Below are 72,089 nucleotides of genomic sequence, written 5' to 3' on the forward strand. Positions count from 1 at the left end.
GCCAATCACTACTTAACACACACACACTACTATTTTGAAAAGCAACTATAATTCTATGGTGTCATCATCCATCTGCTTCTTTCTTGATCTAGGTATCCCTGGAGTTGGTCTTGCTACAGTTACTTATCTATGATGTCAGATAATGGGAGGGTTTCACAGAGGTGTTTGTTTGGAGGGGCTAGGATGCTGGCGTTATCTTGGTAGTCCAGGAGTATCCTTTCTTCTTCGTGGATGGCTTTAAGATTCCGAGAAACAAAAGGTCCTTATCTTCAAGGTGGGGGCTGTCCTTCTCCTTGCAGTGAGCTGGGGCCCTTTAGTTATGCTGAGTTAACCATGTTTATGCAGTATACAATGTAAAATATATATCTCTTAAAAAACTAATACAATTTAATGCTATTAGGAAAGTTCATACAATTTCATACTATATAGACTAATTGGTACAATCATTAGGGAATGCGATTTTCCTAACAAAGCTCTTCCTGTTGCTCTTGACATTCCCTGCAAGTCTCAGCTCCAACTGAGCTTTAACTTTCCTGATACCATCCCTATATGCCTGGGCAATGTTTCTCAGTTCCTCCTCTGTAGCCTGTCTCTGCTTTCATCTGTATGCTGCCTTTATGTGTTGGAGCTCCATTATTAGTGCCTTATATTTCTGCAGAGCATGCTGTCCTTCAGCACAGTATAATTCCATTTACCTGAAACTTTTATCTATCTCTGATAGAAGCTTTTGGGTCTCAGGAGATATCCCTCTGACAAACAAGGAAAGAGATCAGCTCTAGAAGGCATGTCAGGCAAAAAGAGTTTTTTCTAATGATTTCAGTGGTGTACTTCCCGTAAAGCCTTACCTTCCAATTCTAGCTGTTTTCTTCAGAATAAGTGGTTTAAAGAGGCCCATAAATATATGCCCCAATATACTGTAGCCTCTGAAAATCAATAGAATATGGTAGAAACTGCATTTAAGCAAAGTTGAATTATCTAGACCATTTATCTAAAGCAGCTTTGAATTTTACAGGTCTTCTATTCCTAAGATACATGTATTCATGTAAGCATGGTATGTTTATTTTCCATTTCTTAGAAATACTACCTTACAAATATTTTAATTGCCTTTAATTTACTATGATGAAGTAATCATTCTCCTATACCTACTAATGGTGTTTTGAAACTATAAGCTACCCTGTGCTGTTCCCACAGTGAGCAAGTCATCTGAAATAACAAGCTTTATTATTTCCTTTGATTTCTTTTTCCTCTTCCCATGCTCTCCAGGCTTGCATGCCCTTCTAACTCCCTCTCTCCACAGTGATGTAACCTTTCTGTCTCTCTTACCTGTCTAGGTCAGTGTTACGTCCTCTGAACACATAGTTTTATTAACATCCAATAGACACAAAGTCTGATCTAAAGTTTGGACATGCAAAAATATATAAATATTTAATTTTGAGGTTCAGTGACCCACAAATTTGCAAATCTGAATGCAAGTCAAGGTTTGGATTTCAAGTTCACCCTATGTTTATAGGTGGTCACAACCAATAAAGTCTGTGAGAAAGACAGCAAACCTTCAGGTAGACCATAGAACAAAGAGACTTTATCCCATATACAACAAATCCCTTCCTGTCTCAATTGTCTGGAAAACATATGTTTCAACCCGATATCTTTGTATACTATAGAGATTTCTTTGCTTTTAGTAAATACATTTTATAAACACTCAAAATTTAAGAATTTTAAATCAATAAAACTCACAAGAAATAGAATTTCTTTATACTATAACAGAAAAAAATCCACCATCAAGCGCAGAATTATCCCATTTCTTTTAAAGCTGACTTATCGCTGCAGACAATTCATTAAGTCAGATAACCTATTTAAAAAAAAAAAAAGTAGCCAACTAGTGCCTTAATAGTTGTTTAGGTATAAAAGTATAAGTAGACAATAGCCAATGAATCCAGAAGATAGCTAAAAAGGGAGTGTGAGGTTAAAAAAACAAATGGCTGCTTGTGATGGATGCACCCACTGACTGAATGAACAGTACTTTGGTTCAGGCATCACTGACAAGTAGGCCTGACTGACATCAGCCTTGATGTGCAAACCTTGTGAATTGTGCAAGGCCATATCTTCTCAGGAACTAAAGAATCTAGGCTATGTCTTATCAGGAGCTAACAGTACCAGCCTGAGCTGGGACCAGACAAAACTAAAACTGCTACAGCTGCACTCCTGCACATACACCAAAGGGGGGGTTGACTACAAGTCAATCACTTTATGCTGTAAATATCTGTAGCCCCCCCCCCCGGAGCCCATTGAACTCTCCTGTATGGCAGCAGGCTGCACAGCAGTGATCTCCCCCTTGAGCAGGGACACCTCAACCTTGAGGTTGAGAGACCCCTTACCCGGCATCTGATATTTATAACAAGGTAAGCAACATTTTACATTAGGCCTAAAAGTATATTGTATACTAGCAACATTTATATATCCAGCTATAGCTTAATTATTAGAAGTGTAGTAAGTAGAAAAGTGTTTGACTGCTATCAAAATCATCATCTAACCACTAAATTATCATTTAAATCTTCATTTAAATAATTGTCAAATCACTGTTTAATTACCATTCAATTTTTGCTTAATCACCATTTGATTACCATTTAATTTTCATTCAATCATCAATTAACTATCATTTGATCATCGTTTAATCATTAATAAAACCCTTTTAGTTAACCCCACAACAATGACTTCTCTTAATAATTCACCTGTGACACTGCTGCACATGCAAGTTTAAATGGAACCATTAATTAGGGGCGGAAGTGGCTGTTATTAGGGCAAGTGGATGGGGGAAGGCTTTGTTTCTTCTATCTCCTCGTGTATAGCCCTGCCCCATTCCTGTGGGTGGGGTAAAGCCGCGCGAGACAGTTGTCACTGCTCTGGACACAGCTCCTTCCGCTTCCCCGTCCCCCTAGAGGGCAGACGACGTTCTCCGACTACGCGCGGAGTCTCTGTCCATTCCTGTATAGTCCCCAGTCTCGGGGAGGGGGAGGTTGGTGACTCTGCAGGCGATGGCGGCGATACCGTGAGCCACCTCGCGTGTGCCTCGTCCTCTCTTCCCCCTCCCTAGCCGCATCCGCGTGGGAGCGCGCGGGCGTGCAGGCCTCAGCAGCAGCCAGGAGGAGGCGGAGCTGACGCGAGCAGACCGGTGGGTTTGGGTCCCTTCTTCCTCCACCCTTCTTCCTCAGTTCTTTCCCTTTCTTGTGCCTTCTTTTCGTCCTTCTCCTGCGCGTCGCGCGTCTCGTTCCGCGCTGCTGCCGCAGAAGGGAAGCGGTGGTGGCGCCGCCAGCTTCGCGCCCCAAACCCTCTTGCCCTTCTCTCTCCCAGAAACAGTCCGGAGCCACCTGCAGCGCCTCCGACATTGGCCGTGGGGTTTCTCGCTCCGCCCCCCCCCCCCTTCTCAGGAGCAGGTATGCGGGCGCTAAGGGGCGGCTGGCGGGGGTGCGGGCTCGGTTTTTGAGAGCTGTTAGCGCGGTGGCGGTGTGCGCAGAGGAGCGGCGCGGGGGGCGCTTGGGCCTCCCCGCGGCGTTTCTGCTGCCTTCCGCGAGGCGAGGGGTGGCAGGGCGTCTCTCGTCTCCTCTGGCGGTCTCCTTCCTCTTACTCTTTGACGCGGCGGGTGCTGCGGAGGGAGGCCGCGGGCCGGGCTGGCACACATCCCACTCCCGCCTTAGTGAGGCAGACAAAGGGAGCGAGATAATGAGGCTTCCTCAGCCCTCGCTGGGAGAGGGGCGGTGGGGGGTGAGGGGAGCTGCGCGGCAGCCGGTGCCGAACATGATTCAGGGGTTTGTGAGAGGCCCCGGCACGGCGGGGAGTACCCCGGGCTCCACGTTTCCGGCTTGGCACCTACTCCTATTTTTTTTTATTCCTTAGCCTAGCAGCCTCCGGGTCTTTTGTGTTCCGCTGTCCTCGGGGGGGGACGACTGAAACGTACCACGCTTTGAGCACTTGGCAGTGCCTTCCCTTTTGTCTGACTCATTGAGCTGGATTTAATTGTCGTTAGGAAATGCCCGGTTTTGATCTGTGTTCTTCGCATTTACTTCGTCTTTTTGCTTCACCTAGAACACTGTTAGAGAGGCGTGTACCTGAAACGTCCTTGCTGTTTGTTTGGGTTTTGGGTTGTGTGTGTTTTTTGTGTGGTGGCGTTTGTTTGTTTGTTTTGTTTTGTTTTGTTTTTTTTTGTGATCCATCTTCTAGTGGAGGATATTCGTATAAATATTTATTTAACCAGCCAGTTTAGCCCCATCGCTGACTCAATTCCAAGGTTTTATTATTGTTTTAAAATTAGTTTGTATTTGTATTCCCTTTATTATATTAAAATAAGTATTAGGATAACTTTAGAACTTTAAAAATATTCATGAAGTGCATAATAAATGCATTTAAAGTTATCCTAATACTATAGGATAATATTATGCACTTCACGAAGCACATCATAAGTGTTAGGATTCAGTTGTAGCTTATTGGAAGTGCACTCAGTGTGCAAGAAAGAGCTTAGTTATATTGATCATTCAAATAATCTCAATATCTGCCATTATTAAAGATGACTATGCTACAGCTTAGTTGTAAGTTGGAACTAAAAAGATGTCGTAGTTATGAGACTTTGTTAACTTTAATAATAATAATAATAAAGTATTTATGTTCCCCTTTTAGTTTAGCTGGGTAAACTTGCCAGTAACTGTGAAGGTCAGTGACATAAATTACTGTTTGAGTTAACACGCTGAATAAAATAGCTCCTTTTTATATTGGGAGGTCAGGGTTAAAGAGGGACATCTCTGAGGGTTAAGACTTTCTCCTTTTGGGGGTAGAAGAGATCTTTATATTTTTTGCAAAGGTTTGGTTGTAACCACCCAACCCAAAAGATTGGGGGATATATTTGTAAGGCTGAGAGAGAGTAATAATCTCTTAGGTCTCTGATCATAGCCAGTTATTTTCTGTTCTTGCTGTGAAATAGAGATTAAAATGTCTGTTTGAGATGACTACCTCATGATGCTGCATTTTCTTGATTGAAGTATCTGCACTCCCTTTTCCTCTAGAAAAGAAGCTGTAGTCATGTTAATCGAATTTCATATTTTCCTCTTACAGTGGGTGTCTGCTCAGCCACTTCAGTTCTGGGAGTTGTTGGAGTTGGCAGCCTTCAGAGATATAAATAGAAGCTGATTTCAGAGTTCCCCGTTGACAAGGTTTTGTGTCTGAGCCTTTAGCTTAGCCTGTCATGCTGCAGCCTTGTGACAGGCGGAAGCTAATGTGCTCACCCATGTGACCCCAGTTTCTGAGGAAAAATTCAGGAAAGCAGATACGTGATGGTATTAGCTAGTTTTCCAGGGAAATAGAACTGAATTTGTAAGGCCTTAGCTAGTTACTGATCTTAGTAGAAAAGATTGTAGGGAAGAATTGGAGAAGTCTGTAATCTGTTTTTTTCTGAAAACTTCGCTTTCACTGTTGGTTCAAAAGATTAAATGGCATATTTTAGTGTACTGGTTAATAGATTAAATTCTGGAAAGTGTATTATAACCTAGTCGGGTGATACCTGGACCTTAAAGAGTGTGAAAAAGCACAATTTCTTAGGCATTGGATAACAACTTGATCTTTCAATTAGAGGCATGTATTTCAAGTAGTGAAAGACTGTGCTGACAAAGGAGCCATGAAGACTCTTATTTGTAATATGTTATTACCAGCATTAATACCTAAAGCTAAATTTAGGAAGTGGTGAAACATGCTAATTTGAAAGCAGAGCAAGTCAATTGAGATTGATGGTGGTAGTATATGTGATAGCACTTCTGATAGCACTTTGAGCTTACCTGCATAATAAGGGCAGAAGTACAGTCTTTATTTGTATTATAATAACATTGAGCTACAATAAAGATGAGAATATTTTTTTTAGGTCTTAGATTTTCTTTTGCATCCATTGACTGGTGTATGGCTGTAAAACTGCAATTTTTTGAGAGGTTTATGAGAAGGCAAGCAGATTAATTTTACTCTTTTCTCCTGCTATTGATTTACTTTGATCCCAGAAGTTTAGATTAACTAGACAAATGCTGCTGTCAATTACAGTTGTCATACTGTTGAGATATATGGTTACAGCTTGTAGTGTGGCTTTTTAAGTTATAAAAAGTATTTCTTTATATACTAGATTTAATTAGCATTTGGTATGTTTGAGTTCTCATGAGCATCAGCAGACAAATGTCCCTTGTTGTGGCTGCCCTTAAAGAGGAAGGCAGTAATCTAGAGTTTTCACTAAAATGTCTCCAAGTGCCATAGACAGTACTTCCACTACATCTAAATTTTTGGAGAAGTGCAATACTCTTGTGTCCTCAATTTGTAGTAGATCGCTTGATCACTATGTTCCAGTTTTATTGCCATTGGGAACTAAGGTTTTGGTTACTATATCAGTTTTTCTACTAGCCTTGTTTTGCAGAGGTTAACTACCAGTGAAGGTGAAGTATTTTTATTCCTAATGTTTGCAGTTTATGGCAGAGATGAGGGTTAGCATTTACCTTCAGGAGGTGCAGAAGTCTGCCTATATCTTTAAGACAAAAGATTTAACTGGCTTTTTGGAAATGCATAGGCTGTGTAAATGAATGTATTCAACAGTCTAAAATAGTTTTATTTTTCTTGGAAGAGTAAAATCTGGACTAAGCTTATTTCATAAATGCTTTTTGATCATCTGTTTTGAGGGCCTGTTGTATGCATGTTGTTGTCAGTTAATATTCAGTATTGGGCTTCATATGCAATTTAAGCAGAGTTAAAGGTCTTGTTACGGAAACTTCTCCTAAAGATATAAAATATAGTTTTAAAATGACTGTTGCCCATACTTCAGTGATTTTTGTTCTGTTTAACAAATGTGGTGTGAAAGTACGAACTGCTAATAATGGGATTAGCATCAGAATGATGCAAGATCAACATTACTGAAAAAGTGGAGTTGTTCTTTTGGAGTCTGCAAAGATAAGCTATGCTAATTACCAGAATTGTTTAGTAGACCCAAACTTGGTCTTGCTTATTCTACCCATCTAGCTGTGGATTTTTTTTTCTACCCTGTAAGTGCTCAGAGGTTGGTAATAAAGTTTTTGTTGGCTGTTGAATTCAATTTGGTGGTAACCTGCACACACAGCTCAGTGTCTGACAAATGTATTACTTCAGTATTACTATGTGTATTGGGTTTGCATGGCAAGGTTTTGGTAGCAGGGGGGCCACAGGGGGGGTTTCTGTGAGAATCTGCTAGAAACTTCTCCTGTGTCCAATAGAGCCAATGCCAGCCGGCTCCAAGACGGACCTGCTGCTGACCAAAGCTGAGCCAATCAGCGATGGTGGTAGTGCCTCTGTGATAACATATTTAAGAAGGGGGAAAATCTGCTGTGCAACAGCAGCTGGAGAGAGGAGTGAGAATATGTGAGAGAAACAACTATGCAGACACCAAGGTCAGTGAAGAAGGGGGAGGAGGTGCTCCAGGCGCTGGAGTAGAGATTCCCCTGCGGCCTCTTGTGAAGACAATGGTGAGGCAGTCTGTCTCCCTGCAGCCTGTGGAGGTCCATAGTGAAGCAGATATCCACCTGCAGCCTGTGGAGGACCCCACACCAGAGCAGGTGGATGTGACCGAAGGAGGCTGTGCCCCCGTGGAGAGCCCGTGCTGGAGCAGGTATTCTAGCAGGACTTGTGACCCCATGGAGGACCCATGCTAGAGCAGTTCATGAAGAACTGCAGTCTGTGGGAAGAACCCACATGGAGAAGTTTGTGGAGGACTGTCTCCCATGGGAGGGACCCCATGATGAAGCAGGGGAAGAGTGTGAGTGGCAGAAACAATGTGTGATCAACTGACTGCAACCCCCCTTCCCCATCCCCCTGTGCTGCTCAGGGGGAGGAGGTAGAGAAGTTGGGAGTGAAGTTGAGCCTGGGAAGAAGGGAGGGGTGGGGGGATGGTGTTTTAAGATTTGGGTTTATTTCTCATCATCCTACTCTGATTTGATTGGCAATAAATTAAATTACTTTCCCTGAGTAGAGTCTGTTTTGCCCATGACAGTAATTGGTGAGTGATCTCTCCCTGTCATTATCTCGACTTATGAGCCTTTGGTTATATTTTCTCTCCCCTGTCCAGCTGAGGGGATGGAGTGATAGAGCAGCTTGGTGGGCACCTAGCAGCCAGCCAAAGTCAACCCACTACACTATGATACGCTTTTTACCTCTTTTAGAGGTTCATGATTATGTTACTTATCAATACAACTGAAGTATTGAATTATATATTAACATCCATATAGCAATCTTTAAAAGTGCTGATATTGCTTTTTGTGGGCAAGGTAAGCAGACCTACTTTAATTCTATAACCCTGTAATCGTTTTTGATGAAATGCCAGTTCCTAATGCAGTTCTTGGTTTTATTTACAGCATTGAAATGGCTCAGGAGACAAACCAGACCCCAGGGCCAATGCTGTGTAGTACAGGATGTGGATTTTATGGAAATCCTAGGACAAATGGGATGTGTTCTGTTTGCTACAAAGAACATCTTCAGCGACAGCAGAATAGTGGTAGAATCAGCCCAATGGGTAAAGGTTTGAGTATCTTTTTTTTTTCTTGAAAATATAATGTATAGGTGATGAGAGGAATCGCAGAATTTATTTTAGATCTTCCGATAGCTGCATACTAAAACTATGAATATCAAAGGGAATAATACTTTAAATCACAGTCAAAATAAAAATGCGTTTTTGTGTAATATATTCTGGCCCACTTGGTGTTGAGCCTTAATTTGCATTTCTACTCACCCTCCGCTATAAGCGTGTTCTTATACAATCCCTGTATTTTGGTCATTAACTATATAGTCTGTCTTTAATTAAGAAGATACAGTAGAAGGAGGAATGATTTGGAACAGTTCATAACTATGCAAAACTACTTGACTAACTTGTATTCTATACTTTGTTTATAATTAACTTCTCAAATTTCTGTTATATAGGGACAGCTAGTGGTTCGAACAGTGCTACCTCAGACTCTGCATCTGTACAGAGAGCAGACACTAGCTTAAACAACTGTGAAGGTACTGCTAGTAGCACATCTGAAAAAACAAGGTAAGATCATAGAATCATCTAGGTTAGAAAAGACCCTTAAGGTCATAAAGTCCAACCATAAACCTCACACTACTAAGTCCACCACTAAACCATATCCCTAAGTGCCATGTCTGCGCAGTCTTTTAAATACCTCCAGGGATGGTGACTCAACCGCTTCCCTGGGTAGCCTGTTCCAATGCTTGACAACCCTTTCAGTGAAGACATTTTTCCTAATATCCAATCTAAACCTTCCCTGGCACGACTTGAGGCTGTTTCCTCTTGTCCTATCATTTGTTACTTGGCAGAGGAGACCAACACCCACCTTGCTACAGCCTCCTTTCAGGTAGTTATAGAGAGCAAGAAGGTCTTCCCTGAGCCTCCTTTTCTCCAGACTAAACAACTCCTGTTCTCTCAGCTGCTCCTCATAAGACTTATTCTCTAGACCCTTCATCACCAGATGAAGGTATTATTTTGAGGTGTGAATGAACTGTGAGTGTATAGCAAATTAAAGTAACATTGCAGTAACCTTGCCCTATTAGTGAGTTTCTGCAGAGGAAAAAGGGACAGTGCACCTGACAGTGCTTTATTAATCTTTGTAAATGAGAACTAATTAGTGTTTAGTGTTGGACTACTGCATTTACAAGGACGTTTCTGGTTTATCTGGGGAAATATTTGCTACAGATTGCCTAGCTTATTCTAGGGAAGAGAGATAGTAGAAGTACAGGTCAGGAATGTGTATCAATAATAACTGATCAGGTAGTCTATTGATGGATTGTGACAGTTTAAGCTCTTATTATGAACTCAAAACTAATGTAATTACCTATTTTGCTGTACATAAACAGAAATGTGCCTGTTGCTGCTTTGCCTGTAATGCAGCAAATGACAGAAATGAGCATTTCAAGAGAGGAAAAAGTATCACCGAAAACAGAGACCGAGCCAGGTATGTTTGCGGAGTAACGCTGGGTACAACTGACTTAACAGAAGCTGACAATTTATTTACTTAAGTAGGCATATCCCTCTGTGGTGATGGTCTTGAGGAACTGTTAATTATGGATGCTTCTTGAGTATTAGTACCCTCAGAATCAAGAAAAAATTACTAGTGCCAGAATATAGTTTTCAGACACATGTTCAATTTTAGTAGATAATTTGATACTTGAGGGGCATTTTGGCTATCAGACCTTCATTTTAAAAAGTAAGACACTTAAATTGTATCTGGGTGCAAGATGTTAAATTTTGAAGTCAGTATTGATTTCTCTATAAAATCTAGCAGTACAGTTCCAGCTAACTTGTGGCAATCAAAATGGTTTCTTGCATTTGAAGAACAGAGTTCTTAATAAATTCCATTCTACAGAAGGATGAGAGTGAGGGAGAAGGGAATACTTGATTTAAAATACTAACAAAGACTGCTAAAGGTTCTTGAACTAATTGAGTAATCAGTAGATATAACCAAAACATCATTCTGTGGATAGAGAATACTTATGGCATTAATTGCTTAGTGAGAATGTTCAATTAAAAGTTTTACTCCTGTTTAGGAAGGTTGTAGCTGTACTATTTAAACCTTAAAGTGTAAGGTATTTCTTGGTGGGAGGTGGAGGGACTACTTTCCTATCTACTAGTGAGTGATTGAATTCATGTTTTATTATATAGCAGTTTATCCAAATGGGTATCTTAACGTACTTGTTTGATATCTATAGGTATTGACACTTGTTAATTTTAACAGTTCTGAAACAGTCAAAGCTGATGTTTAGTAGGAAAATCTCTTCATTACAACTGAAGATAAAATGATTTTTTTTTGTGTGTGTTGAAAATTCCAGAAGGTACCACTCAGCACTATATAGATGCATCTTTGTCAATAAGACTGCTGTTACAGCTGATAGTTAATTGCTCAGTGTTTGTACACAGGTTTTTACTATTTTAATTAAGTCATGTTAAGTTAAAATTGTGACATGAACTAAATTACAATTGCTTTTACTATATTTTTTGGTTATGTACAGACTAAGGAGATTTTTACATGTTTCAGCTTCTTGTAACTTACGTTATCTGAACAGGCTTATTGTATGTAACTTAGAAATTTATACTTTGTTACAATATTTATAAACCCATATTGTCCTGTTATGAATTGCTACCTGAAAAAGTGACAGGCAGGAAAGAAATACATAAAATGGTCACAGTGGTCAAGTAATAGCTGAATTTTGTCTTATTAAAACTGCCAATAGGGATTTGTCATTTTGCCAACTGTAAAGGGCAATCTTCTGTTTCTGTTGACTCAATACCCATTTTTCTCATAACAAGGCAACTAAATGGTACTGTCACACAGCACTCTTAATTGATTAGAAGGGGGGGGAAATCCCTAAAAGCAACTTAAGATAATAATCTTGCAGGTGAAACCAGCCAAAGCTCTGTTAAAGCTTGTGTAGAGATCATTGGGAAAACTACCATAGAACTTAAATGTTTGGAAAAAACCTTCTATAACAAAATTGTCTTCCTTAGTACATATCCATGAATTCTTGAAACAGTCTTCAGCTGCTCTAAAAGTAGAAGTTCATCAAGTTGGGGGCAGATTTTAGACAGCAGAGAATAGTGTCCTTAGACATGTCCTTATCTACTATTCTTAGATTATAAAGGGTTTATCGGACATCTAGGAAATACCAAGTGTTTGCTGTATTCACTAATACATTGATCCTGTGTCTTGCAGTCGAGAAAAGCTGACCTCAACTTTTTATAACTCCCTATTGTGTTTGGGCTAGTTCCATGTTTGTTTTTTTTTTTTTCTTCAGCAGCATCCAATATGTGTTGATCCATCTTAAGGAAGAGCTGAAACACCAGTGGAATAGATAATTCATGTCACCTCATAACAACAAAGCTAATACTTTCTAGGAGATGTAGTTCTCTAAGATAATGCCTGTCATGATGTTGCTAATGAAAAGACTGTTTAGTTTTATGTGTAGTCTGACACTGGCAATTGAATTTCATAACTGCCTATCAGATGGTAGGTCAGGAACAAACAATGTAGCTGTCTTAGGGCTAAACAATAAGCAGTTGTTCTCTCACCCAGTGTCCCTTCCCAAGAAAGGGAATTGGGAAAAGGAGGGAGACTCATGGGTTGAAATTTAAACAGATTTAATAAAATAAAAAAAAAAACAAACAAAACAAAAAACCCAAAAAAACCCACAATATCAATGCTAATACAAAAGACACAAAATTATACTTAGCCCACACAGTGGTGGCAAGTCCTTCCAGGGATAACAATCTTTGAGAAGAGAGCAAAGTAAAGAGCCCCACCCATCCTCAGCAAGCTTTCCCATTTATAGTGAACCTGACATTAATGTTATAGAATATGCCTGTGGGCCAGCCTGGGTCAGCTGCCCTGGCTTACTGCTAATGGCCTTAATCACCATACCACAGCTGGCCACAAACTGAAACAAAATGTAACAGAAAAGGGATTCTACAAATCTTATCCCCACAAAACCAGGACAGGATTCTACCCCTTATTCTATATCATTTGCATCATGTCCAAGTCACTACTATTTTTTCCCCATCTGTCAATATATATATATATATATATATATACGCACACACACAGATGTCATTCTCTTAGTCTATGGGCTAAGAAGTTCAAAACAGTGGGTTCCATTTCTCATAATCATCTCTTAGGGCAGGAAAAAATGATGTTGGATTCACTCAGTTGGCAGATCGGGACCAGGCCTCAATACAGTGTGATGGACTGGTGAAGTTGGGCACAGCAGGATGATGTGTTGTATCTGGAGCTTGCAGCTGGTTTATCTGGTGCAGCCCATGTTCATTGTCTGGGGTGATTCTTACTGTGATAAATAACTAGGGAAATGATGACAAGCAGTAGCCTATAACAATTAGCATCATACAGTTCAAGTTATTGGCTATTCTTGCCCCAAATCAAATCTCCTTGGGGTACACATCTAACTTCCCCATCCTCCTGCATCATCTACCACGTGCACCCAGGTCCTTGAGCAAAGGCAATTCCATGAATGGGTTTGCCTTTGTTTGAGGCAGGAGTAATCCAAACTCTTTTCCCCAACATATTTCTTGCATGAACCACAGGGACTTTATCCCCCTCTACAGTGCACAACAGTTCTAATTGAGCAGGACCAGCCCAATTGACAGATCCTCTGTGTCGCCATTTAAGGCTGGGCAGGCAGTTAAATGGACAGCAGATGCTCTCTGTTAACCTTCTCCTTCCGTAGGGGGGAAAGGAAAAGAGAAAAGGGAGAGACACTTACATGTTGGAAAGTTAAAACAGTTTTAATAAGCAATAACAAAAAAGAAAGAGTAAAATAAATAATGAACTGTATACAAAACCTCTACGGAGCTCCCCCTGATGATGATCACTTCACCGCTGACACTGCAGGGCAGGTGCTGGGCAGTCCCGAAGCACACGCGGCAGCAGGCGGGAACCGGGTTCAGGAGCAACGGCAGGAGTGTGGGCAGGGTCCTCCCAGGATGTTAGCCATAGGGGAAGAGAGCACAACCACACGTTTTTCTTTCTGAGACCCAGGATAGTGTTCCAGGTAGTGGCATGGGGCACAGGATATGTTTCAAACCATCCCATGGTTGCCTCCACCATGGTAAGCAGATGGTGTTTGCCTTGGTGGGTTTGAGGGAGTGTGACATAGTCAATCTGCCAGGCCTCCCCATATTAATATTTCAACCACCGCCCCCCATACCACAAAGGTTTTAACCATTTCACTTGTTTGATTGTGGCGCATGTTTCACAATCATGGATAACCTGCACGATAGCATCCATGGTTAAGTCCACCCCTCAGTCACAAGCCTATCTATATGTCGCGTCCCTTCCTTGATAACCTGAAGTGTCATCAGCCCATCGAGCTAGAAATAGTTCACCTCTGTGTTCCCAGTCCAGATCTATTTGGAACACTTTAGCAGCCTGGTCCACTCGTTGGTTGTTGAGATGTTCCTCAGTGGCCTGACTTTTAGTTACGTGGGCATCCACATGATGTACTTTCACAATTAGTTTCTCTAGCTGAGCAGCAATATCTTGCCACAATTCGGCAGCCCAAATAGGTTTACCTCTGCGCTGCCAGTTGTTCTGCTTCCACTGCTTTAGCCACCCCCACAGGGCATTTGCCACCATCCATGAGTCAGTATAGAGGTAAAGCCTTGGCCACTTTTCTCGCTCAGTGATGTCCAAAGCCAGCTGGATGGCTTTTACCTCTGCGAATTGACTTGATTCACCTTGTCCTTCTGTGACTTGTTGTGTAGGACTCCATACAGCAGCTTCCCACTTCCGATGTTTTTCTATAAGATGGCAGGATCCATCGGTGAACAGGGCATATCCCTTGTCATCCTCTGGTATTTGGTTATATGGTGGGGCTTCTTCAGCATGTGTCATCTCCTCTTCTGGTAGCAGTCCAAAGCCTTTACCTTCTGGCCAGTCCATGATCACTGCTAAAAATCCCAGGCAATTGGCATTTCCTATTCGAGCCCACTGTGTGATTAATGCAACCCATTTACTCCAAGTAGCATCGGTTACATGATGGGTAGTAGGAACCTTACCCTTGAACATCCAGCCCAGTACTGGTAATCGGGGTGCCAGGAGGAGCTGTGCATCTGTACCAATTACCTCCGAAGCAGCTTTAACTCCTTCATATGCTGCCAGTATTTCACAGAATCACAGAACGTTAGGGATTGGAAGGGACCTTGAAAGATCATCTAGTCCATAGTCCAATCCCCCTGCCGGAGCAGGTTTACCTAGATCATATCACACAGGAACGCGTCCAGGCGGGTTTTGAATGTCTCCAGAGAAGGAGACTCCACAACCTCTCTGGGCAGCCTGTTCCAGTGTTCAGTCACCCTCACTGTAAAGAAGTTTTTCCTCATATTTATGTGGAACCTCCTGTGTTCCAGCTTGCACCCATTGCCCCTTGTCCTGTCAAGGGATGTCACTGAGAAGAGCCTGGCTCCATCCTCTTGACACTTGCCCTTTACATATTTATAAACATTAATGAGGTCTTTCTTTTTAGTTGGAGTGTAGTTGCCCTCAGAGCCCTTGTATCCTCAACTCCAAAATCCTAGGGGTCGACCTCGAGCTTCCTCTGGGGTTTTCTGCCAGAGGCTCCAGGTAGGACCATTGTCCCCAGCTGTGGTGTAGAGCACATTTTTAACATCTTTTCCTTTCTGGACTGGTCCAAGGGCTACTGAATGCACAATCTCTTCTTTAATCTGCTCAAAGGCTTGTCATTGTTCAGGGCCGCATTGGAAATCATTCTTCTTCTGGGTCACTTGATAAAGAGGGCGTACAATCTGGCTGTAATCTGGAATATGCATTCTCCAGAAGCCCACAATGCCTAAGAAGGCTTGTGCTTCCTTTTTTTCTGTTGGTGGGGACATGGCTGTTATTTTGTTGATCACCTCTACTGGGATCTGGTGAAGCCCATCTTGCCACTTAATTCCCCAAAACTGTCTCTCTCTTGCAGGTCCCTTGACTTTGCCCCTTTTTATAGCAAAACCAGCTCACAGAAGAATTTGGATTATTTTCTGCCCTTTCTCAAAAACTTCTGCTGCTCTGTCACCCCATACAATGATGTCATCAATATATCACAAGTGCTCTGGAGCTCCACCCTTTTCCTGTTCAGTCTGGATCAGTCCATGGCAAAAAGTAGGGCTGTGTTTCCACCCCTGGGGCAGTCGATTCAGGTGTACTGGATACCCCTCCAGGTAAAAGTGAACTGTGGCCTGCACTTTGGTGCCAAGGGAATAGAGAAAAACGCATTAGCAATGTCTATGGTGGCGTATGACTTGGCTGCCTTCAACTCCATTTCATTGTGAAGTTCAAGCATGTCTGGCACGGCAGCACTTGGTGGCGTAACTCATTCAGGCCACGACAGTCTACTGTTAATCTCCATTCGGCTTCCGTACTGGCCATATCGGACTGTTAAAGGGTGAGTGAGTCTTGCTAATCACTCCTTGATTTTCTAGCTGTCATATTGTGTGAATGGGGATCAGGGAGTTTCAATGGGTGTGATACTGGCATCAGTGCACTGTTATGTTAGCCATTGGCACCTATTGTTCCTCTGCCTTCAGCAACCCCACAACAGAAGGATCCTCTGAGAGGCCAGGCAAGGTAGACAGCTGTTGAATGTTCTCAGTCTCTACAGCTGCTATACCAAAGGCCCATCTATACCCTTTTGGGTCCTTAAAATACCCTCTCTTGAGGTAGTCCATGCCCAGGATGCATCTGGGCCAGTCACAGTGGGGTGCTTTTCCCATTCATTACCAGTTAGGCTCACTTCGGCCTCCAATATAGATAACTCTTGAGATCCCCCTGTCACTCCAGAGATGCTGATGGATTCGGTCCCCATATGATTCAACGGCATCAGGGTGCACTGTGCACCAGTGTCTATTAGGGCTTTGTACTCCTGTGGCTCTGACGTGCCAGGCCATCAGATCCACACAGTCCAGTAAGCTCGGTTATCCCTCTCCTCCACCTGGCTGGAGGCAGGGCCCCTCTAATCCTGTTTGCTAGTGCCTGGTAGGGAGGGATCAGAATCCCATATATTCTGCCTGGAGATCTGCCCACTAGAAACTGGAGCAGCCACCTTCCTGGAAGAACCTCCTTGTGTATTTGGTTTACCTTGCAATTCATGTACCCGTGCCCATAGGGCAGCAGTGGGCTTTCCGTCCCATCTGCTCATGTCTTCTCCATAGTCATACAGGATACACCACAGGTCACCTCGTGGTGTGTTCCATCTCTCTTGGGCCAGTCTTGTGGGAGGGTGTCTTCTCTGGATGGCTGTGACAGGGGTCCATGCAGGTGACGAGTAGCATCTATTCTCCACCTCAGACAACCTGTCAAACAATCTATTATATAAATTCTCAGATTGCTTAGTCAGTTTTTCTACAGCTGAGACACAAGCCTGTATGGGAGTGGAGAAACTGTCTTCATACTGTTGCATTTGGTTGGCCACATCACCCACAGTTAGTGTCTCTCTCTCCCCTCCCCAGACCAATATTGACAATGTGTGGGCAGAATTTGATGGGGCAATCTGCACCAACTTGCTCAACATAAGTCGGCTGCATGGCATTTCACCAGCATCTAGAACTGTCTGTGGGTCACTATAAATCATCTCCCACACAGCCAGTTCTCTCAGGAAGTTAATACCTTTTTCCATGTTGGTCTATTTACTCAGGCAGCATATGATATCATCCCTAAAGGGATATCTGATCTTTACAGCTGACAGGAGTCACCTCCAGAGGCTGAGTATCTGCCTTTCTCCCAAGTGCCTTATCAGTGACCCCTTCTTTGGCCAGGGGTCCCAACTGCTTGGCTTCTCAGCTTCTCTACCCTCCAAGTCCCCTATTGGCCCCATTATCCCAGCCTCAGAGCAACCAGGTGGTAATTGGCTCACCTTCATGGCAGCTAAAGTCTATCCGCACATTTCTTAGCTCCTTCAGGGATAGGGAGTAGACCGTTACCTCTGCGTCTCAGTCTTCATCCTGCAATGGCCCTGATTGAGAAGGACCTTCTCCATCACCTCCATCCTCGCTGTCATCCACCACACGAATGGATTTTCTTTTGTGTTTTCTCCTGGTTAAAGGGGCGACTGATACCGACACAGGTTGAGTAGGGGTGTCCATGGCTCCTGTCACCGAGGTTTGTGTAGCTGCAGTGGCTGTTGCTAGAGCTGGAGTAGTGGCAGTGCCTGTTGTGGGGGTTGGCATGGTTGTGGTGCTTGTTGGGGAGGCAGCACACTTTGTAGGAGTTGAAGTGGCTTCACAGCACCTGCACCAATATTTAATTCTACACTATGGCTTTGATCACCATATCACAGCTGGCCACAAACTGAAACAAAATGTAACAGAAAAGTGATTCTATAAATTTTATCCCCATGAAACAAGGACAGTAGCCTTCAAGTAAAGAAGGTCTGGGGTTTTTTTTTTTTTAGTGTGTTTTTTTTTTTATTTGTCTTCAACACTATGAAGGCTCATTCTTTTCTGCAAGTCAGAAAGTTCTAGATAGTTAGGTCTGGACAATTGTCTTTAAGTCTGTGGACTAAAAGTATACTTTCTTGCTGTTCGGATTTAAGCATCTGATTCTAGAAGGTTCTGAAGTTGACAAAAATGAAGCTTATCAGGTTTGTTTTTTCCTTTGTTTTTTCCAGGTTGAGGTTGTAACCTGGATTCTCATTCAGAAAAAATCAGGTCTGAAGGCAATTAATCATATCTTAGCATTTGAAGGATGAAAGGCAGGACAGATGTAACTGGCCTAGTTGGTTGTAATTTAGATGTCTAACATGCTATATTTTGTTGTAACTTGTAATTTCTTAGTTCAGCTTTCTTGCTTGTTGTAGTTTTGTAATTGAATTGTGGCATGTGTTCAGTCCAGTTGCTTATCTGATGAACTGTTCACAAGTCAGTGAAATATAAAGACCTTTATATCAAAACTCCAGTTCATAATTGGGCATTAGTTATATCATGCATTTTATAGGCTTTTGATAAGCTTCTACACTTTTCAATTAAGGATTGGATTCTAGTCCCGTCTTGACCAAAGTCAGAATATACCTGAAGCATTCTAGAGATATTTTTCATATTTGTGTTTTTTCTACACTAATTTACAGGAATTAAATGCAAAAAAGCCTCATCTAACTCCTTTACTTTCCTTGTGTTGATTATTACATCAGAGCAATACCATTACCAAGTTAGTGAGACATAGTAGACGCTTTTAAGAAACCTGTTTTGTTTTAGCAGGTTTTTAAGTGGCAAAAAAACATCGATACAAGAGAGTTGATTTACACATTGAGCACTAAAGCCAAACTGTTTTGAAAACAAGTATGTTAAACTACTCATATTGTATCAAGTCATAGCATATTTTTAGCATTTTTTTGCTTTTGTGGGTCACTACCTTTCTGAATGAGTCTCCTGTCAGATCTGTTAGTGTTTCAAGACTTTTGATTAGTGTCAGCATGCATATCAAAAACTTTATTTTTCTTAACCCAGTAATAGCTTTGTTTTAGGGAGCAGTGTGGTGAGTTATCACTCTGAAGCCACAACTCTGGAATAGTGCTGCCTGTAAAGAAAGTGAACTGGAACTTGAAATACATATGGTCTTGTGTAAAGTAAGTGTTAAAAAATCTTCCCCAAATATTGTTAACTTACAGTCTTATTGCATCCATATTGTACGTTACCCTTTCTGTTCCCGGAAGTTGACATTTAATGCCATTCATGTGATGATGGTTAGCTCACTTGTCTTTTGGCTCTGTACCAAGCCAATCTAGAATCCTAGAATTGGTTTCGTTGGGAAAGACCTTTAAGATCATCAAGTCCAACCACTAACCTAGCACTGCCAAGTCCACCACTAAACCATGTCCCTAAGCACCACATCTACATATTTTAAATACCTCCAGGGATGGGGACTCAACCATTTCCTTGGGCAGCCTGTTCCAATGCTTGACAAACATTTCAGTGAAGAAATTTTTCCTGATATCCAATCTAAACCTCCCATGGCACAACTTGAGGCCATTTCCTATTGTCCTATCACTTGTTACTTGGGAGAAGAGACTAACACTCGCCTTGCTACAACCTCCTTTTAAGTAGTTGTAGAGAGTGATAAGGTCTCCCCTCAGCCTCCTTTTCTCCAGACTAAACAACCCCAGTTCCCTCAGCCGCTCCTCATCACACTTGTGCTCTAGACCCTTCACCACCTTCGTTGCCCTTCTTTGGACTCGCTCCAGCACCTCAAGGTCTTTCTTGTAGTGAGGGGCCCAAAACTGAACACAGTATTCGAGGTGCGGCCTCACCAGTGCTGAGTACAGGGGGATGATCACTTCCTTAGTCCTGCTGGCCACACTATTTCTGATACAAGCCAGGATGCTGTTGGCCTTCTTGGCCACCTGGGCACGCTGCTGGCTCATATTCAGCCAGATATCGATCAACACCCCCAGGTCCTTTTCCTCCAGACAGCTTTCCAGCCACTCTCAACCTTCTTAACTCCATAACCTTCACGGGCACCGAGGTCAGACTGACAGGCCTGTAGTTCCCCGGGTCCTCCTTCTGGCCCTTCTTGTAGATGGGCATCACATTTGCTAACCTCCAGTCATCTGGGAACTCCCCGGTTAGCCAGGGCTGCTGATAAATGATGGAAAGTGGCTTGGTGAGCACTTCCACCAGCTCCCTCAGTACCCTTGGGTGGATCCCATCGGGCCCCATAGACTTGTGCATGTCTAAGTGGCGTAGCAGGTCGCTAACCATTTCCCCGTGGATTATGAGGGCTTCATTCTGCTCCCCGTCCCTGTCTTCCAGATCAGGGGGCTGGGTACCTGGAGAACAACTGGTCTTACTACTAAAGACTGAGGCAAAGAAGGCATTAAGCACCTCAGCCTTTTCCTCAGCCTTTGTCACTGTTTCCCCCCGCATCCAATAAAGGATGGAGATTCTCCTTGGCCCTCCTCTTCTTGCTAACGTATTTATAGAAACATTTTTTTATTGCCTTTTACGGCAGTGGACACATCAAGTTCTAGCTGGGCTTTGGCACTTCTATTTTTCTCCCTGCGTAGCCTCATGACATCTTTGTACTCCTCCAGAGTGGCCTGCCCCTTCTTCCAAAGGTCATAAACTCTCCTTTCTTTCCTGAGTTCCAGCCTGTCCTGGTTTCACTGTGATTTGGTTTCAGTTTGTGGCCAGCCATGGTGATCAAGGCCATTAGCAGTTAAATCCAGGGCAGCTGACCCAGGCTGGCCCACAGGTGTATTCTATAGCATTGACATCAAGCTCACTATAAAAGAGAGGGTTTGCTGGGAAAAGGTGGGTTTTTTCCTGCTCTCTTTTCTTCTCCCTGTTTGTTATTGTGATTCCTGGAGCAACTTGCCAGTGATTTGTGGATGAGTATATCTTTGTCTGTTTTGTGTTGTCATTTATATTGATTTTCTTCATTTCATTAAATCTGATTAACTTCATCCCATGAGTCTCCTTCCTTTTCCCAATTCCCTTCCTCATTTGGGGAAGGTACATTGGGTGAGAGGAAAAACTGCTATTGTTTAGCCCTGGGTTCAGGCTAAATGAAGACAGTTTATTTGGTGCCCAGTGTAAATAGATCACCTGGGAGAACCATAGACTTTCAGTCTAAGATTCTTGGAGGGTTCAAGTTTTCACAGATTTGACTGTTTTTGGTATGTCTTCATCATGTTGGTGGCGGTAGCAGGGCCACTGGGTGGCATCTCTGGTGTTTGGTTTTACAGTCACTTTTGGGATGGCTAATCAAATGTGGGGTTTAGCTGTTGTTTCTTACTGGTTTTGTGTGGTTTGTCACTTCTGGGCATGGTCTTAAAGGTATCAGTCTGCTATGTGGTTTGCCATTGGTTTATTGTATTATAAATTTGTTTGGAACTGGGACCATTTCTGATTTCTATGGAATGGGAATGAGTGATCTGTATGTTCTTTTTCCCTTGAAGCAGATCTGACTGGCTGTTGAAAATTTTGAATACCCGTGGGATGTTTTGACCACCATGGTCATATTGTCAGGCCTTTGGAATGTTGTTCAGTTCCTGTTCTTGCTTCAACATCGGTATAAGGGCAGATATGGCACAGCTGCTGCTACCACTGTAACAGACACTGCAGCTGCCCTGGTCCCCACAACTGGAATGGCAGATACTCTGAGCCTGCCAGTCCCTACAGCAGGCACCCTGGCTACCCCAGAGGCTATTCAGATCTCCGCACTGGGTATTGCGATTGCTCAACTCCAGGCAGCACTTGCTGTGATGACCCAGACCTTGGCAACAAGGGCTGCAGCTAATCAGCCCCCAGTGATGGGTGATGCAGCTAACCTAGGGACTCAACCAGTGCCAGTATCGGTCGCCCCTGTACAGAAGAGGAAAAACACAAAAAGAGCAGGTTGTGCTGGCCAATCAGGGACATCACAGGAGGCCGAGCCAGAGGTGACTACTTGATCCCTATCCCTGAGTGACCTGCGGAACATATGTAGAGATTACAGCTGTCATGAAGGCGAGCAGCTTGTTACTTGGCTGCTCCACTGCTGAGATAATGGAGCTCATGGTCTCAAGTTAGATGATAGCGAAGCCAAGCAGCTGGGACCAATGTCTAGAGAAGCAGGTATTGATAGGGGTCTTGCAACTGGTGCAGAGCCCCTCACTCTCTGGTGATGACTCCTGCAAAGCGTGAAGAACAGGTATCCCTTAAGGGATGATGTCATATACCCCACCCAGGCAAGTGGACAACTATTGAGAGAGGAGTTAAGAATCTAAGGGAAATAGCTGTGTGGGAGCTGATTTTTTTCTGACCTAGAGGACCCAGAGTCACCACTAGATCCAGATGCACTCAAAGTTACCGGACCCATGTGGTGCAAGAGGGTACAGACTGCACCACCATCATATGGCAACTCATTAGCGTTATTTAGCTGGGCGGATGTTGATGCACCAACAGTGGGCAACATAGATAATCGGATGCGGCAATATGCAGACAATCTCTTCTCCTCCCCACGGGCCATCATCTCCGCTGTGGAAAAACCATCTAACGAATCCACAGAAATGCTCGGTGAGGTGTTGGACAAATTGTCCCAGATGGAGGACAGACCCCACTCCCCACCTGCACCAATGAATGTCTCAGCCATCAGGACACAGCGTTCCTCTGCAAGACCTACTCAGGAGAGATGGTACACATCACGAGGCACCCTGAGGTTTTTTCTGCGTGACCATGGAGAAGACATGAGGAAATGGGATGGAAAACCTGCCTCGGCTTTACGGACACGCGTACGAGTTGCAAGGTGAACCGACTAGGAATGAGGTTTCTTCCAGGAGATTTGTTGCTCCAGTTTCCAACGGGAAGCTCTCCAGACAGCGTAGATGGGCTTCAGATCCCTATTTACCAGATGTGAATAATGGGGATCGAATCTACGTGAGCCGCTCGAACCAAGATGTCAATAATGAACACTATGTTCAGGATTAGAGGGGCCCTGCCTCCAGCCAGGTGGAGGATAGGGACAACTGTGTTTTTTGGACTGCGTAGGTTCGATGGCCTGGCACATCAGAGATACAGCAGCATAGGGCTTTAGTGGACACTGGTGCACAATGCACCATAATACCATCAAACTACAAAGGGACAGAATCAATTTGTATCTCTGGCGTGACAGGAGGCTCCCAAGAGCTGACTGTATTGGAAGCTGAAGTGAGTCTGACTGGGACTGAGTGGCAGACACACCCTATTGTGACTGGCCCAGATGCCCCATGCATTCTTGGCATAGATTACCTGAGGAGAGGGTATTTCAAGGACCTGAGGGGGGTACTGGTGGGCATTTGGTGTAGCGGTTGTGGAGACAGAAGAAATTAAACAGCTGTCTACCCTGCCTGGTCTATCAGAGGACCCTTCTATTGTGGGGCTGCTGAGGGTGGAGGAGCAAAAGGTGCCCATTGCTACTACAACAGTCCACCGATGGCAATATTGTACTAATAGAGACTCCCTGATCCCCATCCACGAGCTGATCCGTCAACTGGAGAGCCAAGGACCGATCAGCAAAACGCGCTCCCCCTTCAACAGTCCCATATGGCCAGTGCGAAAGTCCAGTGGTGAATGGAGACTAACTGTGGACTATCGTGGCCTGAATGAAGTCACACCACCACTGAGTGCTGCTATGCCGGACATGTTAGAACTCCATTATGAACTGGAGCCAAAGGCAGCCAAGTGGTATGCCACGATTGATATCGCAAATGCGTTTTTCTCCATTCCTTTGGCAGTGGAGTGTAGGCAACAATTTGCCTTCACCTGGAGGGGCATTTAGTACATGTGGAATCGACTGCCTCAGGGGTGGAAACATAGCCCCACCATTTGCCATGGACTGGTCCAGACTGCACTGGAGAAGGGTGGAGCTCTGTAACACCTGCAATATATTGATGACATTATTGTATGGGGTGATACAGCAGGAGAAGTTTTTGAGAAAGGGGGAAGAAGTAATTCAAATCCTTCTAGAAGCTGGTTTTGACATCAAATGTGGAAAGGTCAAGGGACCTGCAAAAGAGATCCAGTTTTTAGGGATCAAGTGGCAAGATGGCCGCCGTCAGCTCCCAATGGATGTGATGAACAAAATAACAGCCATGTCTCTGCCAACTATCAAAAGGGAGACACAAGCTTTCCTAGGTGTAGTAGGTTTCTGGAGGATGCACATTCCCCATTACAGTCAGATTGTGAGCCCTCTCAGTGAAGTGACTCAGAATAAGAATGACTTTAAATGGGGCCCTGAGCAACAACAGGCTTTTGAGCAAATTAAACAAGAGATAGTCCATGCAGTGACCCTTGGACCAGTCTGGATGGGACCAGAAGTAAAGAATGTCCTCTGTAACGCAGCCGGGGAGAACAGTCCTACCTGGAGCCTCTGGCAAAAGGCACCAGGGGAGACTCGAGGTCAGCCCCTGGGGTTTTGGAGCTGGGGATACAGAGGATCAGAGGACTGTTATACTCCAACAGAAAAAGAGATACTGGCAGCCTATGAAGGGGTTTGAGCTGCCTCAGAAGTAATTGGCACTGAGGCACAGCTCCTCCTGGCACCCAGATTGCCAGTGTTGAACTGGATGTTTAAAGGACAGACCCCCTCTACACATCATGCAGCTGATGCCATGTGGAGTAAGTGGGTTGCATTGATTACTCAGCGGGCCTGAATAGGGAACATTAATCGCTCAGGAATTCTGGAAGGAATCATGGACGGGCCCGAAAGCAAAGATTTTTGGAATGGTGCCGGATGAGGAGGTCATGTGCGCTGAAGAGGCTCCACCATACAGTAGACTATTAGAGAATGAGAAGCATCATGCCTTGTTCACCGATGGATCTTGCTGCATTGTAGGCAAGCAGCAAAGGTGGAAAGCTGCTGTGTGGAGTCCTACATGATAAGTGGCAGAAGCACCTGAGGGAGAAGGTGAGTCAAGTCAGTATGCAGAAGTAAAAAGCCATCCAGCTGGCTCTAGACATTGCTGAGCGTGAAAAATGGCCAGTACTTTATCTGTACACTGACTTGTGGATGGTAGCAAATGCCCTGTGGGGATGGCTGAAGCACTGGAAGAAAAACAACTGGCAGTGCAGAGGCAAACCCATCTGGGCAGCTGAATTATGGCAGGATATTGCTACCTGATTAGAGAAGCTGGTTGTGAAGGTAGGTCATGTAGATGCTCACGTCCCCAAGAGCAGAGCCGCTGAGGAACAACAAAACAGCCATCAGGTGGATCAAGCTGCTAAGATCAAAGTGGCTCAAGTAGATCTGGACTGGCAGCATAAAGGTGAACTATTTTTAGCTTGGTGGGCCCATAATACATCAGGCCATCAAGGCAGAGATGCAACATAGAGATGGGCCCATGACCGAGGGGTGGATTTGACCATGGACACCATCGCACAGGTCATCCACGAATGTGAAACATGCGCTGCAATTAAACAAGCCAAACAGCTGAAACCCCTGTGGTAGGGAGGACGATGGCTGAAATATAAGTATGGAGAGGCCTGGCAGGTTGATTACATCTCACTTCCACGAACCCGCCAAGGCAAGCGCTCTGTGCTCACGATGGTGGAAGCAAGTACTGGGTGGTTGGAAATATACCCTGTGCCTCACGCCACTGCCTGTAACACTGTTGTGGGCCTTGAAAATCAGATTTTTGTGGTGACATGGCACTCTGGAAAGAATCGAGTCAGACAAGGGGACTCATTTCTGAAATAGCCTTATAGACACCTGGGCTAAAAAGCATGGTATTGAATGGATATATCACATCCCCTACCATGCAGCACCGCCGGGAAAGTGGAATGATGTAATGGGCTATTGAAGATGACACTGAAAGCAATGGGTGATGGGACTTTCAAAAATTGGGGTGAACACGTAGCAAAGGCCACCTGGTTAGTTAATACCAGGGGATCTGTCAGTCGGGCTGGTCCTGCTCAATCCGAGCTGTTGTGCACCGTAGAGGGGGATAAAGTCCCTGTGGTTCATGCAAGAAATATGTTGGGGAAAACAGTTTGGATTACTTCTGCCTCGAGCAAAGTCAAACCTATGTGTGGAATTGCTTTTGCTCAAGGACCTGGGTGCTCCTGGTGGATGATGCAGGAGGATGGGGAAGTTAAATGTGTACCCCCAAGGAGATTTGATTCTGGGCCAGAATAGCCAATAACTGTCTGATGCTAATTGTCATTTATTATAGTAAGAATCACCCCAGACCCTGAACGTGGGCTGCAGCAGATACATGCACTGCAAGATCAAGATGCAATACACCATCCTGCTGTGCCCAACTTCACCAGTCCATAACACCATACTAGGCCTGGTCCTGAGCTCCTAACTGAGTGGATGTTACCCTGATGTTTTTTCCTGCCCTGAGAAATATTCTGAGAAATGGAACCCACGGATTTGGACTGAATTGATTCAATGGACTGGAGAGAGTATCTGTGTGGATGTGTACGTATGTTGAGGGATGAGGAAAATGGTAGTGACTTGATGTAAATGATATCAAATAAGGGGTGGAATCCTGTCCTGGTTTCATGGGGATTTGTTTTCAGTTTGTGGCCAGCCATGGTGATCAAGGCCCTTAGCAGTTAAATCCAGGGCAGCTGACCCTGGCTGGCCCACAGGTTTATTCTATAGCATTGACATCAAGCTCACTATAAAAGAGAGGGTTTGCTGGGAAGAGGTTTGGCTTTTCCTGCTCTCCTTGCTGCTGCTTCCTTTTTGCTGTTTGTTGTTGTGATTCCTGGAGCAACTTGCCAGTGATCTGTGGATGAGTATATTTTTCTCTGTTTTGTCATTTATATTGATTTTTTCATTTCATTAAATCTGGTTAACTTCATTCCATGAGTCTCCCTCTCTTTTTTCCCCAATTCCCTTCTTCATTTGGGGAAGGGACATGGGGTGAGAGAAAAACTGCTATTGCTTAGCCCTGGGTGCGGGCTAAATGAAGACACAGCCTTCCACAGACTGTGGAAATCAATGCAGTTTGTTAAACTGCTAGGGTCCTATTTTGGATAATTGGTTTGGATATAGAGGAAGCTTCTAAAAACCTTCTTGGTATTACTTTGGTAGCCCTTTCTGGTTGCTTTAAATATGGGGAAGTGTAGTGGGTTGACCTTGGCTGAATGCCAGATGCCCACCCAGCTGTTTTCTCACTCCTCAGCAGGACAGGGGAAGAAAATAAGATGGAAAAGCTCGTGGGTTGAGATAAGGACAGGGAGATGGCTTACTAATTGCAGTCACAGGCAAAACAGACTCAACTTGGGGGAAAATTAATTTAATTTATTACCAATTAAAAAAAGAGTGGGATGGTAAGAAACAAAGGCAAAACTAAAAATGCCTTTCCCCCACCCCCTTCTTCCCAGGTTCAGCTTCAGTCCTTTATTCCAGACTCCTCTACCTCCTCCCTCTAATCTGAGTGATGCAGGGGGAATGGAGAGTTGCAGTCAGTTCTTAACAGTTCCTCTCTGCTGTTTTTTCTTCCTCACACTTTCTCCCTGCTCCATCATGGGTCTCTCCCACAGGATACAGTCCTTCATGAACTGCTCCAGCTGTATTGGTTTACATAAGGAAAACCACTGTCAGTTCTGAAAGTCTAGTTACTACAGTGGTTATTACTCTTTTAGAAGTCCTACAGAGAGTCACTATGGCTGTAATACTTTGGGGTCAGAGTAGCATTGTTCTTCCTGTTTGTAGGACCTTTCTGTTTATAGGTTAAACAGCTGTCATGCTGTGGCTTGTGGCTTACTTCTGATCATCAGTGACCTTGCTGTTCCCCCACTGTCTGCTTTAAAGCTGTATCTTATCTTCAGGCTGAGTGAAGTAAATCTTCTCAAATTTAAAATGCAATGCTTGTATTTGTGCTTTTTTTTTTTTTTTTTCAGGCACTTCTCATACTAGAATTATGTTGGTCATTATCCTAACAGAATTATGATCATAGAACAGAATCACAGAATTGTTAGGGTTGGAAAAGACCTAAAAGATCATCAAGTCCAACTGTTGACCCAATGCCACCATGCCTGCTAAACCATGTCCTGAAGCGCCACATCTAGACATTTTTTGAACATCTCCAGGGATGGTGACTCCACCACCTCCCTGGGCAGCCTGTTCCAATGCCTAATGACTCTTTCAGTGAAGAAATTCTTCCTAAGATCCAGCCTGAACCTCCCCTGGAGTAACTTGAGGCCATTTCCTCTCGTCCTATCGCTGGTTACCTGGGAGAAGAGACCGACCCCCACCTCACCACAACCTCCTATCAGGTAGTTGTAGAGGGCGATAAGGTCTCCCCTCAGCCTCCTCTTCTGCAAACTAAACAACCCCAGTTCCCTCAGCCCCTCCTCATCACACTTGTGCTCTAGACCCTTCACCACCTTCGTTGCCCTTCTTTGGACTCGCTCCAGCACCTCAATGTCTGTCTTGTAGTGAGGGGCCCAGAACTGGACACAATAGTCGAGGTCTGGCCTCACCAGTGCTGAGTACAGGGGGATGATCACTTCCCTCGTCCTTCTGGCCACACTATTTCTGATACAAGCCAGGATGCTGTTGGCCTTCTTGGCCACCTGGGCACACTGCTGGCTCATATTCAGCCGGCTGTCCACCAGCACCCCCAGGTCTTTTTCTGCCAGGCAGCTTTCCAGCCACTCTGCCCCATGCTTGTAGCGTTGCATGGGGTTGTTGTGACCAAAGTGCAGGACCCAGCACTTGGCCTTGTTGAACTTCATATAGTTAGCTTCAGCCCATTGATCCAACCTGTTGAGGTCCCTCTGCAGAGCCTTCCTACCCTCAGGCAGATCAACACTCCCACCCAGCTTGGTGTCTTCTGCAAACTTACTGAGGGTGCACTCAATCCCCTTGTCCAGATCATCAATAAAGATATTAAACAGTATTGGCCCCAAGACTTGAGCCCTGGGGGACACCACTGGTCACCAGCTGCCAACTGGATTTAACTCCATTCACTACCACTCTCTGGGCTTGGCTGTCCAGCCAGTTTTTTACCCAGCAAACAGTACTCTTGTCCAAGCCATGAGCTGCCAGCTTCTCCAGGAGGATGCTGTGGGAGACTGTGTTAAAGGCTTTACTGAAGTCTGAGTAGACCACATCCACAGCCTTTCCCTCATCCACTAGGTGGGTCACCTGGTCATAGAAGGATATCAGGTTGCTCAGGCAGGATCTGCCCTTCATGAACCCATGCTGGCTGGGCCTGATCCCGTGGTTGTCCTGGACATGCCACGTGATCGCGCTCAGGATGATCTGCTCCATCACCTTCCCCAGCACCGAGGTCAGGCTGACAGGCCTGTAGTTCCCGGGTTCCTCCTTCTGGCCCTTCTTGTAGGTGGGTGTCACATTGGCCAGCCTTGAGTCATCTGGGACCTCCCTGGTTAGCCAGGACTGCTGGTAAATGATGGAGAGCAGCTTGGCAAGCTCATCCACCAGCTCCCTCAGTACCCTCGGGTGGATCCCATCGGGCTCCATAGACTTGTTCATGTCTAGGTGGAGCAGCAGGTTGCTAACCGCTTCCTCCTGGATGATGGGGGAATTATTCTGTTCCCCATTCCTGTCATCCAGCTCAGGGGGCTGGGTGCCCTGAGGATAACTGGTCTGACTGTTAAAGACTGAGGCAAAGAAGGCATTAAGTATCTCTGCCTTTTCCTCATCCTTGGTAACAATGTTTCCCCCCACATCCAGTAAAGGGTGGAGATTCTCCTTGGTCCTCCTTTTGTTGTTAATGTATTTGTAAAAACATTTTTTGTTATCTTTTATGACAGTGGCCAGAGTGAGTTCTAGCTGGGCTTTTGTCCTTCTAATTTTCTCTCTGCACACCCTGACAGCATCCTTGTACTCTTCCCGAGTTGCCTGTCCCTTCTTCCAAAGGTCATAAACTCTCCTTTTTTCCCTGAGTTCCAGCCAAAGCTCTCTGTTCAGCCAGGCCGGTCTTCTTCCCCGCCGGCTTGTCTTATGGCACATTGGGACAGCCTGCTCCTGCACCTTTAAGATTACCTCCTTGAAGAATGTCCAGCCTTCCTGGACCCCTTTGCCCTTCAGGACTGTCTCCCAAGGGACTCTGTCAACCAGTGTCCTGAACAGGCCAAAGTCCGCTCTCCAGAAATCCAAGGTAGCGGTTTTGCTGACCCCTTTCCTTACCTCACCAAGAATCAAAAACTATCATTTCGTGATCGCTATGCCCGAGACGGCCTCCGACCTCCACATCTGCCACCAGTCCTTCTCTGTTTGTAAACAGCAGGTCCAGTGGGGCACCTCCCCTGGTAGGCTCACTTACCAGCTGCATCAGGAAGTTATCTTCCACACACTCCAGGAACCTCCTGGACTGTTTTCTCTCTGCTGTGTTGTATTCCCAGCAGACATCTGGTACGTTGAAGTCGCCCACGAGGACAAGTGCTAGCGATCGCGAAACTTCTCCCAGCCGCTTATAGAATGCTTCATCTGCCTCTTCCTCCTGGTTGGGTGGTCTATAACAGACTCCCACCAGGATATCTGCCTTGTTAGCTTTCCCCCTGATCTTTACCCATAAGCACTCGCCCTTATCATCCCCATCATTGATCTCTATACAATCGAAGCACTCCCTAACATATAGAGCCACCCCACCGCCTCTCCTTCCTTGCCTATCCCTTCTGAAGAGCTTATAGCCATTCATGGTAGCACTCCAGTCATGAGACTCATCCCACCATGTTTCCATGATGGCGACTATGTCATAGCTTTCCTGCTGCACCATGGCTTCCAGCTCTTCCTGTTTGTTGCCCATGCTGTGTGCATTGGTGTAGATGCACTTCAGCTGGGCTATCGATCTCACCTCTAACACTGGCCTCCCACCCCTAGGCTCATCTCTAGTGCACCTGGTTTTGTCCCCTTCCCCCTTCAAACCTAGGTTAAAGCCCTCTCAATCAGCCCTGCTAACTCATGGGCTAGAATCCTTTTCCCCCTTTGAGGGAGGTGAACTCCATCTGTCGCCAGCAGGCCTGGTGCCATGTAGACGGCCCCATGATCAAAAAAGCTAAAGTTAGACCGATGGCACCAGCCCCTGAGCCATGTGTTAATCAAATGGGTTTTCCTGTTCCTTTCAGTATTCATCCCCGATACTGAAGGGATTGAGGAAAACACTACCTGTGCTCCTGACCCTGCGACCAATCGCCCCAGTGCCCTGAAGTCCCTTTTGATCGCCCTCGGACTTCTCTCCGCCACCTTATCGCTACCAACCTGAAAAGACCAACGGGTCGTAGTCAGAGGGCCGTAACAGACCAGGGAGTTTCCTGGTGACATCTCTTACCTGGGCCCCAGGGAGGCAGCAGACTTCCCTGTGGGATGGGTCCAGCCCTCTGTTCCCCTCAGAAGGGAATCGCCTATGACAATTACCCTTCTTTTCCTTTTCTCAGAAGTAGTCATAATGCGTGGGGTAGACTGACTTGCCCCAGGCAACCCCCTGGATGGACCTTCATCTATGTCCTCAATTGCATGGCCCTCAAGTTCCAGAGCCTCGTACCTATTGTGTATGGGCACCTGGGAAGGCGAGGGAGGCCGGTAGGGGATTCACCTGCCTCTCTGAGCAGGGACCCATTTCCATTCCCCCTCGTCTCTTAGGTCCCCTCCTTTTGCCTGGTGGCATAAGAATATGGGATCCTCTGCTTCTTGTGGAGCATCTGTCTGCTGTATCTCCCTCAGGGATGGTAGAGCATGGCTCCACCAGTCTATTTCCCTCTCGCACTCCCTGATACTCCTTAACCTTTCTACTTCTTTCAACTCTGCCACCAGGCACCGCACACAGACGTTCTCTCTGCTGCCCTCTAGTACCAGTGGCAGGGTCAGGCACTCCCTGCAGCTGGAGACCTGAACAGTTGCATGTTTACGCGGCAGCTCCGTCTGGGTCGCCACATTCCTTCTGGTGAGAGTTTTCTGCGTGGAATGGAAACCATAGTTATGTCTCATAGTTATGAGTGGAAACCATAGTTAGGTCTCCTCCTGCTGGGCAGGCGATGAGCACCAGTTGACCTTACCTCGTGAGCTGGCAGAGCTTCAGCGCCCTGCCTGCACAAACTGCTGCGCCACACTCTGGCTGATGAGCCGTGCTCCCCAGGAGGCTGCTTATGTACGCAGGGGGGTTCGGCAGCCTTCACTCTTGTCCCCGCCCACGCTGAGTCAGAGCTGCTGCTTGTCAGGGGCTCAATGTTGCTCGCTCGGAGGGGGGGGGCTGGGGCAGCCGCTCTCTCCCTTGCTGCTTTAGGAAGGGTCCCCCATCGCTGTCCTCCACTCCGGAGCCCTTTGCCTCAGTGGCTTCGCTGCTCTCTCTCTGAGAGGCTTTTGCTTCAGCGGTTTTGCCGCTTTAGGAAAGGTCCCCCGTCGCTATCCTCCAGGGGACCCAAACCCTAGTTTGGGTTGGAAGGGACCTTTAAAGGTCATCTAGTCCAACCCCCCTGCAATGAGCAGGGACATCTTCAACTAGATCTGGTTGCTCAAAGCCTCATCCAACCTGACCTGGAATGTTTCCAGAGATGGGGCATCTACACTCTCTCTGGGCAACCTGTTCCAGTGTTTCACTACCCTCATCGTAAAAAAATTTTTCCTTGTATCTAGTCTGAATCTACCCTCTTTTAGTTTAAAACCATTACGCCTTGTCCTATCGCTACAGGCCCTACTAAAAAGTCTGTCCCCATCTTCCTTATAAGCCCCCTTTAAGTATTGAAAGGCTGCAGTAACGTCTCCTGGAGCCTTCTCTTCTCCAGGCTGAATAACCCCAACTCTCTTAGCCTTTTCTCATATGAGAGGTGCTCCAGCCCTCTGATCATTTTTGTGGCCCTCCTCTGGACTCGCTCCAACAGCTCCATGTCCTTATGTTGGGGGCCCCAGAGCTGGATGCAGCACTGCAGGTGAGGTCTCCCAAGAGCAGAGTAGAGGGGCAGAATTACTTCCCTTGATCTGCTGGCCACGCTGCTTTTGATGCAGCCCAGGATATGGTTGGCTTTCTGGGCTGTGAGCGCACATTGCTGGCTCACGTCCACCAGTATCCCCAAGTCCTTCTCCTCAGGTCTGCTCTCAATCCCTTCATCCCCCAGCCTGTACTGATACCAGGGGTTGCCCCAACCCAGGTACAGGACCTTGCACTTGGCCTTGTTGAACCTCATGAGGTTCACATGGGCCCACTTCTTGAGCTTGTCCAGGTCCCTCTGAATGGCATCCCCTGTGCCTGTTTTGTTGTTCCTGATGGTACTGCATTTTACAATGCCTGTGTTTAGCTTATTGTTGTCTTTATTAATAAATTAAAAATTCATGCCCAGTTCTGAAAACTTCTTGTGCTCCCGCGTTCTTCAACCTTGTAGCAGGAGAACTGGTCTCATAAAATTAAACAAATCTCATCTGGTAACCTGAGCTGATGGTTGGCAAGAGAAATAACCATGGTGATGGAGAGGGCTACATGCCAACAGGAACTCTGTTAAGGCGATAAAATGTTCTGGTGGTAAAAGGCTTTGATTCATATGAATAGGGTTATTGGTACTGAGGAAGCAGGTCTGCAGGTAACAGGAAAATGGTCGTTACTACCATTGTTTCAGCTTTTGTGTAGTGATTTATTCCATGGCATTCACTTAGAGTACTTTGCCTGATAATTAACACAGTAAGATTTTTGGCATAAAATGAATTTAATATATTGAGGAATGGCATTGTAGTTGCCTGGTTAGATTTGGCTTGTATGCTAGAAGGAGCCTTTTGTGACAAGCAATTGTCAGGATAGTATCTGATGAATTTGGCTCCTAACGTCATGCCAGAACAACTAAAACTTAACATATTTCATTTGAGCCACAGTTTGATGAAAAAGGGGTTTTTGTTCTGATGTGTGAGCTTTAGTTAAAGGTTGTTGTCCCTGTTCTAGCTGTTAATCAGAAGCTACTTTGAGGACTTCATTATTAAAACTCATTATTAGCTCTAACTCTGCTGGCATAAAAGTAGGAGAATACCTCCTTTCTGCAGGTATATTCTGATTTAGGGGGCCCTGCCCCATCTCCTTGTCTTGGGACCTTTTAATTGCCCATTTCTGCACAGTATCTGCTTTTCCTTTTTGGAATGTATTTTATTTCTGGGGGAAGGATCCTGTTCAGCAGCTCTTTTGGCAAATGGGCCTTTGCACTTAGGATTATTATCATTGCTTTCTAGTTCCCACGTTGCTGGTTGTGGCAGTGAACACTAATCAGTTTATTTATATGGAGGAGGAAGTACGTTTGTAGTAGTTGGTAGCATTTTTCCTTAGATAGATTTGTTTTTAAATATCTTTGTTTTGTGACACAGAAATATCTACTAGACTATCTCTTTGCCTTGATGGTTCAGTGAGCTCAGATCAGGTCACCACTGCACTTGCACTGCTTCTTGTTGAGGTTCATCCTCCATTGGTTCAGGTGGTTCCTACTGTAGTACTTCTTATAACATGCAACTCAAATCCCAGGTTACAACAATTTAAAGGTATTTCCATTACAATCTCCACCCCTGGTGGTCCCTTTGTATCAGGCCATAGGGTTTAATATTGCAATGAACTACTCCCCTTGCCCCTGCTCTGACTTAATTTATCCACAGACTGCAGTCCCTTAGGGGTATACCTGCTCCAAGTGGAGCCTTATCTATGAGCCACAATCCCTTCAGAGATGTACCTGCTCCAGCATGGCCTTACCCACAGCCACAGTCCCTTCAGTAGTGTACCTGCTGTCTTGGACTTATCCACAGCCACAGATGCTTCATAGAATAGAATCATAGAATCATTTGGTTGGAAGGGACCTTTAAGATCATCAAGTCCAACCATTAACCCAGCACTGCCAAGTCCACCACTAAACCATGTCCCTAAGCACCACATCTACACATCTTTTAAATACCTCCAGGGATGGTGAGGTATACCTTCTCCAGTGTGGACTTATCCTTGGGCCACAATCCCTTCAGAGGTATACCTGCTGTGGCATAGACATATCCACGGCCACAGATGCTTCAGGGTGTCCTGCTCCCATGTGGACTCATCCACAGGTCACACTCCCTTTGAATTGAATTCACACTGGAGTTTCAGCCTGTCCAGTACAGAAGCAGCAGCAATGCCCTGGCCACCTGCCAGCCCACATGCATGGTCATTGCTGTTATCAAAATGTTTCCAGGCATAGCAGCATGAGATAAGCAGTACAACAAGCAGCAAAAGTGAAAAGCAGCCACTAACGAGCACTAGACTAATATACAGTAAGGCAAGCAAGCCCCATGGCAAGCACAGGAGCCTGCCACATAGAAGATAAACAGTTATAACAGCTATAAATTTGATCTAGCATATTCCAATCAAATCTGTTGTTATCTTGAACCATTTGAGCCCCACATTGGGTGCCAAAAAGGCCTGTTGTGGTCTACCCTGGTAGACAGCTAAGCACCACACAGCTGCTCACTTACTGCCCTGGAGAGGGACGGGGGAAAGAATCAGAAGGTTCCCTTTTTTCATCTGCCAACTAGGATTTCATTTTAAACAGACTGGCAATATAACAAGTCTAAAAAGAACTTGACCATGCTTCTTGGTTTGGGAGATGTTTAGTCAATTTCTTAATGCCATAGCTAATGACTCAGCTAAGGTGTGTGGTATTCAACAGGCTTACACTGTGGTGTCAGTGTTTAACCTGATTTTTTTGGTCACAGTCTCTCAACTAGATTATCTGATACTGAACACTACTTTCTTGGTGTTTAAAGACAAGTTTAAAGGATTATATCTATTCATCTAGAAAATATTAATTGTCACAACAATTGTTTAATGTAAAAAAAAAACCAGCTATGGAAACTACTCTGAAAAGTATTAATAGCAGTAATGATTGTAGTGCTGTACCTTTGCTTTTTACCAATAGCATGCTTAAATATGGAAAAAGTATTATATATCCAAGACTGGATGTTATTGTTATCCTCAGACTTAGCAAAATAGTGTTGACACTGAACTCTTCCCACTTTCTAGAAAAATCTATAGAATATGTCAAAAATAAAGTTAGTAAAGAGTTTGAGTTGTTCCTTAGGACTGTTACAGTTATAATATTGTATAAGAAAATACTGGTTTACTGTATAAAACTTTTTTGGTATGAGCACTGAAAGTTCCTTGTTACCTCTGAAAGTTTGTCACTTCTGAATCTTGTTTACAATCTGGAATATAGACTACTGTCTGGAGGCTCTATGTTAACTTCTACAGTGAATTGTGAAATGGGGCTTGGATCTGTGAGGCTTTGTGTTAGTAATAGGCATATAAATGTAATACAAATAAAATTTTAAAAGAGCAGGTATTAATAGTAAAGATAATAAGTTCATTATAAGGGGTTCACAATGTCTAGAAAAATCCACTTCTTACAGAATGCAGTGCTTACTGATCCAAAAGGATCTCAACTAATGTCACGGTTTAAAGCTGGGCTGGCGATTAAACCTGCAGCAGACGCTCTCTGTTAACCCTCCCCCCCCCCACCCGAAGGGAAAGGGAAAGGGAAAAGGGAGAGAGACTTACGGGTTGGAAAGTTAAAACAGTTTTAATAAACCTATAATAATGAAAAAGAGTATAATAATAATATTGGAATAATCAAATATATACAAATATATATACAAAACCAAGATCGAGCTCCCCCGATGTCGGCAATGTCACCACCGGCACTGCAGGGCAGGCTCCGGGAAGGCCCAGGCTGGGCCTAGCGACGGTCGAGAGCTGGATTCAGGGATGCACAGATCGGGATCGGGGGCAGCAGGAAAACAGTCGGAGTCCTCCTTGGACACCGGCCATAGCAGAAAGAGCAAGAGGAGCAAGAGGCGAGCAAGAGGGGAGAGACCCTCGTGATCCCCCCGCTTTATACCGAGAATGACGTGTATGGGATGGAATACCCTCGTTGGTCAATTTTGGGTCACCTGCCCTGTCTGCTCCCCCCTGCAGCTGCGACCCCCCTTCGGCTTTTCACTTGTAAGCAGTGAGGAATTCAGCGGTGACCTTGGTTTCTCTAAGAAAAAAGTACAGCAAGAGCCTTACTGCACAACATCCCTACCGGTGCCTCAGCGATAACTACAAACTTCGAGCGTTATCAGTCCTGGAAGCAGACACTGTCTGCAAAAACATGCAGTTAGTTTCAGAAAGTGCAGTTATTTAGAGGAGACTTAGCTGAAAGTAAAAATCACTGAAAGGAAAATCGGCCTGGTTTAGGCCAAACCAGGACATTCCACCCCTTATTCCATACCATTCACGTCATACTCAGATCACCTCTAACTTTTAATTTTAAAATATATACAGATAACATTAGTTTATGATTCATCTCTATACAGAAAAAAAAGTTCATCAAGTTCATTTAGTTCAGGATTGTGGGTTTCCATCTGGCTAGGAGTCTCCCAGGGCAGGAGAGATGGTATGAGCTTTGTCACAGTTTGTGCCCACGGGTTGCAGGTTAAAGATGTCAGTCTCGAGGAGGTTACTGGACGCCACTTGCAGTTAGCTCTGGTCTCGTCACCACTGTCTTAACCTGAAAGACACTTATGAACACTGTTAGTATTATGCAGCAATTAACATCATGCAGTTCAGAATTAAGTATTCTCACCCAAGATCAGATCACCTTCAGGGACACATCGGACTCCACCATCCTGCAGCATCACCCACCAAGTACATCCAGGTCCTTGAGCAAAAGCAATCCCATGAATGGGTTTACCTTTGCCCGTAGCAGGAAGAACCCAGACAGTTTTTCCCAACAGATTCCTTTCATGCACCACAGGGACTTTATCCCCTTCTACTGTATGTAAAAGGTCTGACTGAGCAGGGCCAGCTCGGTTGATAGATCCCCTGGTGTTAACTAGCCAGGTAGCTTGTGCCAAATGCTTATCCCAATTTTTAAAGGTTCCACCCCCCATTGCTTTTAGGGTAGTTTTTTAACAGCCCATTGTATCGTTCAACTTTCCCAGAGGCTGGTGCATGATAGGGGATATGATATACCCATTCGATGCCATGCTCTTTGGCCCAGTTATCTATGAGACTGTTTTTGAAATGAGTCCCATTGTCCGACTCAATTCTCTCTGGCGTGCCGTGTCGCCACAAGATTTGCTTTTCAAGGCCCAGAATAGTGTTCCGGGCAGTGGCATGGGGCACAGAGTATGTTTCCAGCCATCCGGTGGTCGCCTCCACCATGGTAAGCACATAACGTTTACCCTGGTGGGTTTGAGGGAGTGTGATATAGTCAATTTGCCAGGCCTCCCCATATTTATATTTCAACCACCTCCCCCATACCACAAAGGTTTTAACCGTTTGGCTTGCTTAATTGCGGCGCATGTTTCACAATCATGGATAACCTGTGCAATAGAGTCCATAGTTAAGTCCACCCCTCGGTCACGAGCCCATCTGTATGTTGCATCTCTCCCTTGATGACCTGAAGTGTCATGAGCCCACCGAGCTAAAAATAGTTCACCTTTGTGTTCCCAGTCCAAATCTATTTGGAACACTTTAGCAGCTTGATCCGCTTGTTGGTTGTTTCGATGTTCCTCAGTTGCCCGACTTTTAGGTACGTGAGCATCTACATGACGTACCTTCACGACTAGTTTCTCTAGCCGAGCAGCAATATCTTGCCACAGTTCAGCAGCCCAAATAGGTTTCCCTTTGCGCTGCCAGTTGCTTCGCTTCCACTGCTTTAACCACCCCCACAAGGCATTTGCCACCATCCATGAGTCAGTATAAAGATACAGCCTTGGCCACTTTTCTCGTTCAGCAATGTCTAAAGCCAGCTGGATGGCTTTTACTTCTGCAAATTGACTTGATTCACCTTGTCCTTCTGTGGCTTCTGTGACTCGTCGTATGGGACTCCATACAGCAGCTTTCCACTTCCGATGCTTTCCTACAAGACGGCAGGATCCATCGGTGAACAGGGCATACTGCTTCTCATCCTCTGGTAGTTCATTATATGGTGGGGCTTCTTCAGCACGTGTCACCTCCTTTTCTGGTGGCATTCCGAAGTCTTTGCCTTCTGGCCAGTCCATGATCACTTCTAAGATTCCTGGGCGATTAGGGTTTCCTATTCGAGCCCTCTGTGTAATTAATGCAATCCATTTACTCCATGTAGCATCAGTTGCATGATGGGTAGTGGGAACCTTACCCTTGAACATCCAGCCTAGTACTGGTAATCGGGGTGCCAGGAGAAGCTGTGCCTCAGTACCAATTACCTCTGAAGCAGCTCTAACTCCTTCATATGCTGCCAGTATCTCTTTTTCAGTTGGGGTGTAATTGGCCTCGGAGCCCTTGTATCCTCGACTCCAAAATCCTAGGGGTCGACCTCGAGTCTCCCCTGGCACTTTCTGCCAGAGGCTCCAGGTAGGACCATTGTCCCCAGCTGCGGTGTAGAGCACATTTTTAACATCTTGTCCCATACGGACTGGTCCAAGGGCTACTGCATGCACAATCTCTTGTTTAATCTGTTCAAAAGCCTGTCGTTGTTCAGGGCCCCACTGAAAATCATTCTTCTTCCTGGTCACTTGATAAAGAGGGCGTACAATCTGGCTGTAATCTGGAATATGCATTCTCCAGAAACCCACAACGCCTAAGAAGGCTTGTGTTTCCTTTTTGTTAGTTGGTGGGGACATAGCTGTTATTTTGTTGATCACCTCTATCGGGATCTGGCGACGCCCATCGTGCCATTTAATCCCTAAAAATTGGATCTCCCTGGCAGGTCCCTTGACCTTGCCTCTTTTTATGGCAAAACCAGCTTTCAGAAGAATTTGGATTATTTTCTCCCCTTTGTCAAAAACTTCTGCTGCTGTATCACCCCACACAATGATGTCATCAATGTATTGCAAATGTTCTGGAGCTCCACCCTTTTCTAGTGCAGTCTGGATCAGTCCATGGCAAATAGTAGGACTGTGTTTCCACCCCTGGGGCAGTCGATTCCAGGTGTACTGGATACCTCTCCAGGTAAAAGCAAACTGTGGCCTGCACTTTGGTGCCAAAGGAATAGAGAAAAATGCATTAGCTATGTCTATGGTGGCATACCACTTGGCTGCCTTTGACTCCAGTTCATATTGAAGTTCTAGCATGTCTGGCACAGCAGTACTCAGTGGTGGCGTAACTTCATTTAGGCCACGATAGTCCACAGTTAATCTCCATTCTCCATCAGACTTTCGCACTGGCCATATAGGACTATTAAAGGGTGAGCGAGTCTTACTAATCACTCCTTGATTTTCTAATTGTCTAATCAGTTTATGAATGGGGATCAGGGAGTCTCGATTGGTGCGATATTGTCGTCGGTGCACCGTGGTAGTAGCAATTGGCACCTGTTGTTCTTCAACCTTCAGCAACCCCACAACAGAAGGATCCTCTGAGAGGCCAGGCAAGGTAGACAGCTGTTTAATGTCCTCAGTCTCTACAGCTGCTACACCAAAGGCCCATCTGTACCCTTTTGGGTCCTTAAAATACCCTCTCTTGAGGTAGTCTATGCCAAGGATGCACGGAGCATCTGGACCAGTCACAATGGGGTGCTTTTTCCATTCATTTTTAGTTAGGCTCACTTCGGCTTCCAATACAGATAACACTTGAGATCCTCCTGTTACTCCTGAAATACTGATAGGTTCTGCCCCTTTATGATCCGATGGCATTAGGGTGCACTGTGCACCAGTGTCTACCAAGGCTCGATACCTTTGTGGTTTTGATGTGCCAGGCCATCGAATCCACACAGTCCAATAAACTCTGTTGTCCCTTTCCTCCACCTGGCTGGAGGCAGGGCCCCCCCTAATCAAGAAATGGATTCGTGCTGCTCACAGGGACTGGACCTTCATTTCTCCTATTCACACTTTTGAAAAGGAATTTGAGGCCCATCTACCCTGACTGGGGTCCTGCTCACTGGTAACTGGAGCAGCCATCCTCCTAGAAAAATTCTCTCTGGTATTTCTTTTAGCTTGCAACTCACGTACTCGTGCCTGTAGGGTACTGGTAGGTTGTCCATGCCATCTGTTCATGTCTTCCCCATAACCACGCAGGGCAAACCACAGGATACCTCGTGATGTGTTCCGTTTCCTTTGAGCTGGTCCTGTAGGAGGGCGTTTTCTCCTAACAGCTGCAACGCGGGCCTGCGTAGGTAGAGAGTCAAGTTTATTCTCTATCCTGGACAGTTTGTCTGACAGTTGCTTAAATGAGTCCTTGTTTTCCTTTGTCAGTTTTTCCACAGCCGAGACACGGGCCTGCAGTGGGGAAGAAATACTATCTTCATACTGTTGCATACAGTTAGCCATTTCATCCACACTAGGTCGTGCCATAGCATCTTCTCCCCAGACTAATATTGACAATGTATGGGTATATGTCGGTGGAGCATTCTTCACAACCTTCCGGAACATGGATCGGTTGCATTCCACTTCATCAGGATCTACAGGATCTACAATTTCCCATGGGTGTCTATAAATGATCTCTTGCACAGCTAGTTGTCTAAGGTAGTTAATACCTTTTTCTATAGTGGTCCATTTGCTCAGGTGGCTCATAACATCATCTTTATAGGGATACCTGCTCTTTACAGCTGACAAGAGTCGCCTCCAGAGACTGATAGTGTTTGACTTTCTTGCAAGCGCCTTATCAATACCACCATCTCTGGACAGGGATCCCAACTGTCTGGCTTCTCTACCATCTAATTGCATGCTGTCTGCCCCATTATCCCAGCATCGGAGCAGCCAGGTAATAATAGGCTCACCGTCATAACGGCTGAAATCTTTCCTTATATTTCTCAGGTCCTTCAGGGATAAGGAGTGGTAGGTTATCTCTACATCCGAGTCCTCCTCCTGTGATAGTTCTGCTTTAGAACGACCTTTCTTCTGTGATGGGTCTGCTTTAAAAAGACGATCAAGGGAACCCCCATCTGTGTCGGGCCCTGACTCTGCCTGAGAAGGGCCCTCACCTGGGTCATGTGATGGCTCTGCCTTAGAAGGCTCCGAGTCATCATCCTCCTCTTCACGAGCTGATTTCTTTCTGTATTTCTTCCTGGTTACAGGAGCAATTGGTACAGATTCGTTAGATGCTGGACTCTGAGTAGATGCAGTGGCTGTCGTGGGAGTGCTGAGACTCGCTAGAGTCTGAGTAGCTGCAGTGGCCATCTTGGGGGGTGTAGCAGCTGTGGTACAGGCTGCCGAGGTTTCAGTGGATTTAGTGGCTGTAGCGGCAGCACACGCTGTAGGATCTGAGGTGGCTGCACAACATCTACAACTGTCCCTGCACCGATATTTAATCTTATCCCACATCAGAAACACATTCAGGACAACCGAAAATAAAAACATGCCACCTAGACAGCACCATCCGAATTTCACAAAATCTAGAGGAATCAGCTTGGCAGAAAAGGAGAAGGTACTATTTCCCGAAGTAAAATTGGAAGTGTAATCATTAACACAATCAGCTAAAGGACGCCCGGAGCCCGCAGATAAAATCGCTGCTACCGCGGTCAGAATAGTAACAGCCCAGTTTATCACGACATAAATCAGTATGAAACGCCATAACAAAACAATGCACATTGACCAGTGCCCAGCAGTGATAAACTGCACATAAACAGTAACAAACAGCGCATACGGCAAGTAAGGTATCATTACACTTAACTCTGTAAAAGGCTTTATAAAGAGATGAGATAACACAGCATTCAAAAATGACATCAGCATCTTCGCTATCTGTTTTAATTTCCAACCCCTCGTAAATCTCAAAGGAAGAAATCTGATACTCTCTCAGCTGAGCTCTCCGGGTCTCCTCCCGCCGGAGCTGGGATTCGACTTATCAGAGGAACCTGTTGGAGCGTCTCTCGAGCCCCACGTTGGGCGCCAATAAATCTGTCACGGTTTAAAGCTGGGCTGGCGATTAAACCTGCAGCAGACGCTCTCTGTTAACCCTCCCCCCCCCCCACCCGAAGGGAAAGGGAAAGGGAAAAGGGAGAGAGACTTACGGGTTGGAAAGTTAAAAACAGTTTTAATAAACCTATAATAATGAAAAAGAGTATAATAATAATATTGGAATAATCAAATATATACAAATATATATACAAAACCAAGATCGAGCTCCCCCGATGTCGGCAATGTCACCACCGGCACTGCAGGGCAGGCTCCGGGAAGGCCCAGGCTGGGCCTAGCGACGGTCGAGAGCTGGATTCAGGGATGCACAGATCGGGATTGGGGGCAGCAGGAAAACAGTCGGAGTCCTCCTTGGACACCGGCCATAGCAGAAAGAGCAAGAGGAGCAAGAGGCGAGCAAGAGGGGAGAGACCCTCGTGATCCCCCCGCTTTATACCGAGAATGACGTGTATGGGATGGAATACCCTCGTTGGTCAATTTTGGGTCACCTGCCCTGTCTGCTCCCCCCTGCAGCTGCGACCCCCCTTCGGCTTTTCACTTGTAAGCAGTGAGGAATTCAGCGGTGACCTTGGTTTCTCTAAGAAAAAAGTACAGCAAGAGCCTTACTGCACAACATCCCTACCGGTGCCTCAGCGATAACTACAAACTTCGAGCGTTATCAGTCCTGGAAGCAGACACTGTCTGCAAAAACATGCAGTTAGTTTCAGAAAGTGCAGTTATTTAGAGGAGACTTAGCTGAAAGTAAAAATCACTGAAAGAAAAATCGGCCTGGTTTAGGCCAAACCAGGACAACTAAGAAATACTATTTATGTGCATAAAGTTGGTTACAAATGAGTCCTTTAAGTTTATGTTCTCAATCATTAATTCTGGAGTATATTTTATAGTTTGCTCATTATCTTTTAAAGCAATAGATGTAATCATACAACTGAGTGTTCAGGTGTCTATGTTTAGCCCACAGCCAGGGCTAAACAATAACAATTTTTCTCTCACCCAATGTCCCTTCCCCAACTGAGGAAGGGAATTGGAAAAAGGTGAGAGACTCATGGGGTAAAATTAAACAGATTTAATAAAATAAAGAAACCAATATAAGTGATAATACAAAACACACAAAATTATACTTAACTACAGAACACTGGCAAGTTGCTTCAGGAACAGCAATCCTTAAGAATATGAAATGGAGAAGAAAGAATAACAAAAATACCCCACCCCTCTCCAGCAAGCCTTCCCTTTTGTAGTGAACTTGATGTCAATGATATAGAATACACCTGTGGGCCAGCCTGGGTCAGCTGCCCTGGATTTAACTGTGGAGGGCCTTGATCACCATGGCTGGCCACAAACTGAAACAAAATCCCCGTGAAACAAGGACATCAGGAAAACTGAACAGGAACAGACTCCTTGGGTTGTATGTGTTAAAGTTTGTGTACAAACACACCTCCCTTGACTTTCCTCTGCACTAATTTGAGTATAAAAAGGATTTTAAAAACAACTGATGGAAAATTATTTTTCAAAGAAAACTAACAGGTTCACAGAAGGACCCATTTTTTATCCTGCAGAGAATTTGAGTAAAATGTGACTAAAATTTGACCAAAAGTGTTTGTGACAAAGGCAATTGAAAAATAAGTCACTTTGACTCTACCTGCTTGATCATTAAGGTTGAATATAGTACAAGGATACAGATAACCAATGTAAATATGTACTTTTCTTCTTTAAATTTCTGGGAACAAAAAGTGTCTGAAACAAGGGCTCTTTTGATCTGTGTGGTTTGTAGTAGTATGCTTGATGTATCACAGAATCAGTGGTTTGCAGTTCAAGAACGTTAGCTCTTGTTCTGGTTGACTCTGAGGTTTTAGATCATCTGACTTGGCAAGTATAGTGGCAGAGTAGCTCAGTACTATGACAAAAAAACATTACTGTAAATGTCATTTGTTTCTAAAATATGTTCCTATTGACTATTTTGCACAAGTATCCCCTCTCTTCAACAACTTTAACTGTGACAATATTGTTATTGTTTTGGATTAATTTAAACTAGATCATATGACTTTTAATGTTGTGTGTACATGGAACTTCTGGAGTGCTTTCCAAGCCTTTACACCTATATGGGTGTATACAGGTGATAATGCTAGGTATCCTGTATTTTCTAGATGATGGAACAGTGGGGAAAACTAGATCGTTTTCTGTAGAGACAAAAGGGAAGTTAATAGAATACCTATTGTACTTAGTACTTCAGACAATAAACTTCAGGGTCTTAGTAGAGGGGAATTAACTGTTAATAAATACAAGCATGCTACTGAGTAGCTAGTGAAGTCAAGAAAAGGAAAAAATTAACCTTTATTTCTTTTGCTTGCTTTAACAGTTGTTGCTCAACCAAACCCATCAGTTTCTCAACCTAGTACTTCACAGAGTGAAGAGAAAGCTTCTGAACTGCCTAAACCAAAGAAGAACAGATGTTACATGTGCAGAAAGAAGGTTGGCCTTACGGGTATGAGAGCACTTTGTCAATATTGAACAGATCTATATGATTAGTTGCCTCTTACTAGATTAAATTTGTTGAAATATCTGTAGCCATTAAACTTGCTTGCTGTTTCAAAATCTGTAATGTTAGATCCCTTAATAGAGCTGATATTTGGAAATATTCATTTCACTTATTCTGTTTGTTAAAGTAGATGCACATACTCCCTTTGCACTGACTAAGCCCTTAATTTATAGCTTGCTTAAGTCTGAAACTTCCTAGTGATGTTGCTTTTCCTTTTCTTTGTACAGGATTTGATTGCCGATGTGGAAACTTATTTTGTGGACTTCACCGTTATTCTGACAAGCATAACTGCCCATATGATTACAAAGCAGAAGCTGCAGCAAAAATCAGGAAAGAGAATCCAGTTGTGGTGGCTGAAAAAATCCAGAGAATATAAAATAGCCTACTTGTGAAAAGACTGACTGTTATTTGTTTTATTTTAATATACCCTAGGAAAGCATTAAAGAGCAGATGCATGGACATTTTCCTTTGTTCTCCAAAGTTTTAATTTTAGCCTTGTCTGTCTTAATGATATTACAGAATGTTTGGGTGCTTGTTACAGGCAGAATTGGATAGATACAGCTCTTGAAAATCATAGAATCATAGAATGGTTTGGGTTGGAAGGGACCTTAAAGATCATCTAGTTCCAACCCCCCTGCCATGGGCAGGGACACCTTCCACTAGACCAGGTTACTCAAAGCCCCATCCAACCTGGCCTTGAACACTTCCAGGGAGGGGGCAGCCACAGCTTCTCTGGGCAACCTGGGCCAGTGTCTCACTACCCTCACAGGAAAGAATTTCTTCCTAATATCTAATCTAAATCTACCCTCTTTCAGTTTAAAACCATTCCCCCTCGTCCTGTCACTACATGCCCTTGTAAAAAGTCCCTCTCCAGCTTTCCTGTAGGCCCCCTTTAGGTATTGGAAGGCTGCTATATGGTCTCCCTGGAGCCTTCTCCAGGCTGGCTGTATATGCTCTCCTCAGAATATGATTGGATGATCAGAACCTGCACAGGAATACACATGCACAGAGGACAGGCTCTAGTTCACGTGTGCCAAACAGATGTATACTATCTGCATGTTTTCAGCAAATCTGCCTTTTGAGATGTTCAAGGTGTATAACACTAGCCAAAGACTATGTGCACGTGTGGGAGAAGGATATGTCAGAAAGGTTGGCAGTCTACTTCTATCATTTAAAATCTTGTTCTACTTTTAGTTTCCACACTTCATTGTTTTCCAGCAGAATGTAAGCCATGTAGAGGGCTCTGCCTTCCAGTAAGATGAGTGTTGGTGCCATATTTAATAAAAAGTCATTTAACAATTGCAATGGGAAAAATGGGAAAAATCAGATATGTATGAGAAGAAAACTATTTTGGAACAGATTACATGAACTTTAGAATCATGAAAATAGTTTCCCAAAGGTAATGTCCTGTTAGAAACTTAAGAACTGGCCTGCAACAGTTGTCTGCTTTTCCTTGCATAGCTAAAAATGTTGTGTAGCACAATATTGTGCTAAGATTGGCTTACAAAACAAAAGCTACATATGTGTGGGGTTTTTTTAGACATACCACAGCAGCTCTTATCAAGTAACACATGCATCTGTGTAAGTTGCAGAAGTATTTGAGCAGTTTATTCATGTACTTCTTAAATTCAATGTGTTCTGGGTTCAAAAGAATATTAGGAGCTTTTTTAAATTAAAAAAAAAAAGTTTTAAATGTAACAGTTGCACATGCAACAATTGTTGGGTATGGTTTTCCATACCCAACATGAATGCTGTAGACTTAAGTGGGAGCTAAAACCACTCTTGGAGGGCTGCTTTATTATTTTTAATTGTACTTGGGTGTAGGACTGTAGTGTTCATGGGTGTATTGCATGGGCTCCATTATCTACAGCTTTGTATAATAACTAAAAAGGGCAGTATAGTTCACTGATGCTTGTCTGGCAATATTACTTCTGTGTTATAATAGAAGGTCTTTTTGTGATGTATGAAATTTGTGGGTTTTTTTATATAATCAAGTATAGTGTAGACTAGTGTTATAGTAATGCCTCTTCTCATCTGTAAATAGTTGTGTATGTACACAAGATGCTACTTCTGACTTTTATTGCAGTGTTCAGTCTTAGTTTTTAAGTTCATGATTAAAAGCATCAGGCTTTTGCTTTAACTTTGTTCTTTCAATTTAGTTATCAGATATGCAAACGTACAGATAGTTCATACTTAGGTATTGCATATAATCACACTATCCAGCATCTATGCTCTGTTGTATTATATAAATAATAAAAATCATGTACAGAAGGAAATACTTTTTGTGGTAGTTCGTTGGTTTTAGTTACTGCTGTAACTTGAAAGTGACCCTGTGGAGGCTGGGATACAAAGCTAGTACTAGGTTTATTTAGATGTCTTTTTGCTTAAACCTGTCTGTCTAACCTCCTTATTTCTTATTTTGACATACCGACTTGTTTAAGATGGCTTGTTGAGGTCAGAGAAGCATGAACATCTGTAATACAGGTAACTACTTAATGACCAAAGATGTCAGCAAATGACGATGTGCTTAAAAGGGAATGAAAGAAATATTAGCAGTGAACTTTAAATGTTTGCTGTGGGTGGCTTTTTTTTTCCTTTTGCCTACAAAAGTTATTTCCAGTGGATCTGGTTTAATACAGTCATTATACTGACTACATTGTTTTGTTCAAATCTTTGCCAGCAGGCCTGAGCAGAGTTGTCAGAGTCTATATCCAAATATGGATGTCACATATGCTAGACTTATCCTTCCCAAGGAGAAACAAAAGTACAGAGCACACAGCACATGTTGACTTGGAAGAATCTATTTTCACTGCTGAATAATACATAAAAATTGTTTATATCAGAAATGTACAATGTGCATCCCCTCAGTCAGCTAGTACTAACACTCAAGGGATAAGTTATTACTGCTGCCGCTATACATACTTTTGATAAGGGAACAAGGGCATGTTCTGGGTCTTCATGTGCCAGGATGTGAGGAGAAGGAACACGCCTCCACACAATCCAATGTGAATCAAAGTGAAGACGCTTTATTAAGCATAAGCTGTCCCTTTTATACATTTTGTACTTTCCCTGGCTGTAAGCATGTGCATTGCTATTCGTTAATATTACTAAACATACTCTTCTTTGATGTGTTGATTGGTCACTGCTCTGCCACTGGTCCTTCCTTAATTGGCTCCATCAGTTCTTGTTTCTTCTCCTCCGTGTTCGGCTCCCAGCGGCTACTCCCTCAATTCTTGTTTGCTCAGCTACTGTTTTTCCTCATCTCTCCAAGGTCGGCTTGTTGACACTAGCTACATGAATCTTGTCACGCAGCTAGGCTCTCACTCCATACACTCATACTTCTGGCTCATTACATGACCATTCTGCTCCAAAAACCCCTCTACAATTCCCCCTTTCTTTTCTTGAACCAGAAAGGCCATGTTTATTGTCCGCTGCAGGGCCCTTTGCAAGCAGGAGAATAAACACGGTAATACAAGGATGATAATGCAAATCACAAACAATCCCATCAATAGCATTTTAATCAATCCGACCAGCCATCCAGGAACCCATGCTGTTCCCGTATTTTCTGTGTGGTATCCATGAGCTCTTTTATCTGCTTATGAATTGACTTGGAGCGAACGTTCAGATCCATGCAACACATCCCATCAAAATCCTGACATCCATGACCATGCACTAATAATAAAAAGTCTATAGCAGCTCTATTTTGTAAGGCAGCATGTCAGATACTATCTACATCATTAGCTAATGTTCCTAAAATTCTAGAAGTTTGATCAGCTCTTTTTGCAACCCAGCAAGCTAAATTTCGCAATTGTGTTAGTCCTTGTGCAGCATCGTTACATTCTATCCGTATGTTAGTGACACTTCTTTTTTACCTGGCCTTATGTAGGTTAGTATGGTTAGTATGACTTTTCGTGTAGGCATTAGTAGACTTAATTTACCTATGGTACATGGACCTCCCACCTTCTTACTGGGCAACCTTGGCCAAGCCCTATCCCCACAAATTAGGAATAAAGCCTTTGGTAATTTTTGCTTTCAGATCTGTTTAAGGGGACCCCCACTAGACATGTATGAAAGGGTTGTTCAGGCTGAGCTAAGGAGGCACAAAACTGCGTCTGGTTCAAGCTCCACATCAGAGTCACCCAAACGTTGTGACTCCCCTTCCATGGTGTAGGTGGAAGGACTATCGGTTGATGACCTTTTGTCAGGTCCAGGATCCAAAGCAGGCTTAACACAGAAAAAACAACCCCTTGCTTCATCATGACTGCACCTTTTGCTCCCTTTTCTATACCTCCCACGCAAACTTTTTTTTTTCACACTTCCCACAGTCAGGGCACTGGATCTCTCAAGAGGTCAGTGTTCCGAGGCAGATCCTGAGTTGGCTCCTGTAGTTCAGGTTGTTTTTGTAGCCACGGCTTCACCCACTTGCTGGTACCCATTTGGCTCCTGTATCTGTAACGACACATGCATACCCTCGACCCAACGTTATTAATTTCATTGGACCTTCCCACACACCAGTCACCCCATTTTTTACCATCACTTTGGCTTGTTCCTGTTCTTTCTGAAAAGCCTCCATACCTCCCTTTAACCCTGCACCATGTTTTACTGCTGGAGGTACAGAGTAGTCCTGTGGCAAGCGTAAAAAGTTTAGTACATAAAGCACTTTACACAACCTGTCAGGAGGAGATAGCCCTGGCTCTCCCCCTTTTTGTTTTTGTAAAAGGTGTTTCAGAGTTTGATTCATGCGCTCCACAATAGCTTGTCCCGTTGGTGAATGTGGGACGCCCGTTACATGTGTTATACCCCACAGTTGGAAAAAGTCCTGTGTGGCGCGTGCCACATAGCCTGGGCCATTGTCCGTTTTAATCGTCTGTGGAATGCCCAGGGCTGCAATAGCAGAACGCCTGTGTCGTTGAACGTGTTTGCTGGATTCACCTGTTTGCGCTGTAGCTATAATCAAAGAAGAAAAAGTGTCAATTCTTACATGAACATATTTTAACCTGCCAAATTCAGCAATGTGAGTTACATCTGTTTGCCAAATGTCCAAGGCCTGCAGTCCTCGAGGATTGGTTCCTTGTATCTGCGTAGGTTGCGGCAGTTGCTGACAATCAGGACACATAGCCACGATATTCCGAGCATCACTGTGTGACAAATGAAATTGTCGTCGCAGTGCCCGATGTCCTTGATGAAAAAACTCGTGACATACGTGCCTGCTGTTTAATGTCCGGCACCTGTACAGTCATTGTAGTAGAATTTGTGGGGTCAGAAACCAAAGAGTCCACTTGAGCATTGCCTTCTGCAATAAACCCAGGCAAATTAGTATGATTTCTTACATGTAAAACATAAAACAATGCAGCTCGGATTTTAATTTCTTGCCACAGAGCTCGCAGCAATTCAAAAACACACTGATTACATATATGCTCTATAACAGATCTATCCAATTGCTTTACAATGCCAGCTACATATGCTGAATCAGTAACCAAATTAAAGGGAATGGGAAAATTCTGAAATACTTCTAATACAGCTCGTAATTCTACCACCTGAGGTGAACCCTTTTGTTGTACTACCATAGATTCCCACTTGCCATCAGAATACCAGACAAGGCCCGCCTTGCCTGTTTTTCCAGATCCATCCATAAAAACGGTAATTCCATCCACAGGAGTGCCTGCGCATAACACTCCTGTGGCAATTGGAAGTTCCGCACTCAATTTTATGACAGGATGGGAGGGCAAGTGGTAAACAACCTGTCCCGAGAAATTCTCCATGGCTGTTTGCAAGGCAAAGCTATTGGCCATACACCACTCAAAGTATTGAGCTGCAATAGGAAAGGTTAGTGATGCAGGATCTCTGGCCACAAGCTCCCGACATCGCATCCGTCCTTTGATGATAATCTGTACCAATAGCTCTGCAATCATGGGGACAGTTTTCTTTCCAATACATGTAACAAATCTGATCATTCTGAATTATTCAGGCGTGACCGTAACACATGGGAAAGGTTTATGTCGTAGGGGCAAAAGGGTTCTGGGACAGGAATTAGCAGGGCTCATTCAGAGAGCTTTAAACTAGATTCAAAGGGGGATGGGGTTGTAGCTGGGCTTGCACCACTGGGGCAACGCTCTAGTGTTGAGGTAGACCAGGAGGCCTCCCATCCCCCTGGGGTGAAATCGGTGTGCTCAGCTCGCTCCCTGAAATGCCTGTACACCAATGCACGCAGCATGGGGAATAAACAGGAGGAGTTGGAAATCCGTGTTCGGTCGGGGGGCTATGATCTAGTGGCAATCACAGAGACTTGGTGGGACACCTCGCATGACTGGAATGTGGTCATGGATGGCTATGTCCTGTTCAGGAAAGACAGGCCTCTAAGGAGAGGTGGTGGAGTTGCTCTTTATGTGAGTGAGCAGCTAGAATGTATTGAGTTCTGTCCAGAGGCAGATCAGGAGCGAGTTGAGAGTTTGTGGGTGTGAATTAAGGGGCAGGCTGGCAGGGGTGATACTGTTGTGGGTGTCTATTACAGGCCACCAGATCAGGATGAGGAGGGTGATGAGGCCTTCTACAGGCAGCTGAGAGCAGTCTCTCAATTACAAGGCCTGGTTGTTGTGGGGGATTTCAACTACCCTGATATTTGCTGGGAGGCCTACTCAGCCAGCCATCCTCAGTCCAGGAGGTTCCTCCAGTGCATTGATGATAACTTTCTGATGCAAATGGTGGATGAGCCAACTAGGAGAGGAGCGCTGCTGGATCTTATCCTTACTAACAAGGAGGGTCTGGTTGAAGCGGTGAAGGTTGAGGGCAGCCTTGGTTGTAGTGACCATGAGATGGTAGAGTTCAGGATCTCATGTGGCAGGAACAGAATAGCTAGCAGAATCACAACCCTGGACTTCAGGAGGGCCAACTTTGGCCTTTTCAAGCAATTGCTAGGGGAAATCCCATGGGACAGGGTACTAGAAGGTAAGGGGGCCCAAGATAGTTGGTTAGCATTCAAGGACTGCTTCTTCCGAGCTCAAGATCAGAGCATCCCAACAGTTAGGAAGTCAAGGAAGGGTACCAGGAGACCTGCATGGTTAAGCAGGGAACTGCTGGGCAAACTCAAGTGGAAGAAGAGGGTGTACAGATCATGGAAGGAGGGGCGGGCCACTTGGGAGGAATATAAGTCTGTTATCAGAGGATGTAGGGAGGCAACTAGGAAAGCTAAGGCCTCCTTGGAATTAAACCTTGCAAGAGAGGTCAAGGACAACAGAAAGGGCTTCTTCAAATACATTGCAGGTAAAGCCAACACTAGAGGCAATGTAGGCCCACTGATGAATGAGGTGGGGGCCCTGGAGACAGAGGATAAAAAGAAGGCGGAGTTACTGAATGCCTTCTTTGCCTCTGTCTATACTGCTGGAGGCTGTCCTGAGGAGCCCCGGACCCCTGAGGCCCCAGAAGAAGTCAGGATAGAGGAGGAGTCTGTCTTGGTTGATGAGGGCTGGGTCAGGGACCAATTAAGCAATCTGGACATTCATAAATCCATGGGCCCTGATGGGATGCACCCGCGGGTGCTGAGGGAGCTGGCGGAAGTCATTGCTAGGCCACTCTCCATCATCTTTGCTAAGTCGTGGGCAACGGGAGAGGTGCCTGAGGACTGGAGGAAAGCGAATGTCACTCCAGTCTTCAAAAAGGGCAAGAAGGAGGACCCGGGTAACTATAGACCGGTCAGCCTCACCTCCATCCCCGGAAAGGTAATGGAACAACTTGTCCTTGGTGCTGTCTCTAGGCACATCAAGGATAGGGGGATCATTAGGGGCACTCAGCATGGCTTCACCAAGGGGAAGTCATGCTTAACCAACTTGATAGCCTTTTATGAGGACATAACCCGATGGATAGAGGATGGTAAAGCTGTGGATGTGGTCTATCTCGATTTCAGTAAAGCGTTTGACACGGTCTCCCACAGCATCCTCGCAGCTAAACTGAGGAAGTGTGGTCTGGATGATCGGAGAGTGAGGTGGATTGTGAACTGGCTGAAGGAAAGAAGCCAGAGAGTGGTGGTCAATGGGACAGAGTCCAGTTGGAGGCCTGTGTCTAGCGGAGTCCCTCAAGGGTCGGTACTGGGACCAGTTCTAGTCAATATATTCATTAATGACTTGGATGAGGGAATAGAGTGCACTGTCAGCAAGTTCGCTGATGACACCAAACTGGGAGGAGTGGCTGACACAACGGAAGGCTGTGCAGCCATTCAGAGAGACCTGGACAGGCTGGAGAGTTGGACGGGGAGAAATTTAATGAAATATAACAAGGGCAAGTGTAGAGTCCTGCATCTGGGCAAGAACAACCCCATGTACCAGTACAAGTTGGGGACAGACCTGTTGGAGAGCAGCGGAGGGGAAAGGGACCTGGGGGTCCTAGTGGACAACAGGATGACCATGAGCCAGCAGTGTGCCCTTGTGGCCAAGAAGGCCAATGGCATCCTGGGGTGTATTAGAAGGGGTGTGGTTAGCAGGTCAAGAGAGGTTCTCCTCCCCCTCTACTCTGCCCTGGTGAGGCCACATCTGGAATATTGTGTCCAGTTCTGGGCCCCTCAGTTCAAGAAGGACAGGGAACTGCTAGAGAGAGTCCAGCGCAGAGCCACGAAGATGATTAAGGGAGTGGAACATCTCCCTTATGAGGAGAGGCTGAGGGAGCTGGGTCTCTTTAGCTTAGAGAAGAGAAGACTGAGGGGTGACCTCATTAATGTTTATAAATATGTAAAGGGCAAGTGTCATGAGGATGGAGCCAGGCTCTTCTCAGTGACATCCCTTGACAGGACAAGGGGCAATGGGTGCAAGCTGGAACACAGGAGGTTCCACATAAATATGAGGAAAAACTTCTTTACGGTGAGGGTGACCGAACACTGGAACAGGCTGCCCAGAGAGGTTGTGGAGTCTCCTTCTCTGGAGACGTTCAAAACCCGCCTGGATGCGTTCCTGTGTGATATGGTCTAGGCAATCCTGCTCCGGCAGGGGGATTGGACTAGATGATCTTTCGAGGTCCCTTCCAATCCCTAACATTCTGTGATTCTGTGAATTCCTTTGGCCAATTATTGCATACGGAATTTGCCTATCAAACAAAGTGATAATTTGTATTTCCTGATTCAAATCAATACGATGTACAAATTTGGAATGTAGCCTGCTTTCTATTTCTGTAATCAGTTGCTGTACCTCTGCAGTAGTCTGTTGTGGTGCTGTTAAATTTTTGTCCCCTGCTAACAATTGGAATAGAGACTGCAATTTTGACGACGTAAGCCCCAAGTACGGCCGCAGCCGTAACTTGAGCCTTATGTTCCACAATACCCACTTTTGTACATGCCTTTATCATAGCATTCAAATCTGGTTTTCCAGGTAAAGCTTCAATGATCTTTTGACAATCAGCATTAGCATTATCCCTAGCTAATTGCGTAACTAGAGTATCTCATAAACCAACATCAAGAACTTGCTTTTCAACTGCTTCTTGTAGCCTCTCAACAAAAGATAAAAAGAGCTCCTTGGGTCCTTGTCTTATAGTAGTATATAATTGCATTCATACCCAGCGCTTTTTTTTTTTTTTTTTTTTTTTTTTTGTGCTTGAACGGATAAAAACAGCCACTCCACAACGTGTAGCGGATCCTGCCAGCGCTCCTTCCACTGGCCTAGTAATCCCATGGGATGATAGTTGGCAATGGCTACATATAAACTTACTGGTGTCTCTAAATCCACACGATGTACCTTTTTCTGTTGCATACCATTGACATATTGTGGGATTGTTTTTCATGCCTTGCGGTAATACCGTCCACTGATATCGTTGACAAGGCACCAGGTTGTTCCTACTAGGTATTGAAAAAGCAAAGCAGCATTTGTCAATTTCATGTAAAGGGATAGTGAAAAAACAATCTTTCAGATTAATAACTAAAACGTATAGTCTGCATCAATAACTCCTGGTAAAACAAATAGACCTTGCAAGGTTACACTAGGACGTCCGAGTAATAGTACACTTAGCCCATTTCCAGTGGGTCCCACGGCATTCAGTAGAACCTTATGCACTCTGCTATTCTCTATTGTGATTGCGGTTGCTGTGGTAACATCCAGTCTGTCGCTCCCTGCGGTTCGGGCTGCGAGTTGACTGCTTAGGCCTGGAACTGGTTGGGAAGATTCATTTGTGTCAGCACACGGTTCCTCCCCGCATTCTTTCTGGCTCATTACATGACCATTCTGCTCCAAAAACCCCTCTACAAGGATGAATTTTATTTTTTTTAATCGTGGAACTGTTTTACAGCATCAAAATTATAATTTTTCCACTTTTTTGTGTTAAAGTAAAATCAACACAACTGCATCATAAAAAGCTTTTTCGGCTTGGGGTTTTTTTGTTTGTTTGTTTGGTTGGTTTATTTTGTGAATGCACCTTGGAACTGGATATTTCAGGAGAATGTGTCCAGATTTGTGATACTGTCAAGGAAACAGTATTTTAGGAAGGATAACCATGCTGATACCAGTACTTAGTGATTCTGATGGTCTCTCTCACATTAGTTTTTTTTTTAATCTGGACAAAGGCTTGTTTCAATAATTTATCTCAGTAGATCTGAGGAGGAAAGTATGGAATGAGAAATCTCTCATTGTTCTATAAAATCATGAACTATCATATGTAAATTGTCCACAGGTGGGATATGAGCTTGTATTCAAAACTAAGCTTTATTCTGTTAATAATTCATATAGGGTCTATAATCATTCAGGAGAACTAATTCTGTTGAGGCTCATTAAACATTCAAAGAGGGGGAAGGCTATTTAGTAAGAGTGGGTACTGACAAAGTGTGATAAATGGATATTTAAATTTTGGTGCAAACAGTGTGGTACATATCCCTTGGAAAAAAGAATATGAATATAGGTGCAGAACACTTTGGATTTTGGTAATTTGGTCTTTAAAGTTTAAGTGACAAATGCTTACAAACAATATACCCATCTTCCAAGAAGGCAATGTGTTTGCTTAACATGACACTAGTCCTTATTTAACATTTGGCTGTTAAACTGATATGTGTTTAACTTGTACATAAATATGCTGTTATAGGAAGAATCTTCCTGTGCCCCTGACAAGCTTACCAAATGATGGGGATTTTTTTAGTTGGGGCATAAGAAAGAACATATAAACAAATGAGTAAACAAAAGTAGCTAGGTGACTAAGAATTACTTACTCTTCTCTCTTAAATGTCTAGCTAGGATTATGGCTGCACAGTAGTGGGTTCCATAGGATTCTGTGCAAACTTACTTAAACCTGAAATTTGGAGGAAAAACAACAGGCTTCCTGTGGTGTTTTCAACCAGTTGCTCTAAGGTTGATGAACTGTCAGATGATTAGGTTGGTTGTGGTGTATAAGGATGTAATGAAGTTAAGAAGCCCCGAGTACATCCTGAGACCTTGCTGGTATTTGACCTTTTGAAAATGTGGTTTTGATAATCATATATTCTAAATCTAAATATTACAGCTTCACAGGCATTCTAGTTCAGCTATAATTTTTTTCATTCTAAACTATTCAGAAGCAGGTTTGGCACTTCAGACTGATATATGAAGCATATCTTACTCTTTGTCTATAGGATAATAGATGAGCTTTCTTCCAGTATTTCAGGTATCTCCCACCAACTGAGAATGGAAGATGTAATGTTAAAACATGTAACTGATTTAAACCTTTACTTTTTGTTTATGCAACTGCATGATACGCTTACAGAATTGCATGATAAAATATATATAAATTTTTATGCTTTTACATGCATTTCTTAAAATAAGTCAAATTAAGATATTTAGTAATTTTAGCTTCTAAATGTTGCTATTGACTATTTTTATTTTTTATTTGTTAACAGTGTATTTGACCACATACAAGTTTTAACATGACTCAGGGTTAACAAGTTGATTGTCATTGATTATCCACTTATTGATTATATAAATAATTGGCTCACTTAACAAATGCCATGAGGCTTTCTGTGTGTGGTATATTTAATGTACTTTTATTCATAAATCAGGCAAAAGAGAATGAGGATAGAGTTTCAGTATAAAGTATGTGATGGCAAATACATGGCAAACTTACGTTTGTAAAGTTTTCTCTTCAGTTTCATTATTTCCTTTTGCATTAAGATAATGTAACTTTTTTTTATATACTTTACTATACAGGAAATGCTAAGGAACAGATTTAAATTTTGGGCATTATCTTTAGCTTTTCTTGTTTGAATTCAGACCTAAAAGCTACATGTGCTTTTTGTTTTTCCTCTTTCCCTAATGGAAAAATCCTCAACAAAGTAGATGGAAAATTTTCTATGGCATGCTGTTACTTCTTACAGTCAGAGAAATGGCAGGTGTGGGATCTTGCATTGCTGAAGAAAGTCCTGTTAAGGATACTGGGAAGGTGGAAGTCTGCTCCATGAATGAATAACTATTACTTAGGATAAGTATTTCAGCAAGGTGTCTCTCTCTTCCTTGACATAGGTGCCTTAATAAAAGAGTTACTTTTGATGCGGTTACAGATATGAAGTGCATTTTTTCCAATGCGTTCCACATATGGAACAGGATCTCCCCTAACAGCATAAACATCCTCAGAGAAGGTACCAAATTACAGTAGTACCTCTACATGAAACGCAAACAGTATAACTGTGTAGGGTAGAGCTTTCTCCCTTAAAGCACCATTAAGTTGGTCTAGTGTTTGGGTTTTTTTGTTTAGTCCTTTAGAAAAAAGGACTGTGGTGGGTTAACCTTGGCTGCTTGCCAGGTGCCAACCAAGCTGTGCTCTTACTCCCCCTCCTCAGCAAGACGGGATAGAAAAAATTACGAAAAAGCTTGTGGGTTGAGATAAGGAGAGGGAGATCACTCACCAATAGCCATCATGGGCAAGACAGACTGGGGGAAGATTAATTAAATTTATTACCAATTAAAAACAGAGTAGGATAGTGAGAAACAAAAAAATAAAACCACCTTCCCCCCCTGTTGCCGCTTGTCTGCGGCAAGCTCCGTTCGGTTGCTGGCTGGCCTGAGGCTATCCGCACCCCAGGGCCATTGAGCACTGACACCAATGTGAGGGATGCAACAAATGGCGTTTATTTAACTGCGCAACAGCCTTATATAGTCGTCTTGTCCCATACGAACTCGCACGATAATGACACATCCTGCTCCTTTCGCCACGCCCACCTTCCGTTACAGCCCGAGATTTTCCGGTCGCCGTACCCTAATCTACCTACATTTCCCCCTCCCCATGCTTCAAGTCATGCGAAGTAAAGCGTATCGCTGATTCTGGAGCCTTGCGTCAAAGCATAAGCGTAGCTGGCGGATACAACATCCCGAGCCCAGGTTCTCCAGTAAGATTCCCCTGCAACTCCTGAGATGCAAAGCAAAAGCAAGCTAATCATGAGCGCATTGTTTAAAGCTTTTGTTTCACTCAGCAACGGCCGCCGTTCCTCATCTTTCTTGGCACCCCGCCGCTTTACCAGACTCTCTGTATTTTCATGACTCCTCACGTCTGAAGGTCGAGGCTGGTGCTGTTTCGGCTTCCCCCACAGGTACTCCTGCAAAACATAAAGCTCGGACAGCGTACATATTACTTCGGGTTAGGATTTTGTTTTAAATCAGGGCGTAAACAGCGTGTAGGGACCCACTGTATAACATCATCCCGTTTGATGGCGGCATACCCCCTCCCGTGATGTAGCAGCTCCCAACCTCTTTCCCACTCCGCTGCCCCAGGGAACCGAACCTTGACTGGGGGGCCCACTTCTGGCACCTCTGGACCCCAATGTCGCTCAATTGGGGCACGCTCTTGGTCTCCCCGGGCAAAATGATTTAAAGAATAAAGAGCGCGATGTAAAATGTGAGATTGGTAGTTGACAGGAATTACGTCTGGGAATCCTTCCCCCTCCCCAAGAATCTTAATTCTGTGGTTTTGTTTCTTACTTAAACCTGGTTCCCTGTGTCTCGCAGAGCCCAGTCAGAGAATCCCAGCCTTGGTTACCCATAAATCCTGCTCTCTGTTGTTGAGCCACAGAGGTTGTATTGACCATTCGTTGCACAGTTCTCTGCAAACATGCAAACAAACAGGGCAACACAAGTAGGATAATGCCTATTATAAACATTCCCATAAGCAGACTCTATCTACAAAACATGCAGTTTACTTCAGAACATACTGTTATTCTCTGTTATTCTAGCTGAAAGGAAAATTACTGACAGGAAAGCTGATTCTGTTTAAAGGTAACATAGATCAGGCCTTTTAGAGCCTACTCTGAGGCCTACTCTTGCTAAACCGTTGCTAAACCATCCGGTATCAATTTCCCCCTTTGGAAGTAGTTAGATTTATTATCTCACTACTTCCATATACTATTCTCAATGATTGCCTCAACACAACCCACGCAGATCCCTATGATAATTATAATCACAACTATATAAACTATTCCCTCCAATAATGTGGCTAACCATCCTTTTAGAAACAATCCACCGTACTCCTGCGCCTGTAGAGACAGAAGCATAACCTCGACCCATTAGTAATAGTTCCCCTGGTCCCAACCACTCGTTAGTACCTGGTTCCCTATACCACACTTCGCCTTTGTTTTGCACATAGCTTGCTCCCTGTCGAACTGCCTCCCAATGTATTACAATTGGGGGTCGCTCCTTATCTCCTGCTAAAGTTAAATGGTTAAATACATAAACAGCTTTTGCAAGTCTCTCAGAAGGTTCAGTATCCTCTCCCCCTTTTTGTTTTTGCAGAAGCTGTTTCAATGTACTATGAGCACGTTCCACAATCGCCTGACCCGTAGGCGAATGAGGAATCCCAGTGACATGTGTAATACCCCATAGTTGAGAAAATTGACGAAAAATTTATGAACAGTATGCTGGTCCATTATCAGTCTTAAGTTGTTGTGGAACCCCAAGACTTGTAAAGCAAGCAAGTAAATGTCATTTGACATGACGACCTGTTTCCCCAGTTTGTGCTGTTGCCCATATTACATGTGAAAACATATGAACAGATACATGAACATATTTGAGCCTTCCAAATTCTGTAATGTGAGTAACGTCCATTTGCCACAGTTGCAACACACTCAGCCCTCGAGGATTTACCCCTATTCCAATTCCCATGCCAATTTTCTGACAACTAGGACAAACACTAACTAATTCACGTGCTTGTGCCATGGTGAGGTGAAATTGTTTCGCTAACATTTTCGCTGATTGATGAAAGAATTGATGGGATAGGTGTACTTGTTCAAATAAATTTGGTGATATTTACGTATGGGACACAAGTGTGTCTGCTTTATTATTTCCAATGCTCAAACCTTGATCAAATTGATGACTACGAATGTGGGTGACAAAATAAGGTACCTCTCTGAGGTTTATTGCTTGATGCAACTGTAGCAAAATGGTGCAAAGTCGCATATTTCTTATTGGTCGTATAAAAGCTTTTTCAATTTGATTTACAATGCCTGCTGCATAAAGAGAGTCTGTTACAATATTGACAGGTAAATCCTTCCATTTTACAAAAAGCTGATATATCGCAAAAAATTCAAGTGTCTGCAATGAGTCCTCAGTTTGTCCTGAGAATTTACAATGTTTCCATTGTCCATCCTCTTGCCAGGTAATAACTGCTGAATGTGATCGCTTCCCTGCATCAGTAAAAACAGTTAGTCCAGTCACAGGTATCTCTGATCTGATAGGTTTTTCTTCCCAATCCTGTTTTCAAATAAATTGTAGCTTTTTATCTCTTGGCAAATGTGTTAACAATTGTCCAGTAAAGTCCTGTAAGGCCATTTGAAAAAGAGTTGACTGATTTGTTAACCACTGTAGATATTCCTTTCTGATAGGTAAATAGATAGCATCTGAGTCTAGTCCAGTAATGTCTGTAATCCTTTTATGTACTTTGATAAGCAATTGTGCTATTGCTTCCACTCTGGTACAAATTGTTGTTTTAGGATGAAAAACCAAAGAGTCCACTCGAGCATTGCCTTCTGCAATAAACCCAGGCAAATTAGTATGATTTCTTACATATAAAACATAAAACAATGCAGTTCGGATTTGAATTTCTTGCCACAGAGCTTGCAGCAATTCAAAAACACACTGATTACGTATATGCTCTATAACAGATCTATCCAATTGCTTTATAATGCCAGCTACATATGCTGAATCAGTAATCAAATTAAAGGGAATGGGAAAATTCTGAAATATTTTTAATACAGCTCGTAATTCTACCACCTGAGGTGAACCCTTTTGTTGTACTACCATAGATTCCCACTTGCCATCAGAATACCAGACAAGGCCCGCCTTGCCTGTGTTCCCAGATCCATCCGTAAAAATGGTAATTCCATCCACAGGAGTGTCTGCGCATAACACTCCTGTGGCAATTGGAAGTTCCGCACTCAATTTTATGACAGGATGGGAGGGCAAGTGGTAAACAACCTGTCCCGAGAAATTCTCCATGGCTGTTTGCAAAGCAAAGCTATTGGCCATACACCACTCAAAGTATTGAGCTGCAATAGGAAAGGTTAGTGATGCAGGGATCTCTGGCCACAAGCTCCCGACATCGCATCCGACCTTTGATGATAATCTGTGCCAATAGCTCTGCAATCAGGGGAACAGTTTTCTTTGTTCTTAAAGGTAGAAACAACCATTCCAATACATGTAACGAATTTGATCATTCTGAATTCCATTGACCAATTATTGCATACGGAATTTACCTATCAAACAAAGTGATAATTTGTATTTCCTGATTCAAATCAATATGATGTACAAATTTGGAATGTAGCCTGCTTTCTATTTCTGTAATCAGTTGCTGTACCTCTGAAGTAGTGTGTCGTGGTGCTGTTAAAGTTGTGTCCCCTGCTAACAATTGGAATATAGGCTGCAATTGTGATGACGTAAGCCCCAAGTACGGCCGCAGCCATAACTTGAGCCTTATGTTCCACAGTACCCACTTTTGCACATGCCTTTATCATAGCATTCAAATCTGTTTTTCCAGGTAAAGCTTCAATGATCTTTTGACAATCAGCATTAGCATTATCCCTGTTTGCCACAGGTCCAAGGCTTGGCAGCCGCACAGGTTAACCCCGTGTGGAAACACCAGTCCTGCGCCCCCTGCGGTTTGGGCTGCGAGTTAACTGCATAGGCCTGGAACTGGTTGGGAAGATTCATTTGTGTCAGCACACGGTTCCCCCCCCGCGTTCTTTCTCCAGTTTCCCTGCACTCTGCAGCTGGTTGTTATCAGCTGACCTTGAGCATTATACTGAGACCTGCACAGCTTCACAAAATGCCCTAGCTTCCCACAGCAATGACACATCAAAACAGAGTTATCTCTCCCACTCAGCTTCAACTTCTTAAGGCAGTTTTTCTTAAAGTGACCTTCCTGTTCGCATGTATAACAACGATGAACTACCTTAATTGCCGCCGCAAAAGTTTTTGCTAAATGCTCCATCTGAAATGTGGTGGTTCATACTTTCTCACAAGCATCCATTAGCTCAGTTAAGGTGGCATTACTATTTGCCATCCCTGCAACAACTTTTCTGCAGTCCTCACCTGTGTTGTCTTTCGCTAACTATAGTGGTAATGCAACGCTTCTTTAGCAGCCCCGTTTTGTATTTGTTTGTCTAAGGCAAATCACTCCCCAACTGAATGGCTCCCATTCGGGTGGGCCGTTTCCATCCCCTGGATATACCGGGCAAGCTAATACCCTGCCACCCATAGCAGCCGCAGCCCCGAAATCACTGTCTGCAAGTGTGTGCTCTCTTAATTTTCTCCAGAACCTGGCCGGGTCCTGGCCAGACACAGTAACCTGGACTGGCTGCAGCGTGAATAACTCCTCTATGCTACCGCCTGACTTTCCTGACCCTCGGGCTCTGCAGCAACTATGTCCCGCTTCCATCTCTTCAGAAAGGTCTATTAAGTCTCAGATCCAGGTAACGGGACGGTAGAAGGATCAATGTTCTGCTGCTGTTCTCTGGGCGGTGGGGGGCTCTGTCGGCGCAGAGCGCGGTGGTGGGGGGGCTCTGGCGGGGCAGAGGGCAAAGTCACTGTGAAAGGAGCTGTAGCTGCCTCAGCCGCCACCTTTGCCTCTCTGTCCATCTTCATTTGCTCCAGTGAGTCTATAACTAATCTCTACGTCGTCAAACGACGCAGTGGCGATCTTGTCCCCCCTTGAGGCAGCCTCAAACAGAGAAGTTCCAGCGCTTTGCCACGTACTAACTTCGAAAGCAGTCTGCACCGTAGCTGGCAAATTATTCTTTTTACACCATATCAATAGTCTCCGGAGCAAATGCTCATCATATTTTACCCCTCTCTTCGAGAGGATATGTAGGAGAAGCCTTACTATCGCACTTTCTTCTTTAGAGATATTTTGGCCCATCTCCGTTCCCCCGGCTGCTCACCTCACTGGGTGTCCCGTTGCAACGTACGTTTCTTTTCCTGCGGGTTGTCCTCTGCCCCGCCCCGGTCTCAGTCCCGCTGAGCCATTCTCCAGCTGGTGTATCTCCTTCTGGGCTGTTCCCCGAACTTGCCGTCGATTTACCACTAAATCAGTATCACGTCGGGGTCACCATCTGAGGAGAAGAAACTGGACTCCACACAATCCAATGGGAATCAAAGTGAAGACGCTTTATTAAGCATAGGCTGTCCCTTTTATACATTTGTGCTTTCCCTGGCTGCAAGCATGTGCTTTGCTATTGGTTAATATTACTGTCCACGCTTCAAGCACACTCTTCTTTGATGTGTTGATTGGTTACTACTCTGCCACTGGTCCTTTTTTGATTGGCTCCACCAGTTCCTGTTTCTTCTCCTCCGTGTTCGGGTCCCCTCGGCTATTCCCTCAATTCTTGCTTGCTCAACTGCTGTTTTTCCTCATTTCTTCTCTCCAAGGTCAGTTCAATGACACTAACTACATGACTCTTGTCACGCAGCTAGGCCCTCACTCCATACTCTCATACATCTGGCTCATTACATGACCATTCTCCTCCAGAAACCCCTCTACAGTCAAACACTGGAACAGGCTTCCTAGAGAGATGGTCAATGCCCCAAGCCTGTCAGTGTTTAAAAGGCATTTGGACAATGCCCTTAATACTATGCTTTAACCTTTGGCCAGCCCGGAGGGGGTCAGGCAGTTGGACTAGATAATTGTTGGAGGTCCCTTCCAACTGAACTATTCTATTCTAAAAAAAATGTACGCACACCAAAGTCAAAATACCATCATCACAACACTGACAAAGGTCAACAGTTTACACACACTCTATCCCTTGTCACTTTACAACATTACAGCAACAAAAATTCCCCACAATTATTCCGCTTTCTGGCAATATTGAGAGCAGCCCTGAGGAGAAGGACTTGGGGGTGATGGTTGACGAGAAGCTCAACATGAGCCGGCAGTGCGTGCTTGCAGCCCAGAAGGCCAACTGCATCCTGGGCTGCATCAAAAGCAGCGTGGCCAGCAGGTCAAGGGAGGTGATACTGCCCCTTTACTTTGCTCTCATGAGACCCCCACCTGGAGTACTGCGTTCAGCTCTGGGGCCCCCAACATAAGAAGGACATGGAGCTGTCGGAATGAGTCCAGAGGAGGGCCATGAAGATGATGAGAGGGCTGGAGCACCTCTCCTATGAAGACAGGCTGAGAGAGTTGGGGCTCTTCAGCCTGGAGAAGAGAAGGCTCCAGGGAGACCTCATAGCAGCCTTCCAGTACCTGAAGGGGGCCTACAGGAAAGCAGGAGAGGGGCTTTTTACAAGGACAAGTAGTGACAGGACGAGGGGGAACGGTTTTAAACTGAGAGAAGGTAGATTTAGATTAGGAAGAAATTCTTGACTGTGAGGGTGGTGAGACACTGGAACAGGTTGCCCAGAGAAGTTGTGGCTGCCCCCTCCCTGGCTGTGTTTAAGGCCAGGTTGGATGAGGCTTTGAGCAACCTGGTCTAGAGGAAAGGAGTCCCTGCCCATGGCAGGGGGGTTGGAACTAGATGATCTTTAAGGTCCCTTCCAACCCAAACCATTCTATGATTCTATATGATTAATATCTGGTCCAAGTTTTGCCCGTTACCTCTCCCAGTTATTGTCCTTATCTCAAATTCTTCAAGATCCCCATGTCAGGTGCCAAATTGACAGTCATGCATTTTTCTTCCAAAGCAACTGCTATGCTTACTGAGGCCCTGCTTCCCAGGAAGTGGCTGGACATTGCCAGCTGATGGGAAGTAGAGAATAAATCCCCTTTTTGCCAACCTTTCGGTGCAGTGTCAATATTTTCATCTTTTTAGCTACATGTTTTCATTTTTAATGCCACATAATGTGGGTAACACGGTGTGTCTTACATTTGAATGCTCATGCTGGACTTAATGTTTATGACTGTTTACTGGGGCAAGTGATCATACTGGAGAACTTAAAATCCAAGATCAAGGATGTCTCTATTTGTAAAGTTGACCCAAAGCAGACCATCCAGACTGAGGACTTCCAAATTCTCAGCATAAGTACCTATAGTGTGACTTAGTAGTCCAATACAATGTAATGATCCAAACTTGATCAGGCTTTATCTTTATCTTTGGATCCTGTTTGAGCTGACATTTGCCCTTTTAAGATACTTTTATTAATACTATAGGATCCTTGCTCCAAAGTCTACATTCTTGTTGCTTGATGGTACAAAGTACTACAAATGGACTGAGTTTTGATGTGTAATTGTGTGTTATGTGCTAATATGATATGCCATAAATTTGGGAAAGTCATTACTGGTAGCCAAAGAAGAAACAGGTTTTATGTTTATTTGCTATGTCTGATTGAAGAAAATACTGAGACCATTTCTGCTTTATAGTGAGAGCAAATGTATCAAAGGGGCACATCAGCATGAGGAAACAGAACTGAGGACCAGATTTGTGACTCATAAAGAATTGAATACAGTGGAAGAAGCAAGTGTTGGCATGTGGGATGTAAAGCAGCAGAACATTAGCAGCCTGCAATTTAAATAAAATGAAAATAGAGGTGTAAAACTGATAAGATGGCGCAATTGAAATAAAAGCAAGAATCAACACCTATGATGGCAACCCAAAACACCGTGCTTTGAGTGCTTATTTGTGTAGCTACAAATCTGTACTAGTTTAAAAAAAGTGTTGATTATTAAAATGACTAGAGTCACAGCTTCTTGAAGAAGCTGTCTCACTGTTGCCTTTTGTTCTATGTAATAAGATGTAGATGACAAATAATTTTTTTAATGCCAAATTCTTTTCAGTGCATATTTCTCTATTCCCTATGGGTTTGTGGCCAGTATTGTAGTAACACTTGTAGTTGGGTTTCTCATGCCAGTATTTGTCTCAAGCTCCCTGAATAGGACATCTTTATCTTTATCTCCTTGTATCTAAGATCAGAATGCAGCATTTATTACCAAGTAGCAGTAATCCTGGTTATCACAAACTGAGGTTTAATTAGTACAGAGAGAAAGTAAAAACTAAGTAGTACAATTATATCTGTCTTCTGAGTACAACCATGCAGGGTAGAATAAATTGTGTAATTACTCCATACCCAAGGCACGTCTTGTACGTACTGACCTTATAGGCACCTGAAAGAGTTCTATAGAGTCAAGTACCTCCCTCTCTGCAGGTTTTCACTGTGAGGCTGCCCACAACCTGCGCCAAAAAAAAAAGCACTACCATAGCCTCTCTCTTGTACAAGTCCTGCAGAATTCCTGGATTCCAATCTGGATGATTCTAATGCTAAATGACTAGCATTGTTAAGAAATTTCTTTTCTCTAGGTTTCCCGCAGCAGAGTCTCAGACACCAATTTCCAGGAAAATAAATAATTTAATTGAATAGTATGACCATAAGGACAGCTCAAGCTGTGTGCCTCTGGGGAGGGACTCAGAACAAAGAAATCCCTGGGCATTTATACCCCTACAACCTATGCACCCGCTGTTCACACACCCTGCACGCACCTCTTGGTCTGGTGGTAATTAGGGGTCTGGGGTCCTTTTGTTTCTTATTGGATTCTTGGTCTTCCAAGTGAGCCGTGAAACTTCTTATCTGCAAGAGTTACAGCTTCTGCTGAGTTACAGCTGCTTCTGACAGCTGTAGCCTCCTTATCTACCAGTTTGCACTGGTCTCAAGGCCTTCCTTCACATATCCAAGCAACAGTTCAAGATAGGTTCAAGAGTTCACAACAGTTGCGGCCCAGGGCTTCAGCAACTTTAACCACCAGTTAAAATAATTCAATTAACTAAAATTATTCTACAACAGTCCTCCCTTTGTTTTTATAGGTATACCTGCCTCATAAAGGGTCATCAAGAAGTGTGCATCTATATCCTTGTATGCTCCTAAGTATTATATTTCTTAAAAAAGTCTGAACACATTGAGAAAAGCAACAGAACAATAAGAGCATAACAAGTACAGGAAGTAAAATCTTAGTAAGAGTGGCACGATTGTTTTAGTTCTTGATGAATGTAACTATATGCACAAAGTATTACGGAATCAGAGAATGGTAAGGGTTGGAAGGGACCTCTGGAGATCATCTAGTCCAACCCCCTGCCAAAGTAGGCTCACCTAGAGCATGTTGCACAGGATTGCATCCAGGCGGGTTTTGAATATCTCCAGAGAAGGAGACTCCACAACCTCCCTGGGCAGCCTGTTCCAGTGCTATGTCACCCTCAAAGTAAAGACATTTTTCCTCATATTGAGATGGAACTTCCCATGTTTCAGTTTGTGCCCATTGCCACTTGTCCTGTCGCTGAGCACCACTGAGAAGAGTCTGGCCCCATCCCCTTGACACCTTCCCCTAAGGTATTTGTAAGTGTTGATAAGATCCCCTCTCAGTGTTCTCTTCTCCAGGTTAAACAGACCCAGCTCCCTCAGCCTCTCCTCGTATGACAGATGTTCCAGTCCTCTGATCATCTTTGTAGCCCTCCACTGGACTCTCTCCAGTAGTTCCTTGTCTTTCTTGAACTGGGGGGCCCAGAACTGGACACAGTACTCCAGGTGTGGCCTCACTAGGGCAGTGTAGAGGGGGAGGATAACCTCCCTCGACCTGCTGGCCACACTCTTCCTAATGCACCCCAGGATACTGTTGGCCTTCCTGGCCACAAGGGCACATTGTTGGCTCATGGTGAACTTCTTGCCCACCAGGACTTTCCAGCAGGTCAACCCCTAACCTGTACTGGTGCATGGGGTTATTCCTCCCCAGGTGCAGAACCCTACACTTGCCTTTGTTGAATTTCATTAGGTTCTTCTCTGCCCAACTCTCTAGCCTGTCCAGGTCTCGCTGAATGGCAGCACAGCCTTCTGGTGTATTGGCCACTCCTCCCACTTTTGTGTCATCAGCAAACTTGCTGAGTATACACTCTGTCCCTTCGTCCAGGTCATTGATGAATAAGTTGAACAGGACTGGACCCAGTACTGACCCCTGGGGAACACCACTAGCTACAGGCCTCCAACTAGACTGAGCACTGCTGATCACAACCCTCTGAGCTCTGCCATTCAGCCAGTTCTCAATCCACCTCACTGTCCACTCAGAATCACAGAATCAATCAGGTTGGAAGAGACCTCTGGGATCATCAACTCCAACCATTGCCCTGACACGACCATGTCAACTAGACCATGGCACTAAGTGCCATGTCCAGCCTTTTCTTAAATACATCCAGAGATGGTGGATGTATTTAAGAAAGTATTATTATTTAAGAAAGTATGTATTTGCAAGTGGTAAATGAGCCCACTAGAGGAGGGGCCCTGCTTGACCTGTTGTTTGTGAACAGAGAAGGACTAGTGGGAGATGTGAGGGTCGGTGGCCGTCTTGGGAGTAGCGACCACGAAATGTTAGAGTTTTTGATAGTGGGGGAAGTAAGGAGGGGCAAGAGCAGAACTTCTGCCTTAGATTTCCGGCGGGCAGACTTTAGCCTGTTTAAGAGGCTGGTGGACTGAGTCCCTTGGGAGTCGGTCCTGGAGGGCAAAGGAGTCCAGGAAGGCTGGACATGCTTCAAAAGGGAATTGCTAAATATTCAGGAGCAGGCTGTCCCGGTGTGTAGGAAGACAAGCCGTCGGGGAAAAAGACCGGCCTGGTTAAACAGAGAACATAGGCTAGAACTTAAGGAAAAAAAGAGAGCCTACTTGCTCTGGAAGAAGGGTCGGGTAACTTGGGAGGTCTATAGGGACGTGGCCAGGTCGTGTAGGGAGAAGATTAGAAGGGCCAAAGCTCAATTAGAGCTTGATTTGGCTGCTACGGTCAAAGACAACAAAAAAAGCTTTTACAAATACATCAACAGCAAAAGGAGGGTCAAGGAGAGCCTCCACCACTTGCTGAATGAGGAGGGTAGTGTAGTGTCAGGGGATGAGGAAAAGGCAGAGGTGCTCAACACCTTCTTTGCCTCGGTCTTTAATGTCAAGACCGGTTGTCCTCAGGAGACTCGGCCCCCAGAGCCTGAAGTTAGGGACGGGGGGCTGTGTGAACCCCCCGTAATCCAGGAGGAGACAGTTAGTGACCTGCTGTGCCAGTTGGACACCCACAAGGCTATGGGCCTGGATGGGATTCACCCCAGAGTAATGAAGGAACTGGCAAAGGAACTTGCCAAACCACTCTCTATTATCTACCGGCAGTCCTGGTTAACTGGAGAAGTTCCAGCTGACTGGAAATTAGCAAATGTAACGCCCATCTACAAGAAGGGTCGGAAGGATGATCCAGGGAAGTATAGGCCTGTCAGCCTGACCTCGGTGCCAGGCAAGGTGATGGAACAGATCATCCTGAGTGCCATTACATGGCACATGCAGGACAATCGGGGCATCGGGGCCAGCCAACATGGATTCATGAAAGGCAGGTCCTGCTCGACCAACCTGGTCTCCTTCTATGACCAAGTGACCCGCTTAGTAGATGAGGGCAGGGCTGTGGATGTAGTCTATCTAGACTTCAGTAAGGCATTCGACACTGTCTCCCACAGCATCCTCCTGGACAAACTGGCTGCCCGGGGCTTGGATGGGTGGACTCTTAAATGGGTTAAAAACTGTCTGGATGGCCGAGCCCAGAGAGTGGTGGTGAATGGGGCAAAGTCCAACTGGCGGCCGGTCACTAGCGGTGTTCCCCAGGGCTCAGTTCTGGGGCCGGTGCTGTTCAATATCTTTATAGATGATCTAGATGTAGGGATTGATGCACCCTCAGCAAATTTGCAGATGACACCAAGCTGGGTGGGAGTGTCGATCTGCTGGAGGGTAGGAAGGCCCTACAGAGGGATCTGGACAGGTTAGATAGATGGGCCGAGACCAACGGCATGAGGTTCAACAAGAACAAGTGCCGGGTCTTACACTTTGGCCACAACAACCCCATGCAGCGCTACAGGCTGGGGGAAGAGTGGTTAGAAAGCGGCCCGGTGGAAAGAGACCTGGGGGTGCTGATGGACAGCCGGCTAAACATGAGCCAGCAGTGTGCCCAGGTGGACAAGAAGGCCAATGGCATCCTGGCCTCTCTTAGGAATAGTGTAGCCAGCCAGTCTAGGGAAGTGATGGTCCCTCTGTACTTGGCACTGGTGAGGCCGCACCTTGAATCCTGTGCCCAGTTCTGGGCCCCGCACTTCAAGAAAGATGTTGAGGTGTTGGAGCGAGTCCAGAGGAGGGCGACCAAGCTGGTGAAGGGTCTGGAGGGTCTGACCTACGAGGAACGGCTGAGGGAGCTGGGGTTGTTTAGCCTGGAGAAGAGGAGGCTCAGAGGTGACCTTATTGCAGTCTACACCTACCTGAAGGGAGGTTGTAGTGAAGTGGGAGTTGGCCTCTTCTCCCGGGCAACTAGCAATAGGACAAGAGGACATAGCCTCAAGCTTCGCCAGGGGAGGTTCAGGTTGGACATCAGGAAGAATTTCTTTACAGAAAGGGTTATTAGAAATTGGAATGGGCTGCCCAGGGAGGTGGTGGAGTCACCATCTCTGGATGTGTTTAAGAAAAGACTGGACATGGCACTTAGTGCCATGGTCTAGTTGACAGGGTGGTGTAAGGGCAACGGTTGGACTCGATGATCCCTGAGGTCTCTTCCAACCTGGTTGATTCTGTGTGTGATTCTGTGTCTGTATGGTGACTCCACCACCTCCCTGGGCAGCCCCTTCCAATGGCTAATGATCCCTTCTGAGAAGAAATGCTTCCTATGTCCAACCTGAACCTCCCCTGGTGAAGCTTGAGGCTATGTCCTCTTGTCCTATCACTAGTTGCCTGGGAGAAGAGGTCGACTCCCCCTCCACTACAACTTCCCTTCAGGTAGTTGTAGACTGCAATAAGGTCACATCTGAGCCTCCTCTTCTCCAGGCTAAACAACCCCAGCTCCCTCAGCTGTTCCTCATAAGTCATACCCTCCAGACCCTTCACCAGCTTGGTTGCCCTCCTCTGGACTCACTCCAACCAACCCACTCATCTAACCCACATTTCCTGAGCTTTCCTATGAGGATGTTGTGGGAGACAGTGGTGTCAAAAGCCTTGCTGAACTCAAGGTAAACAACATCCACTGCTCTTCCCTCATCTACCTATACAGTCATGTTCTCATAGAAGGCCATCAGATTGGTCAAGCATGATTTCCCCTTGGTGAATCCATGTTGACTACTCCTCATAACCTTCTTTTCCTCCACGTGCTTAGAGATAGCATCCAGAATGAGCTGTTCCATCACCTTTCTAGGGATGGAGGTGAGGCTGACTGGCCTGTAGTTTCCTGGTTCCTCCTTCTTGCCCTTTTTGAAGGCTGGAGTGACATTGGAGGAGAGAAGAGCAAAAAGAGGCCCACTCCTCCACAGCAAGCTTTCCCTTTTTTAGTGAACTTGATGTTATTGA

The 72,089-nt window shown here is 44.7% G+C and overlaps 1 protein-coding gene across 6 annotated transcripts; it reads left to right on the forward strand.

Annotated features, from left to right (window-relative positions):
• The first annotated feature begins 2,884 nt into the window (after nt 1–2,884).
• On the forward strand, nt 2,885–47,636 carry LOC137677102 (AN1-type zinc finger protein 5-like). 6 transcript variants are annotated; one of them, XM_068424288.1, is made up of 8 exons: nt 2,885–3,169; nt 3,349–3,431; nt 7,533–7,651; nt 8,394–8,557; nt 8,956–9,067; nt 9,889–9,986; nt 45,181–45,306; nt 45,588–47,636. In XM_068424288.1, exons 4-8 carry the CDS (start codon nt 8,401–8,403, stop codon nt 45,734–45,736), a joined length of 642 nt encoding a protein of 213 aa, XP_068280389.1. In that variant the 5' UTR covers nt 2,885–3,169; nt 3,349–3,431; nt 7,533–7,651; nt 8,394–8,400; the 3' UTR covers nt 45,737–47,636. The 6 variants fall into 6 exon arrangements, with proteins under 6 accessions (XP_068280389.1, XP_068280387.1, XP_068280385.1 ...); XM_068424286.1 differs by lacking the exon at nt 7,533–7,651 and having other exon boundaries at nt 2,886–3,169; XM_068424289.1 differs by lacking the exons at nt 2,885–3,169; nt 3,349–3,431 and adding an exon at nt 7,038–7,433.
• The last annotated feature ends 24,453 nt before the right edge of the window (nt 47,637–72,089 follow it).

The sequence above is a fragment of the Nyctibius grandis genome (assembly GCF_013368605.1).
Source record: "Nyctibius grandis isolate bNycGra1 chromosome W unlocalized genomic scaffold, bNycGra1.pri SUPER_W_unloc_1, whole genome shotgun sequence".
Classification (NCBI taxonomy): Eukaryota; Metazoa; Chordata; class Aves; order Nyctibiiformes; family Nyctibiidae; genus Nyctibius; species Nyctibius grandis.

Coding starts and splice junctions, on each gene's coding strand:
- LOC137677102 (XM_068424284.1), top strand. CDS start 7,506: ATGGTGAGGCAGTCTGTCTCCCTGCAGCCTGTGGAGGTCCATAGTGAA. Junction 7,652..8,393: donor GAGAGCCCGTGCTGGAGCAG/GTATTCTAGCAG, acceptor TTTTATTTACAG/CATTGAAATGGCTCAGGAGA. Junction 45,307..45,587: donor AAAGAAGGTTGGCCTTACGG/GTATGAGAGCAC, acceptor TTCTTTGTACAG/GATTTGATTGCCGATGTGGA.